The sequence below is a fragment of the Palaemon carinicauda genome, chromosome 43, assembly GCF_036898095.1.
Source record: "Palaemon carinicauda isolate YSFRI2023 chromosome 43, ASM3689809v2, whole genome shotgun sequence".
NCBI classification, from domain to species: Eukaryota; Metazoa; Arthropoda; class Malacostraca; order Decapoda; family Palaemonidae; genus Palaemon; species Palaemon carinicauda.
In genome coordinates, this window is record NC_090767.1 from 50,384 (window position 1) to 122,472 (window position 72,089).

General features: G+C 44.4%; 1 long non-coding RNA gene across 1 annotated transcript; it reads right to left on the bottom strand.

Annotated features, from left to right (window-relative positions):
* Window positions 1-22,882: 22,882 nt before the first annotated feature.
* On the bottom strand, window positions 22,883-54,292 carry LOC137633594 (uncharacterized). Its single transcript, XR_011042294.1, has 3 exons — window positions 54,212-54,292; window positions 49,027-49,207; window positions 22,883-25,321 (listed from the first exon to the last, which is right to left on the bottom strand). It is a non-coding gene; the product is annotated as an uncharacterized lncRNA (long non-coding RNA).
* Between the last annotated feature and the right edge of the window lie 17,797 nt (window positions 54,293-72,089).

Genomic DNA, 72,089 nt, shown 5'->3' on the forward strand with positions numbered 1-72,089 from the left:
TGAAAGATTGTGGATTCTTAACTGTGAACCTTTTTTCCCAACAGAATTTGGAAAGATTTAAAACTTACTTTGCCTTGTGGCACCTCTTGGGTTGCATGGGGCAGGGAGTGCAGTGTGGCCGCCCACCTGAAAAGGAGGAGAAGGAAAGAAGAGGAAGAAGAGTTGGTGGGGGGGAGGTATGGGATCCCACACACTTCTTTTTTGTTTCCCCCCCTCTCTCTCTCATTCTGCCTACCCCCTTTCCTTGGTGACTTTGTGAGTTTCTCAGATTCATTCCCTCAGTGTCTCTCTATCTCTTTCTCTCTCTCACCTAAGTCTCTGTTTCAACCATTTTCCTCCAGATGTTCAGTTCTGTAACTTTGGTCTGAAATGTGACGATTGCCTCATTAGTTAAATTGGCTTGAAGGAATATTTTGTTTAAGAGTAAACCTTAGATAGTTCTTGCCAGTAAGTTTGTTTATTTGTAAAAAGGCTTTTAATGTTCTTGATAAGACAAAGTGAATAACTGTAGTATTGCATTTGTCAAAACCATTTCCCTGTTACTTTCATTATTTTGATCCAGTTGTTTCAGTACATAACTTTTCTAATGAATATTTTTCAGTTTTTATGTGTGGTATTTTTTCTGTTCATGAAGCAAATGTAGAAATGATTATGCACATTATTTGATGTATATTGTATGAGAAAATACGACTTGAAATGTAGTGCTTAACACTTTCAAGGTTTTGTTTGAAATACTTCTGGTTTCTATGAAGGAATATGTGTTCTGTCTCCTATAACTGGGAAGCAAGATTGTAATTACTACTTATAATCTGACAAAGGAAACCTGGTTGACAATATTTACAAGTCCTAATTGGATATATCTTAAAAACTTAATGGTAATATTGTTTTAAATTGTACTGTAAAATTCTTAATTTCTTTGGCTGTTATAGATGTCACTTATTTTCAGTTGAACTGAGATGCAGAATAAAATGTAAAGTATCATTTAAGTAAGAGTCACATGAAATGTAAAAGCCACTTTTGTTTAATGGTCTTAAAAGACTGTGTACAGCATTCTTATGCTGCAGTAATTGAATGGAAGTTCTGTTCAATTATCATTAGGATTACACGTCAACTGTATTCACCATTTGTGCAGACAGACGCATTGATATTGCGGCTGCGTTCAGATCTCTTGGTTCCAAGGGGACCGTACAGGGCGGGCCACAGTAGGTAGTGCCGTTTAGACCTTTGCGACCCTGTAGGAAATTCTGGATAGGGGTGTCATGTTGTCTTCTTGTTCTTGTCTTTGCTATGGTACTGGAAGGTGGGTTTCCAGCTGTCTGGAAATCTTGGAAGCATTGTTGGATGAATATTATGGACCTTGGGAGGAATTATAGGGATTACTGTTTCTGGTCTGTGTATCCATAAAAAGGTTTTTGTCCTTCGTTTCCTGTTTTTGTTCCAGGGACGTTTCAAAGTTCTGGATGTTTGAACTTCTGTCTCATCTAGTTTTTGTGTTGACAGCCTTGTTTTACGCATCTGAAGAATGATTGGTATTGTATTGTGTTGCCATTTTTGGGGGAGATAATTGTTGATGTTATTCACCAAGAATTGGACCCAAAGTCCTCTAACTTTCCTGAAGGAAATGATGAATAAACAAACTTATATTGGAAACAGAACACACTGTTTGGTTCTGAGACAAATTTGGTGCATTGTGAAAGTTTCTTCAATTTACTCTTTCATGTTTTGAATAATGACTCCCAACAAAAGTGTGAGTGAGAGAGAGATTGGACAAAATAAAAAGCAGATTTCATTACTGTAAAATCTTAGCTCTTAATAAGTCTGGTTTGCTTTTTTGATAAGGACGGCACAAGTGTTGAAAGACTCGAAGGTCATGGGGATTTTGTTCAATCCCTCAGAATGAGATACCAGGCAACTCGCCTACTTTTTTTGCTGAGACTAGAGCCAGGAAGAACATCTTGAGTGTCTGACACTTGAGATATCAGAAAGGTGACTTTCATAAATACAGAGTTGATTTTAGAGATATGTAACGGGATAATAAGAACTGATTGACATAAAAATCTATCCCAGAAAATAAAAACCAGTTTCTACTATGTTATAGAGAGCTGGCTTTCTGTTTGAGTTCAGCCATAGAAACTGATTTTTATAGCCAGATAAAAGATATTTCCACAAGAATTGTTCTTTTACTAAATGATGTCTTTGAATAATCTCGTAGCTCTATTGCTTAGCATTTGGCATAGATTGTATCATTCCAATCCAATTCCTTTCATTTTAAGTGATAAATCATGACCTTATGTCAAGGTCTTTCCCTCTTTCTCATAGTTGGTATTGTTTTGACATTGTCCTTAGAAATGAGAAAGGAACAAAAGCCGAGTGGGAGAGATTAAACAGCCAAAGGCAAACCTCAAGTTCATATTGATGTTTCAAAGAGCCTAAAGTACAGATGACTGAGAGAGAGAGAGAGAGGAAGTAAGCATCGTGTACCCCCACTTGAGTGTCGTCTCTTGTTGTCCTAAAAGAGAATATTCTGACTTCTCATTTTCAATCGTGAGATCACCTCTTACATACGGATTCAATGGAATATACAAAATTGAAAGTTGTTAAACCTTTTAAAGGGATAAACAACTACTGGTGAAGATAATAACTGCAATATCTATAATTTTGGAAAGTTAGAAACAATATGGAAAGAAAAACATTTCCAGGAAACATTTGGGAAAGTGATTCCATGTTGATGACAAAGAATTTTGATACATTGGATTTTGAAGATCGAAATGAGCAAGAATGAAATATGAGAAAGGGTAGAAGAGTTATTTGTTCATATAAAACAACCAATAGTTTTACATTCCAGATTCAAAAGCTCACTTGTGCTGTTTAGAGTTCAAGAGTTTCAGTCATTCTATTGCAATGCTCATGTCCAGACTGGATTGGGGTTTGATGTCCCAAGAAATAAACTCTGTAAGTTTATTTTTGGACTCAAGAGTTCTGAGGTATACTCTATACTTATTCTATAATAGGATGGAGTATTCAAAATATGAACATCATTCCATTGAATAATCCTAAAGAGCTTTCCTTTTTGAGGGGAACTTTACTCATAATAGAATGTCCTATTTTGAATAAAAAAGAGAAACAACTACTGTACATCCCAGTTGATCTATCTCTCTATTTACCAAGGCACTTCCCACATATGCTGAATCCCCTACTGCTGCTACCTCAGCGGTCACAAAGGCGACCGAAGGAAGCAGCAGGACCTGCCAGAACTACTTCACAATTGCTCGCCAATCATTCCTGTTTCTAGTTTGCTCTCTTCTTTGATGTCTTTTAGGAACAAAATTACAGGAGAGGGGGTTCCCAGTCCCCTCGTCCCGTCCCTTTCAGTCGCCTCTCGTGACACGCAGGGATACGTAGTGCCATTCTAATTGTTGTTATGCCTCCGTGGCCACAGGAAAAAATAATGTCAATTGGTACACCACTAAGCTATACCATCACTGTTCCTTCAAACCCTGTGAGCTTCAACTTCTGAAATTGTCACAAACTAGGAAATTTGGTGTTTGGGATGTCAATGGAAAGTAGTTTTGTGTTATTCAATGAAAGCTTTGAAAATTACCTGAAGTATTTTTAAAACATGGAAACGTTCAAATAATCTCGTATCTCTGTAAATTTTATTGAACAATTTTTTCTCTTATTTCCTGAAACTGACCATCTTTGGAGATACAAGTCCACCATGTGGAAATCTGTTCTGCCTTTCCTGACGTATAACCTCCCTTCCTTCAAGAGGCAGAGAGGTCTGTCTCGACCTTTGTGGAAGAGTTCTCTTAACCCTTCTTTCTTTCTTCTTTTCCTCTTTCTTGTTTTCTCTGCTGCTAAGCTAGAGAAGATTAAGACTTGTGTTTGGAGAAGTGAGGTGTTTGTGGTGGAGCCACTGATTATTTTCATTCTATTTTTGTTTCTGATAATTCTGATTAGATGAAGTCTCTAATTTCCTCTTCCGACAATTTGAGGTTTTAGTTTTAAATATTTAACTTAGCCGGTGAATATATAGCTGCAACTCTGTTGCTCGACAGACAAAAAACTGTACAAAAAAACTCGCTAGCGATCGCCACACAGGTTGCGGGTGCGCTCACCAGCGCCAACTGTCGGCCAGATACCAAACTCTATGTAAACAAAGACTCAAATTTTCTCTCTGTCGACGTGTCGACAAGACGTACTTTACTCGCTGTTGAAACCTGGAGTTTTTCCCATCATCTTTGGTGAAGTACTATATTCTGGTTTGAGCTTTCGCAGTGCAGGTGTTTTTTTTCTTCATCTTAAATCTTGAACTCGTTGGATAGATTTAATTTTTGGTGACAAAGAGAGTATGGACTTTCTTTGACTCTTAAATGGCCGACCCTTCCCTTAGACGGAAGTGTGTTTAGGCTTTTAGTAATTATCTTATCACGTTATAAATTAATTATAGATTTTCCTCTATATATTTTATATCTCTCCACCTTTATTAGGCCTCTTCGATTAACTTTCCATTTATAAACATAAAAATAATTTTAATGTTTTGTTTATATGCGACCTTTCCTGAGCGTAGGCGGTCCTAACTTGGAAACCGAAGTTAAACAACGTTGAGCCCTTTGCAATCGTAAATAGCTTTTAAAGAGCTAATGATTTAAAACCTTTTAAATGAATATTTTTAATAAATATTTTATGAAAGAATTTCTTTGAATAGTCTTCGTACTGTTTTCAAAGATGAACTAACGTTTAGTTTATTTATACTACGCAGTTTGCGCTCTATCGTTACGATAGAGAGAGAGAGTATCACGGTTTCACTTTGCAGAAAGAGTAAATCGATTCTGACGTTTTGTTCATTCTTCTTTCAAAGCTTAAATGTTTTAAATTCTATTTTAAAGGAACTTTTTAATTGAAAAACCTTTCAGTTTTTTCCTTTGGTCAAATAACATGTTTTTTTGACGAAATGTAATTGGGCTCTTCTCTTAGGTGCGAAATCAAGAGAGAAAGAGAGAGAGAGATAGAGTCGGAGGGAGAGAGAGGAGAGAAAACGTTCCGTTCAAGCGGGTAACGTTCTCGTGTTACTCTCGTCCCTAGTCTCTGTACGGGGAGAAAGGATAAAACGTTTTTAGTTTTTTATTCTCGTCCCCAGGCTATGTGCGGTGAGAGATTGAAAACGTAGTTTTGAATGAACTAGTGTTTAGTCTCTTCCCCAGCCACTGAATTTTTTATCTTAAAATATGTTTTCTGTTTTTTGCTGGTATTAATGAGCTTGCATTATACGACTGATTTCGCAATTTCTACCTTTTGATGAGGGTAGAATTGCGTGCTTCAGGTAGAAATCAGTAAAAGTTTCGATTTCAGTTAAATAAGTGCAAAACAGAAAATCGAAGTGATAAAGTGATATTGCGCAAAGTGTTACAGTGTTGCGTCCGAGGGTTCGTCTGTTCGTGCCTGTCGTTCACCTAGTCCGGGACCTCTTGCAAGCTCCCAATCCCAGGGGAGAAGTAATGTCGAACGACTTATGGGTTCGAGAGGCCTTGATCAACGAACAGACGTTTCCCTCTATGGTATCGGGTGTATCTTACCAAGATCTCCCCTACCATAAGGCGAGAGAGACGTTTTTTCTCCTCGTCATCCGAAGGCTTTTCGCATAAGAAACCTGTAACAAGGTTTCGAAGCCCTTAAGCGAAAGTCAGTCCTTTCAGGACAGGTCCAGCGTCCTGGTTGCAACCATTAGGACAGCTCTGACCCTATGCAGTCATCGGAAAACTGCTCGCCGCCTAACAAAAGCGTAACACAGACTCCGAGAGTCCTTTTTGTTGGCAAAGTGTTGCGGTCACAGACGTTACCCTCGTCTCTTACCACAACCATTTCCGTTGATCCTTAATGGGTTGTACGGCAAGACATGCAGAATATGCTTGCCTCCCTTATGGAAGACTATTCTGCCGATTAGTCCGTTGAGTCTAGCCGTTTATCTCATCGATATCCTGGCTTTCAGCCAACCTAACGTTCCTTTGTGCTTCCTGTTGACGTTGGCGTAGCTAAGTCACGTCAGTCAGGTTGTTTAGAACCACACTCGATGCGGTCTCGTGTGGATTTTCAGCCACATTTGGACGTTAGGCCACTTGCTGATGCTCCTGTTGACGTTCAGGACGTTCGCTAACAATCGGAGTTGACTTGTTTTGACGCTGTGCGTCAACCTCCGCATTCTAGAGTTGTTTTGACTGCTCAGTCTAGGCAGTCAAAGCAGTCTCGAGTGGACGCTGTGCGTCCTCACGCACCTGTTGTTGTTGACAGTTCAGTTGTTGACAGTTCACAGACTGTCAAGCAGTTACATGACGTTGCGTCCTGGTCCGCTACTAATGCACCAGTGCGTGTGGACTCTGCTTGTAAAGCATTGCCACCACGGTAGGTCTCTCCCTTGCTTGAGACTCAGCTTTTATCGGACAAGGTTCCTGTAGATGAGGAAGTTGCTGTTCCCCCTCCTACTGATATTCCCTTGAGGACTCTGTCAGACGGAGAGGAGCCTAAAGCTGCTTAGCCCTCTATGGACTTTAATTAAATCATGATGATTTTTTTTTTTTTTTTTTTTTTTTTAAGGATCTTTGTCCGGATCTTCTTGTAACTGCTGCTCCTCGTTCGCCTAAATGTCAGAGCTTACACTAGGCCTAGCTACTTCGAAGCCGTTGTTTATAAGCTAGTGCTCTCTCGCTCTCCTAGAGAGCTTTACGTTTGCTAGGCGACTGGTTTATCACCAGGAGGAGTTTGGGGGATACAGCCTTTGCTTTCCCTTCTTTTAAACTGGCTTATAGAGCGAGAGTCTGTTATGACACGAGAGAAGTTCTCGGCTTGGGAGTTCATGCCTCTGCCCAGATAGACTTCTCAAATCTCGTAGACTCTCCCTGGCGCCTGGCCAGGAGACGCTCCAAGTTTTTTACAGGTCAACTTCACAGCTGTTTTCGAGCCTTTGAAGTTTTGCTGTACAATTATGTCATGCATAAACAAGGCTTTCAGGGATGGAAAGCGGTACCGCCTCAGTCGCTAACCCCGTCTGTTGCCGCACCTGCTCCCGTAGACCCTAAATGGGCTTTGCTGCAAGACATGCAGTCCAAGCTTGCGTCCTTGATAGAGGACTTTAATGCGGAGAAGGTTGCTGCTAAACCTGCTGGCCAACAACCTTCCAACCGGTCGGTTGTGAGTCCTGTTGACGCTGAGGTAACCTTCTCGCGTCTACCAGTTGAGGTGGTTCCTCCACCGATGCGACCCAGTGTGGGTTGCCAGCCGCACGTTGACGTTAAGCGACGCTCGGAGGTGGTTGTTGACGTTCAGGACGTTCAACAACCAGCAGAGGTGACTTGTTTTGACGCGGTGCGTCAACCTCAGCAACCCGGTATGGTGTTGACTGCACAACCCAGACGGTCTAGACAGTCTCGGGTGGACGCTGTGCTTCCTCGCGCACCCATGGTTGTTGACAGTTCACAGACTGTGCAGCAATTCCATGACGTTACGTCCGGCTCCGTCACGCATGCACCAGTGCGACCGGACTCAGCGAGCCAGACGTTACCCACTCCGTTGCCGTTTCCTCATCAGTTTTCGGATGAGGAACTATCTGATGAGGACGTTGCTGAACAACAAGACGATCAGCCCCCAGAATAGATCAAGCCCTGCTATCCATCCAGAAGATGCTAAAGAAGGAACGCTGTTCAGTCAGGCTGTGGATGAGTCTGGTGGGGACGCTGTCATCCCTGGAACAGTTTGTATCACTAGGAAGACTACACCTCCGTCCTCTTCAATACCATCTGGCTTTTCACTGGAAAAAGGACAAGACGCTAGAAGCGGTCTTGATCCCGATTTCCGGAAAGATAAAGTCTTGTCTGACTTGGTGGAAGGACAATATCAACCTAGAGAGGGTCTTCCCCTGGCTGTTCAGACTCCCCACCACGTTCTCTTCTTGGACGCATCGGACTTGGGCTGGGGCGCGACACTGGACGGTCGGGAATGCTCAGGTCTGTGGAACTCGAGTCAGAGGAGCATACATATCAACTGCAAGGAGCTGTTGGCAGTTCATCTGGCCTTGAAAAGCTTCGAGTATCTCCTTCGAGGCAAAGTGGTGGAAGTAAACTCGGACAACACCACGGCCTTGGCGTACATCTCCAAACAAGGAGGTACCCACTCACTGACGTTGTACGAGATCGCAAGGGACCTGCTCATCTGGTCAAAAGGTCAAGACATCTCCCTAGTAACGAGGTTCATCCAAGGCGATTTGAACGTCATAGCCGATTGTCTTAGTCGGAAAGGGCAAGTAATTCCAACCGAATGGACCCTCCACAAGGATGTGTGCAAGAGACTTTGGGCCACTTGGGATACACCATCCATAGATCTCTTTGCAACCTCGCTGACCAAGAGGCTTCCAATCTATTGCTTTCCAGTCCCGGACCCAGCAGCAATACATATAGATGCTTTCCTCCTAGATTGGTCACATCTGGATCTCTACGCATACCCACCGTTCAATATTGTCAACAAGGTACTGCAGAAGTTCGCCTCTCACGAAGGGACAAGGTTGACGTTAGTTGCTTCCCTCTGGCCCGCGAGAGAATGGTTCACCGAGATACTTCGATGGTTAGTAGACGTTCCCAGAAGTCTTCCTCTAAGGGTAGACCTTCTACGTCAGCCACACGTAAAGAAGGTACTCCAAAGCCTCCATGCTCTTCGTCTGACTGCCTTCAGACTATCGAAAGACTCTCGAGAGCTAGAGGCTTTTCGAAGGAGGCAGCCAGTGCGATTGCTAGAGCAAGGAGAGCGTCTTCCATTAGAGTCTACCAATCGAAGTGGGAAGTCTTCCGAGACTGGTGCAAGTCAGTTTCTGTATCCTCGACCAGTACCTCTGTAGCTCAAATAGCTTATTTTCTCTTATACCTGAGAAAAGGACGATCCCTTTCAGCTCCCACTATCAAGGGCTACAGAAGCATGTTGGCATCGGTCTTCCGGCATAGAGGCTTAGATCTTTCCAACATAAAGATCTGCAAGACCTCCTTAAGTCTTTTGAGACCACCAAGGAGCGTCGTTTGGCTACCCCTGGATGGAATTTAGACGTGGTACTAAGATTCCTCATGTCAGACAGGTTGGAGCCGTTACATTCAGCCTCCCTGAAAGATCTCACTCTTAAGACTCTTCTCCTGGTATGCTTAGCCTCGGCTAAAAGAGTCAGTGAGATTCATGCCTTCAGCAAGAACATCGGATTTTCGTCGGGAAAAAGCCACTTGTTCTAGCCAAAAATGAGCGGCCTTCTCGGCCTTGGCCTAAATCTTTCGATATTCCCAGCTTATCGGAGATCGTAGGCAATGAACTAGAAAGAGTCTTATGCCCTGTTAGAGCTCTTAAGTTCTATTTAAAGCGTACTAAACCTTTACGAGGCCAATCTGAAGCTTTATGGTGTTCAGTTAAGAAACCATCCTTGCCTATGTCAAAGAATGCTTGGTCAGACTTTATCAGACTGTTATTACGAGAAGCTCATTCACATCTGAGTGAGGAAGACCGAACTTTGCTTAAGTTGAAGACGCACGAAGTTAGAGCTGTAACAACTTCCATGGCCTTTAAGCAAAATATATCTCTGCAAAGTATAATGGACGCAACCTATTGGAGAAACAAGTCAGTGTTCGCGTCATTTTACTTGAAAGATGTCCAGTCTCTTTACGAGAACTGCTACACACTGGGACCATTCGTAGCAGCGAGTGCAGTAGTGGGTGAGGGCTCAACCACTACAATTCCCTAATTCCATATCCTTTTAATCTGTCTCTTGAAATGTTGTTTTTTATGGGTTGTCCGGGAGGCTAAGAAGCCTTTCGCATCCTGGTTGATTTGGCGGGTGGTCAAAGTCATTTCTTGAGAGCGCCCAGATTAGGGGTTTGATGAGGTCCTGTTGTATGGGTTGCAGCCCTTGATACTTCAACTCCTAGGGGTCTGTCACCATCCTAAGAGGATCGCGAGGCTCCGTAAGGAAGACGTACTTATAAGGCAGAGTAATCGTCTAAGTCGACTTCCTTACCAGGTACCTATTTATTTTGTTTTTTGTTATTTTGATAACTTCTAAAATGAAATAAAAAATCTTAGCTCATAAGATGTAAACATATTTAACTGGTCTCTACCCACCACCCTGGGTATGAATCAGCTATATATTCACCGGCTAAGTTAAATATTTAAAAATGATATTTTAATTATAAAATAAATTTTTGAATATACTTACCCGGTGAATATAAATTAAACGACCCTCCCTTCCTCCCCAATAGAGACGCAGTCTTTGTTTACATAGAGTTTGATATCTGGCCGACAGTTGGCACTGGTGAGCGCACCCGCAACCTGTGTGGCGATCGCTAGCGAGTTTTTTTGTACAGTTTTTTGTCTGTCGAGCAACAGAGTTGCAGCTATATATTCACCGGGTAAGTATATTCAAAAATTTATTTTATAATTAAAATATCATATTTCCGTATTTATATATCTTGTTAAAATCTGTTGTTGAAAACAGTCAGTACAAGAATCTCATTTAGATTTTCAAACTATGAAGAAGCTTTATTCTTCTTCAGAGAGAAGGAAACTGTTTGATCTGTTGGGATTCATCTCATGATTGTTTGAGAAAATTTGATGGAAAAATTCTTCTATTGGGATTATAAAATGACTTCAACCAGGCTCCTCATCTCTCTCTCTCTCTCTCTCTCTCTCTCTCTCTCTCTCTCTCTCTCTCTCTCTCTCTCTCCAAAGGAAAAAGCACAAAGACTGTAGAGTAATCCAGTTTCCAGCACAACACTGGTATGTTGCAAGTGTTGACGTAGGCTTCGGTGTTTGAACAAGTCCGTATGTGAATGAAGTTAGTGAACACTTGAACTGTTACCTGAACATTGTCTTCAAGAATCTTAGAATCAAATGAAATGACGACCTTCCTATTTCCATCTACATTTTAGATTTAAAGATCTGTACAATGTACCTCTGAAGTTGAAGAAAACTGCTGAATGTTGTTATGAGATATTTGGTTATTGGAACAAACCAAAATGTCTCTTAGTTAACTAACTTCTTATTGATTAGATACTTTTCTTTTATGAAGAAATTGCAAGAATTGGAAAAGGGTCCTGAAAATACTTATAGGAACCAAACAGCCAACCAATATTCACAGAAACATACTGCCAATTGAAAAGTGTCTACTGTAAACAGGATGGCAAAGGATTATTGCGTTTTATAAAAAGGCCATACGTTTTGATGGATGCCACACATGATTTAGCTATCTGTATATGATGACATCTTTTCCTATTACACTGCTTTCATGCAGTTTGTAATTCTAAATGAGTTTGGAAATTGCCTTTGCAATTGTAATCTGTAATCAAGTTCATGTTCTTCCCTTTACCTTTCTTTAGCAATTGTTTCTTAGGCTGCCTTTCCAAGCCTCCTCAGGTCTCTTGAAAGCTTTTGAACATTGTATTTTGAGAGGAGGTTGCTCTGCCTATGTCTTACGTATTAAAAAAAAAACTCTCGTTAGATTCGTTATCTCATCTTTTTCTCTTCTTTAATACAGGTTTTAAGTTTAAGAAATCTGGTATAGTCTTTTGAGTCTGGCTTTTGTCAGCCAATCTCATGAGAGCTTTCTTGTTGAAAGTCAAGTCTTTGATGATGGAAATATTTCTTCCGTTTGGGAGAAATCATTCGTGTCCAACCTGGGTAGATACAAAAGAATAATATTTGTAGCCACTAAATGGAGGTTAAAAAAACTGCATTGGTGGTCTTCTGCCTTCCTTGATGCTGGTTTGAAATGGAATCAGGCAAAGGTTATTAGTCTTCTTTATTGTCTGTTTTAATCTGAAGATTGTTTGGGATCTTCTGTCTTCTGTCTATTAACTGAAGATGATTAGAAAGGTTTCCTGTTTGAATATTGTTATTAATATTGTAAAGTATTTACACCTCCTGACAGCCTTTTCTGATAAAAAGTTTATTGTCCTCTTCCTTTACTCCTTGTTTCTTAGTAAATGAATTTTTTGTTTGGTTTTGTGCTGTTTTGAATTGGTGCCAAAGAAGGATCCTTTGAAAGGAAGCCTTGAAGGTGGAAGAAGTGTCTTTGTACATCTTGTTGATCATGAAGTTAAAATCTTCAGAATTGTCTCATACTTCCATTCCTTGAATGTTGGTTAACATCTGTCTCCTTAGTTATGCATACGGTTTTCAAATATTGATGAGGACGTCTTCACCATTTAAATATTTCTGAGGGTCATCTGTTCCTTTATTATGCATCTGGTACTTTCAAGAATACCAGATGAACCACAGTCTCTGGTTGCAAGAAAAAAAGAGAAAGAGGAGGTGATATTTGTGCTTTAGTTTAAAAGTCATTTTAGTCAGTTGAAAGCTGTGTTTTAAGTCTAAGGTACCAGGAGACCTTTAGTTCCCTTGAGGTAAACTCGAGTCGTGTTGATTCAACATTTCAGAATTTGAGGTAACTTCAATCATAGAGATTTGAGGTATTTATCAATGTAGATCATGTTTGCCAGGCAAAGGGTTGAGAATTCTGGAGTCTCAACTGACTCAGTTCACTGTTGGCATCATACAGTGGTTTTTGCTTAGCAGTGGTGTTTAAGAGTTACTGCAATGAGCAGTTCCTCTTATCTCTTTCTCCTGATGGACATTTTGAAAGTTAATTTTATTCACTTATGGGTCTGAGAAAGTATTGTCCTCATGCAATCTCAGCCTCATATTCTTTTGGGATTAACCCAGAAAACCTCATTGGTATTGTCTCTACACTTTCCTCACTTAAACTTGAATATCCTTTTCTCTCTTCTCTATGTTCCTCCTCCTCCAGCTTCTTCCCAATTGAGAAATCAAAGTTTTTCAATGCAGACGCTCTTTGTCCCAACTGGGATTCCTTTAAGTATCCTTCAATGCAATAATGTGAAGATGATTTCCAATCAAGTTCACATCTTGGACACGTTTCATATTTAGCCCTTTCTTTGCTGGACAGATACTCTTATGAAAAATGCTTGAATTGATTCTCTTTTGTTCTTAGAGACATTCTTTGTATGTTGTTCATAAGGGCTTCTTGACTAGTCAGTCTTTTCTGCTTTTGTTACACAAATCAGGCCTAATTGGATATTGGCAACTCAATGATCATGTTTTGTAGTCATGTCCTTCGTTCAATTCCCTTATGGATTTTGGACTTATCCATCATAAAGGAATAGATTTTATTCGGCAAAATTCCAGTAGAGAAGCAACTGAAGAGCACTGACAGGTGGTAATGTCAAGAGCAACTACTTATAAGGAATTGGTTGGAATCCATCCTTGGTTTTGTGATGAAACATTTGAGATGCTACTTTTGGTGTCTGTACTCATGAAATTACTGTACATTCTGGTATCTTGTAGGGGAATTAAATTGCGGTACTGTACATTTCTTCTTTGAAACATATTGTCTGTACAGAGGTGACCAAATTCTCTGTACGTACAACATTCCACTGTACAAGACTAAAAGGCATTTAAGATGCTAATCTAACAGTTCCAAGCCTACAGTGCTCCATATTCAAACGACAGTGTTATCCTTGCATAGCTCTGACAAGCGCTTGGGGATACCATGGTTCTTCTATTCAGGATTTGTTACAAGTCTAGTGTAAGAGGTTGGCATAGGATTCGGTCGACTGCAGACTGTGGTTCCCTTTGGAAAGTTGTCTTGGCTCAAGAGATGGAAGCGTGTGACCCATGAAGTCTTGTGTGTCTTTGTCTGCACAATTTGGTGTTTATGGTTTCCGTGCAATTTTTAATGGAAATTAGACGGAAATGTTTTTGCAATTATTGCAAATGCAAGAAATGCCTTAAGGTCTTTTGATGCCATTTTATTGAAGTGACTTTGACTTGCATTTGACTTTGAATGATATTTTAAGAAATAACTTTGTGTATCTTATCTCTTCTGAATATATTGTGACATTTTGGCAACCAAAGAAATTAGGAGACTAAAAAGTTAACTTTTAAAATGTAATTTATTTCATTAAAGAGTTTATCATAAGATTGTTCAACCAGAGAGATTTAAGGTTAGAATGTAAGTAGTAAAATTATCAGTTTAAACTTATGCATTCATGTGAATCTGTTTATGAAAATAAATTGATAAAAAAAGAAAGATGAAAAGAGAAAATGAAAACATTCAAGGACCTAGTGACACCTTTGGTTAAAGAACAGAAACTGCTTCAATCATTCGTTACTAGGTGGGACTTGGGGAGGGACTTGGTTGGGTTTTCATTTTCTCTTTTTATCCTAAAGAAAATCTTGCAAAGTTTTGGAGACGATGCTTTTGTGTTCCTTTGGGAAACGAGAAGGATTTCAAACATTTCCTTATCCATTCAAAGTCTGTTTTATTTTCTCATACAAATATACATCAAATCTTGTGCTTTTGTTTCTGTCACCATCATTTCTAGATCTTTGATCAAACTACAGAAAGAAAATCACAGGTTAAAACTGATGAATATTTATTAGGAAACTTCTGTACCAAAATAAGTGGTTCTTAATTATATAAGTAACTGGTTTATGGTTCTTGCAAAAGCAAAACTTATTTCACCCACTTTCACTTAAGAGGAACATGACTAAGCCCTTTTAGATGGACACTTTAAACTTACTGAAAAGAATCCTTCAAGGGTCACTCTCTCAAACACCATATTCAAACTGGCCAATTCAATCGCCTAATGCGGCAACAATACTAAGGGTCGTTACATTTAAGACTAAAGTTACAGAAATGAATATCTGGAGGAAGCTGGTTAGAACAGAGGCTTGGGTAAGAGAGAAAGAGTGGGAGACACTGAGGGAATGAATCTGAGAAACTCACAAAGTCACCAAGGAAAGGAGGTAGGGGGATGGGGAGAGAGAGAGAGAGAGAGGGGGGGGAATGAAAAAGAAGTGTGGGGGATCCTATACCTCCTCCCCACCAACTCTTCTTTCCTTCTCCTCCTTTTCAGGTGGGCGGCCACACTGCACTCCGTGCCCCATGCAATCCAAGAGGTGCTATTTGGCTTTTTGTAATGTATTTAGGTTTTAAATAAAATTATATGTACTTCCATGAATATTTATTGTATCCTCCTCTATTAAGTATAATGCATTAAATTTATTACATTGAGTTTCCCTTCCAAATACAATGCCTTTCATGTTTAAAAGTAAATGGTCAATTCACTGTAATTCTGTCTACACTATAACAGGAAAAATGTTATTTTCATTAGTAAAATAAATTTTTGAATATACTTACCCGATGATCATGTAGCTGTCAACTCTGTTGCCCGACAGAAATCTACGGTCGGGATACGCCAGCGATCGCTATACAGGTGGGGGTGTACACAACAGCGCCATCTGTGAGCAGGTACTCAAGTACTTCTTGTCAACAAGAACTCAATTTTCTCCTCGGTCCACTGGTTCTCTATGGGGAGGAAGGGCGGGTCCTTAAATTCATTATCATCGGGTAAGTATATTCAAAAATTTATTTTACTAATGAAAATAACATTTTTCAATATTAATCTTACCCGATGATCATGTAGCTGATTCACACCCAGGGTGGTGGGTGGAGACCAGCATACATGTTAACAAAGAAGCTAAGTATCCCGTATTTCATTTTATTAGTTATTCAAAAATAACATAAAATAAATAAGTACCTGGTAAGGAAGACGACTTGAACCATTACTCTGCCTTTATTAAGTACGTCTTCCTTACTGAGCGTAGCGGTCCTCTTAGGATGCTGAACGACTCTTAGGTGCTGAAGTATAAAGGGCTGCAACCCATACTAAAGGACCTCATCACAACCTCTAACCTCGGCGCTTCTCAAGAAAGAATTGACCACCCGCCAAATCAACAAGGATGCGGAAGGCTTCTTAGCCGACCGTACAACCCATAAAAAGTATTCAAGAGAAAGGTTAAAAAGGTTATGGGATTATGGGAATGTAGTGGCTGAGCCCTCACCTACTACTGCACTCGCTGCTACGAATGGTCCCAGGGTGTAGCAGTTCTCATAAAGAGACTGGACATCTTTGAGATAGAATGATGCGAACACTGACTTACTTCTCCAATAGGTTGCATCCATAACACTCTGCAGAGAACGGTTCTGTTTGAAGGCCACTGAAGTAGCCACAGCTCTCACTTCATGTGTCCTTACCTTCAGCAAAGCAAGGTCTTCTTCCTTCAGATGAGAATGTGCTTCCCTAATCAGAAGCCTGATGTAGTAAGAAACTGAGTTCTTAGACATTGGAAGAGAAGGCTTCTTGATAGCACACCATAAGGCTTCTGATTGTCCTCGTAAAGGTTTTGACCTTTTTAGATAGTACCTAAGAGCTCTAACTGGGCAAAGTACTCTCTCCAGTTCGTTCCCCACCAAGTTGGACAGGCTTGGGATCTCGAACGACTTAGGCCAAGGACGTGAAGGAAGCTCGTTTTTAGCAAAAAACCGAGCTGCAAGGAACATGTAGCCGTTTCAGATGTGAAAACTATGTTCCTGCTGAAGGCGTGGATCTCACTTACTCTTTTAGCTGTTGCCAAGCACACGAGGAAAAGAGTTTTTAATGTGAGGTCCTTAAAAGAGGCTGATTGGAGAGGTTCAAATCTTGATGACATAAGGAACCTTAGGACCACGTCTAGATTCCAGCCTGGAGTGGACAACCGACGTTCCTTTGAGGTCTCAAAAGACCTAAGGAGGTCCTGTAGATCTTTGTTGGTGGAAAGATCCAAGCCTCTGTGGCGGAAAACCGCTGCCAACATACTTCTGTAACCCTTGATCGTAGGAGCTGAAAGGGATCTTACGTTCCTTAGATGTAACAGGAAGTCAGCAATCTGGGTTACAGTGGTACTGGTTGAGGAAACTGCATTGGCCTTGCACCAGCTTCGGAAGACTTCCCATTTAGACTGATAGACTCTGAGAGTGGATGTCCTCCTTGCTCTGGCAATCGCTCTGGCTGCCTCCTTCGAAAAGCCTCTAGCTCTTGAGAGTCTTTCGATAGTCTGAAGGCAGTCAGACGAAGAGCGTGGAGGTTTGGGTGTACCTTCTTTACGTGAGGTTGACGTAGAAGGTCCACTCTTAGAGGAAGAGTCCTGGGAATGTCGACCAGCCATTGCAGTACCTCTGTGAACCATTCTCTCGCGGGCCAGAGGGGAGCAACCAACGTCAGCCGTGTCCCTTTGTGAGAGGCGAACTTCTGAAGTACCCTGTTGACAATCTTGAATGGCGGGAATGCATACAGGTCGAGATGGGACCAATCCAGCAGAAAAGCATCCACGTGAACTGCTGCTGGGTCTGGAATCGGAGAACAATACAACGGGAGCCTCTAGGTCATCGAGGTAGCGAACAGATCTATGGTTGGCTGACCCCACAGGGCCCAAAGTCTGCTGCAAACATTCTTGTGAAGGGTCCACTCTGTGGGGATGACCTGACCCTTCCGGCTGAGGCGATCTGCCATGACATTCATATCGCCCTGAATGAACCTCGTTACCAGCGTGAGCTTCCGATCTTTTGACCAGATGAGGAGGTCCCTTGCGATCTAGAACAACTTCCTCGAATGAGTCCCTCCCTGCTTGGAGATGTAAGCCAAGGCTGTGGTGTTGTCGGAGTCCACCTCCACCACCTTGTTTAGCTGGAGGGACTTGAAGTTTATCAAGGCCAGATGAACCGCCAACAACTCCTTGCAATTGATGTGAAGTGTCCTTTGCTCCTGATTCCATGTTCCCGAGCATTCCTGTCCGTCCAATGTCGCACCCCAGCCCGTTTCTGATGCGTCCGAGAAGAGACGGCGGTCGGGGTTCTGAACAGCCAAAGGTAGACCTTCCTTGAGAAGAAAGCTGTTCTTCCACCACGTTAGAGTAGACCTCATCTCTTCGGAAACAGGAACTGAGACCGTCTCTAGCGTCATGTCCTTTATCCAGTGAGCAGCTAGATGATACTGAAGGGGGCGGAGGTGGAGTCTCCCTAACTCGATGAACAGGGCCAGCGATGAAAGTGTCCCTGTTAGACTCATCCACTGCCTGACTGAGCATCGGTTCCTTCTCAGCATGCTCTGGATGCATTCTAGGGCTTGGTTGATCCTTGGGGCCGACGGAAAAGCCCGAAAAGCTCGACTCTGAATCTCCATACCCAGGTAGACAATGGTCTGGGATGGGACGAGCTGGGACTTCTCTAAATTGACCAGGAGGCCCAGTTCCTTGGTCAGATCCATAGTCCATCTGAGATTCTCCAGACAGCGACGACTTGTGGGAGCTCTTAAAAGCCAGTCGTCTGACGGAGCCGGACACAAGATCATGGTACTGCTGCACAGTCTGTGAACTGTCAACCATGGGGAAGCGAGGAAGTACAGCGACAACCCGAAACTGTCTAGACTGTCTGGGTAGTACAGACAACTCCTTATCGGGTTGCTGAGGTTGCCGCACTGCGTCACAACAAGTCACCTCTGCTGGTTGTTGAACGTCTTCCCAGTGACACACTGACTCCGTAAAAAAAAATCCTCTATCAAGGACTAAGCTTGGACTGCATGTCTTGCAACAAAGCTCAAGGTCTATGGGAGCAGGTGTGGCAACAGACGGGGTTAGCGACTGAAGCGGAACCATTTACCCTCCCTGGAAGCATGTTATGCTTAAATAAAAGTCCATAGGAGGCTAAGCAGCTTAAGGCTCCTCTCCAAATGACAGAGTCCTCAAGGGAATATCAGAAGGAGGGAGAACAGCACTTTCTCATCTACAGGAACCATATCCGAGAAAAGCTAAGTTCTCTCAGTGAGGGTTTCACTGGTGCAAAAGCAGCAGACCAGAAGGCAACGTTATGAAACTGCTTGACAGTCTGTGAACTGTCAAAAACTGAACTGTCAACCACAACAGGAGCGTGAGGACATACAGCACTGGTGTATAAGTAGCAGACCAGAAGGCAACGTCATGTAACTGCATGACAGTTTGTGAGTTGGCAACAACCAAAGATGTGTGGGGAAGCCTCAACTCCTGCTTGACTAGTTTGCTGCTGGCGAGTGGCGGTAACCACAGTGTGTTGCGGAGGCTAACACACCGTGTCAAAACACGGCAGCTTGTGGTAGCTCCCGCACGGCAACGGAGTGCTCTGTGTGTGGGAGTCATCATACATCTGGCAGGGTTGACTGTGCATGGGTGGAAGAGCTCTCACAACAAGAGTGTGAGAGCAGGAAGCCATGCCGGGCGCACAACCGTGGGAGGTGTAGGCCCACGGGTGCATCGTCAACCTTCTCCGCAGTCGGAGTGTGGGAGCTGGCAACAACAAAAGCAGAGTGCTGGTGCGTGGGAGGGGCTGCGGTGGGTTGAGGAGCATGCTGTAAGGTATGCAGAGCATGCTGTAAGGTATGCAGAGCATGCTGTAAGGTATGCAGAGCATGCTGTAAGGAATGCAGAGCATGCTGTAAGGTATGCAGAGCATGCTGTAAGGTATGCAGAGCATGCTGTAAGGTATGCAGAGCATGCTGTAAGGTATGCAGAGCATGCTGCATGGGCTGCGGAGAAAGCCGCATAGTGCTGGAACCCGGCAGCTCTACAGAACCTTCCCACTGCTGATGCGGTAGCTCACGCATGTTAGCAGATGGTGCAGCAAGAACATGCGTCTGGCAGGGTGGACTGCGCATCGGTGGTAGAGCTCTCACAGGTGGAGGGTGGGAGCAGGCAGCCGCAGTATCTGCTGAGCGCACAACCTCGGCGGGTTGTAGGTAAACAGGCTGCATTGACAACCTTCCAGCATGATACTCCTGCATGAAGGAGCAAGCTAAGACTGTATAGTCTGCAGCATGGACCACTAGGGTCTATGAAAGACAACAACAAACGGAGCTACTGTCCGTTGTGACTGAGGGTCTAAAACAGCTGGTGCGGCAACAGACGGAGTTACTGCCTGTTGAGGTACCACCTAGCCTCTCTTAGGAGGTGTGCAGTTGTCGTACTGCAGCGAGTCCGAACTGACCCAGTGGCTACACCTAGGCCGTTGGACTTGCGCGGAAGGGACCGACTTGCACTTAAAAGCTGCAAGATTTGGTCCATGGTTTCTGCGAGAAACCTCTTCCGCAGACGAGGAATAAATGGGCTCTCTCGTCTTAAGTTTATAATAAAAGGAAAGTTAATCGAAGAGGCCTATAAATGGCGGAGAGATATAAAATAAAAAGTGAAAGAGAGTCTATACTCTCTTCGACACCAACACTTCCGTCTAAGGGAAGGGTCGGCCATTTAAAAGTGAAAGAGAGTACATACTCTCTTCGTCACCATAATTAATTCAAATTAATTCCAAAAGCTTGCTAAGCTAAAGATAAAGCTTCCTGAATAGCGAAGGCTAAACTCTAGAGCAAATACATCACCAAATCGTGAACAATAACTCCAGAATCAACAGCGTATCCAAGTAGGTCTAGCCGGAGGCACGACAGAGGAAAAATTGAGTTCTTGTTGACAAGAAGTGCTTGAGTACCTGCTCACAGATGGCGCTGTTGTGTACACCCCCACCTGTATAGCGATCGCTGGCGTATCCCGACCGTAGATTTCTGTCGGGCAACAGAGTTGACAGCTACATGATCATCGGGTAAGATTAATATTGAAAATTTATTTATTCACGGCTACCATGATGTTGTTCATCTTCCTTATTTTGTTCACATTGATTTAGCATCACACTAAATTGCACTAAAGGTAGTCCCAATATACGACCTGGTGTTTCTAACCTTTCTGGAATATTACCTTTCCTCATTATATTACACCATTATCAACTTGTGTTTTGAAAATGGCCAATATTTTGGCTTTCGTAATTTCAACTCTATTCTTAAGATATAAAGTATTACAAATGTGACCCATTAGCAATGAAATAACTTATGAAACACTGGAATCCATATAATGGGCAACAAAGTAACTGGTGCTGCATAAATTGACAGATGCATGACAAGATAAAGACAAAAGTCTCTCCATCAATGAATTTAGTCAGTAAGGTAGTGTTAAGGCCTAGAGTACACTTAACATAAGAGTTGCAACCAAGGGAAAAACAGTGAGGCTCTACTACAAAGCGGAGATTTGCATTGCCCTGAAAGAAAGGTGTAAAACAGGACAATGACTTTTTAATTTCCTGGGTAATTACAGATCACTTCATTAGGTTGCAGAGAAGGTGAGTCACAGCAGATTAATCTGGCCATTATTAGAGCTACTTGGGAAAGCAGATGGCTACAAGCCCAAGAGACCAGACCCAGAATGAAAGCAGCACAACCCACAAAAAGTAAAGAATAAAGATAAATTTATAGATATTAAAAAATACCTTGAGATTTGTAAGAAACTGACAACTGCTGTTCTATGGCCAATTTGTTCCAAGGAGCAATAATTTGGCCAGAGAAAACCAACAAAAGAAAAAAAGTTACACAAATCAGATCCCAAAGGACAACAGAAGACCAAAGTGCAACAGAAAATGATGCAAAAGGGTCATGTTGTGCAAATCAGGTAAAAAGGTTCATGAGAAGCTTATTTCTTCCTTATTAAAAGTAATGCAGGAAGGAAGGCAACGTCACATTAGATAAAGAATGGATTCTTGGTAGAGCAACTGAATCTATTCCAGCTCAAGTAATGAAAATATTCTCATTGCAGGGATCCTACGTCCCACGTGGAACTCTTGTGACATATCCTATCCATAAAGGACCTGACAGGACTCGCACAGATTCCAATGAATGCAACAAACTACCAGGTCATTCCTTTAGGCTAAAAGACAAGAGTCATCTCAAGAAGTGACATCCTCATATTGTGAGAAAACGGCAGAGAAAAACCATCGTTCAAGGTGTAAAGAGACAAAGTTTAAAGGACGCAAAAGACAATGTAGAAAAGCATCACTCGCCCATCCTTAGGAATCAAATGAAATATTGAAGAAAAAATACTAACTATAATCGATCCCGACATAGTGTACACCAAAACTTTGTCCATTTGCATTGGAGACCAATATAAGGAAAATGCAGGAGACCAATGTAAGGCAAATGCAGTTACACTTCAGTGCAACAAATCCACCAGTTAAGATTGCAATATGCAAACAGAAAACAAGAACCAATTGTGTAGTTTTTTCCTCACCTTGCAAACTCCTAAAGGACAACCAAATAATTAGCTAATGTTTTTCAATATACAGTATAATCTCATGACTAACTGCCTCTAGATACAATTATTCATAAACTCTTTACCAAAAATAAGATTAAATGTTAAAACCATGGTTTATCTAGACCTTCATTTTGCCATTTCACAATTTTTCATGAAACACTTAGATGAAATAATTGAAAAAGATACTTGGACCCAGAGAAAAATGAATCCTCTACAATATTAACAAAAGAACGAAACTACAAGTGACCTCAACTTTTCAACCGCCTATAAAAGTATACGGTAATAAACTGATCTGCCTTGGAAGAGTTCTCCAACTAAAAATACAAGTAAAAGAAATGCTTTTTGCTGACAATCTATCAATAATCTACCCGTTTTTAATATTAAAGAACCTATAACTATACACATATAGATACGACCCATCTAATTAAAGTACTCTTCTATTCTGACTAAAGTTCTGTCAAACTAAGAAATCCACGTTGGTGATATTACAAAATTTTATAGCATCCAGTTTGGTACAAGATGAAATCAAGACTTTATACTCTAGAAATGTCTGGGAGTTTCTTATGAAGTCTGTAGATATGGGAATGGCACGACGTAGGCCTGTAAATCATGGAAAAAGAGGACTGATATAAATACAGACCTACAAGGAACACAGAGAATCATTTCAAGTCGAACTCCATTAGAAATATCTAGTTATCAAAACTACTCCCAGGAACTCTAAACTCCCTAACAAGGTCTACGGAACTTCTGTTAAACCTAAAACTAACTTAATCAAGGAGTTTTAAAACAGTCTCTCACAATATTTGCATACATTGAACTACAAGTTTTAAAATTGAATTGTAACTGGAATATTCAAGAGGAAATCCTTGAAAACTAAATTCACTTCTCTTACAGAGGAAATTCTATTTTACAATTTTTCCTGATATGTTATTCATGAATCTAGTTGGAAGAGTTCTTGCACCAAATCACCAAGACAACAAAGATTCTTCCCAATGACCCAAAAGAGAAGGTTATACAGTCTTTAAACTTACAGAGTCTATATTTCTATCCCTAACCTAACAATCAAAGAAAATATAACATCACAGAACAACATCTCATTTCACAAGTTAAAACCAAAGATATAAACCCCAAATTCTCTACCTGCAAAGGAAACCAGTTTCATGATATTGTCATGGCACAGTAAAAATAACAATTTTCTTCACTACAAAGGTAAATAAATATAAAAACAATCTTTTATTTACACCATAACCTTAAAATCAATCCTCTTATTAATGTTTGTTCACTAACACTTTTTGCAAAACAGGATTCAATCTGGAATAACTTAAAGAAATAAAGTACAAATTGACAATAATTCTCAGAATGTTCAAATGTTACAAACGAATCTTGGATGTTGGTATTGAAAAGATTTGACTTTTAAGCTAACCTGAAGTCTTCAATATATGACTGACACATCAATTTCTAAGTTCAGCTTACGTGAAAGTTTGATAATATGGCAAATGAAGTTCATAATGGCTTGTGAATCGCATATGATTATTGACAACCAAAAATGAAAGACCTTTAATAAGGATTGATATTTCTAAAAGGGTCTTATGAATACAAATTAGTAATAAGGGTGATAGACAAAGTGTGCGATGTGTTTGAAAGGTTTTATGGCCTCAAACAAGCCGCAGGATGAGAGCCTGTCTTATGGTATGGGGTGCAAGTACTGTATTTAGGTAAAGGGTAATCTAAGATGGAGCTTTCGGTGCATGCTAGTGTTGGATGCATTAGGTGTGATATCTCACACAATCCTTCAGTTGGACAATGTGTACATTAAACATAATGTAAAATATGTAAACCTATAAAAGAATCATAAATGAAATTGTTAACATGTGAATCCTTTACACAAAGCGGAGTCTTGTAACTTCCGTTTCAAAATGTGGCAAGTTGAATACTTTGCAATCAAACCTTACACAGAAATTTCATTAGACAATTCAGTGCATCAGTCTGAAGTTCTAGGTCCCCTGGATAAGTAGTTTGCAGACACCAATAGTGAAAAAGATACATTAATTTGTGGACCTAAAAAGTAAGCAAAGAGGAAGACTCAAAAAACAGCCTCTAGTGATTGTACAGATAATTAAATGAGCTCAAATATTTGAATTAAATTAGGGAAGAAGATGTTTGTAGTACTACAAAGAAGCAGGAAAGTTCTGTACCAATATAACTAAACTATTCAGTAGTGTATTATTTTTTGTGGATATCTGATTGACATTCTTTGCAGATATTAACAAATGCTGTACCAAATTCACTGAGAATTGAAATAGCAACAACTCAAGTTGAAGAATAATATGTCCAAGTGAATGGTATCCAGTGGAACAACATGAGAGTAGGGAGATCTGCCAGGAAATAATTATTGTGAACAGGATATTTCACACAAATATTAACACATTTGGACGGGTAATGCAGTAGTGCCCTTGCACTTGGGGAAAATGGTCTAGTCCTTCAAGAGTCCTATATAGGAAATGTTCTTTACTAAAAGAAAGATATTAATTTCCTAATATGGAGTTGTCTTCTCCTGACTTTTGAAAGAGCGATAATCAGTACCTGTGTGTGCTATTCTTATGTCCTATCAATAACAGAATATCTCTAAAGATTCCTTTGTAAGTGATGGAAAATTTAATGCTTAAAGAAAAAATTTAAGATGAAAGATGTGACCAGACAGAACGTAACTCAAATCCAATAGAAAAGGCTTTCCTTTTCCTAACTTCTTGCACATACTATTAGTCAATGTTTGTTCAACTAACCGTCTGACTTCTTTGACAAAGACAAGCTTGATAGAAGCTGAACAGTATTTTGAGGCAAAAGTAAATAAATATGCTTATTGAACTCTTGTATATACTGTAATATTGTCTTACTATCCTTTTTTCCTAGGGGAAACTACAGTCTTTATCAACAATGTCTGTATTAGCACAGGGAAACTAATGTATACAGTAGACTTGCCCAACTGAACCCTTTTCAGAGTGAATCTCCTCCAACCTTCTCTCCAGTCTAATAGCACATATATCTTCAGGGTTTAATCCTGTTTACTAAAGGTAGATTTTGCTATTTCATCTATAATCCTCATCTTTCCTTGACCCTGATATATTCTCTCCCAACTAACAAGTACTGTAGGTGAAGTAGCTCTATGGTGAGTTTCTTCCTGTTGAGGTGCTCATGAACCTTCCACTTGAGGACGGGGAATAATGTGGCTCTTTGAATTCAAGTTTTGCACCTGAAAGATACAAGATCATTATACAAACATATTACAAAGTTATTGTACCTCACAACAATGTAAAATTGCTTGTGATATTGAAGAGTTTACATAAAAATACTACAAGATTTTATTATTATTATTATCATTATTATTACTAGCTAAGCTATAAACCTAGTTGGAAAAGCAGGATGCTATAAGACCAAGGGTTCCAACAGGGAAAAATAGCTCGGTGAGGAAAGGAAACAAGGAAAGAAATAAAATAAAAGAAAAGTAATTAACAATTAAAATAAAAGTTTAAGAATAGTATTAACGTTAAAATGACAAATTCGTAGATAATTTGTATTTTTCCTAACGATACAAACCTAAGCTATTCACATGGGGTAATTACTTTGGCGACAGCCGATGACGAGCCATAAAGTTTTAACGAGAGTTTCCTACCCCACCTCTAGTTAGCGGTGGGTAGGGAGGGGTAGCTAGCTACCCTCTCCCCCCTCACACACACCGGTGAAGATCCACTTTACTTAGAGGTAGGATTTATCTTGGGGGACAGGGCTGGCGGGCACATAACTTTAAATAGCTAAGGTTTGTATCGTTAGGAAAAATACAATTTATCTACTAATTTGTCATTTGTTCCATAACTGAATACAAACTAACGCTATTTACATGGGGTGACTCAACCCTTAGGAAGGGAGGTAAGTCCCCTGACATACTGGCTTTGGCTTGCCCGGGGGCTCCTAACCCGAGTCCATAAAGGAACTCAAGGGTTGGGCCCCTGCGCCTCGCAGACAGCTGAGGGGCTGCTGCGGCCTACGTTAAGTCGTGTGTGAAGGTGAGCAGTGACATGTCCTAGGAAGTTGGCCTGGAGTTCTTTAGAGGGAAATCTAGGCTAGGACTACCCAATACCACCTCGTCAGGGTATGGGGACATGACAGTATTACATCTTAAAACTAGGAACACAAGGGAGCATGGCTTACCTGCAGAGGTTCGAGGTCAGCTGTGCAAAGGACCCAGGATGCTGTTTTTCTCCAAGGAGGAGAGGATGAAGAAAAGAAAAGGGCCAGACAGATCTTTTCATTCACGCAGACTAAAACTGGGTAACAATGCCCTCAACCTTCTGCTACCTGTCCAGTTAGGAGCCAGAGGTTAGACCAGCTGTTGTGCAGCCACCACAGGGCCGATAGAAAACGTATCGAGCCTCCTGTGTGTCACGTCTTGCATGTAGTGGGCCGTGAAGGTGGTGCGACGCTTCTACACACCAGCTTGCAGGACCTGCGTCACCGAAAAGTTCTTCCTGAAGGCCAGGGACGTAGCAACGCCCCTGACATCATGTGCCCTAGGGCGCCGTGACGGAGGAGGGTCAGAACTCAAGGCCAGGAGGATCACCTTGCGAATCCAGGCCGAGATGGTATTCCTGGTGACCCTCCTTTTCGTTTCCCCGGTGCTGACGAACAAGTTCCGCACCTGGGGGCGGACTGCAGCTGTTCTTTTGAGATACAACCTCAGACTCCTCACTGGGCACAGTAGGAGATGGTCTGGGTCATCTGTTACAGAACGAAGACTCGAAACCTGGAAAGAGTCAAACCTAGGGTCCTGCACTCCTGGGTTCTGAGTCTTAGTAACAAACTCAGGGACGAAGCCGAGCGTTACCTCCCCCCATCCCCTTCAATGGGCGACATCGTAGGAGAGACCATGCAGTTCACTGACTCGCTTAGCCGAGGCCAAAGCTAGCAGGAACACCGTCTTCCAGGTAAGGTGGCGATCAGAAGCCTGGCGCAATGGTTCGTAGGGAGGCCTCTGAAGAGACCTGAGAACCCGAACCACGTTCCAAGGAGGAGGTCTCACTTCCGACTGAGGGCAGGTAAGTTCGTAACTCCGTATGAGAAGAGACAGTTCCAGCGAGGAGGAAATGTCCATTCCTTTGAGCCTGAAGGCAAGACTTAAGGCTGAGCGATAGACTTTCACTGCCAAGACTGAAAAGCGCATTTCTTCCCGCAGATACACAAGGAACTCCGCTATTGCTGGTAAAGTGGCATCGAGGGGAGAAAAACCCCTTCCCCGGCACCAACCACAGAAAACTCTCCACTTCGCCTGGTAGACTCCTGCGGATGACCTGCGCAGGTGGCCAGACATCCTTTCCGCAACTTGTTGAGCAAATCCTCTCTCTTTGAGGAGATACTGGATAATCTCCAGGCGTGAAGCCGAAGCGAATCTACGGCTTTGTGAAAGATGTTGGAGTGTGGTTGTTTGAGTAGCTCGTGACGTGGAGGGAGTTCCCTCGGGATCTCCGTGAACCATTCTGCGTGATGCCATAGCGGAGCTATCAAGGTCATCAAGAGGTTGACTGATGCTCTGGTCTTGTTGAGGACCCTCCTTATCAGACAGAACGGGGGAAAGGCGTACACGTCGACATTGTCCCACCGTTGTTGGAAGGCATCTTGCCAGAGGGTCTTGGGGTCCAGGACTGGGGAGCAGTACAGCGGAAGCTTGGTGTTCAACGCTGTATCTAACAGGTCCACAGTCGGGGAACCCCACAAAGTCAGGACTTTGTCGGCTATCCGAGGATCCAAAGACCACTCGGTACTCACTATCTGCGTCGCTCTGCTCAGACTGTCGGCGAGCACATTCCTCTTGCCTGAAATGAAGCGAGCCACAAGTGATATCGAGTGGGCTTCGCACCATCTCAGGATCTCTACTGCAAGATGGGACAGCTGTTCCGAAAAGGTACCTCCCTGCTTGCTGATGTAAGCCACCACCGTAGTGTTGTCGCTCATTACCACTACGGAGTGGCCCGCCAGGACTTGGTGGAACTTTTGAAGGGCCAGAAAAACGGCCTTCATCTCCAGCAGGTTTATGTGAAGGTACTTTTCTGATTCTGACCACAGGCCTGAGGCCCTGTGGTTCAGAACATGGGCACCCCACCCCTTGTTTGATGCGTCTGAAAACAGCATCAATTCCGGGGTAGAGACGAGAAGATCCACTCCCTTTCGCAGGTTCTCGTCTGCCACCCACCATCTGAGGTCCGCTCGTTCCGCAGATCCCATGGGGATCAGGATGTCTGGGGAGTCGAGCCCTTGACTCCACCGGGACTTGAGTCACCACTGAAGGGATCTCATCCTGAGACGACTGTTGGGAACGAGGCGGGTCAGGGAGGAGAGATGGCCGAGGAGACGAAGCCACGACTGGGCTGGGAGTTCTTTTCGATTGAGGAAAGGTTTCGCAACCTTCCTCAGCCTTGCTAACCTTTCGTCTGACGGGAAGGCTTTGTGGAGATTGGTGTCTATGATCATGCCTAGATACACCAGCTTCTGAGAGGGCTGCAGAGAGGACTTCTCGAGGTTTACCACGATCCCCAGATCTCAGCAAACTTCGAGGAGCTTGTCTCGGTAGCGAAGAAGGGATGCCTCCGAGTCTGCTAGGATCAGCCAGTCGTCCAGGTAACGGAGGAGACGGATGCCGATCCTGTGAGCCCAAGAAGAGATGATGGTGAAGACTCTGGTGAACACCTGAGGGGCTGTGGAGAGACCGAAACACAGCACCTTGAACTGGAAGATCTTGTTGTCTAGGCAAAATCTCAGGTACTTCCTTTTAGACGGATGGATTGGGATCTGGAAGTACACGTCCTTCAGATCCAGTGTGCACATGAAGTCTCGCGGTCTCACTGCAAGCCTGACCGTGTCTGCCGTCTCCATACTGAACGGGGTCTGCTTGACAAACCCGTTCAGGGTCGAGAGGTCGATGACTGGTCTCCAGCCTCCAGACGCCTTTCTCACAAGAAAGAGTCGACTGTAAAAGCCTGGGGACCCGTCCACGACCTCCTGGAGAGTGTCCTTCTCCAACATGGTCTGGACTTCGGCCCGAAGGGCCTGCCCTTTCGCCGTTCCCATGGCAAAAGAGTTCAACGACACTGGATTCGCTGTCAGGGGAGGGAGAGATGCTGTGAATGGGACGCGATACCCTAGAGATATCACGGAGACCGTCCATGCATCCGCCCCCAGTTGCTGCCACCTTGCTGCGCACCTCTGCAGGCATCCCCCCACTGGTGGACACGCGGGGGAAATGCCAACCCTAGCGCTTCCGGCCTCGGCCGGAGCCTCTAGGGTTCTTGCCTCCCCTGGAGGACTTTTTACCCCTCCTGCCCTTGGCAGGAAAGGGCTTAGACACCTTGGGCTTCGCTGCTACGGTAGTATTCTTCGTATCATTCATGGGACGGGGCTGCTGAACCGCTGGGGGCTTAACCCCTTGATGTAAGGGCCCTATGGATGAGGGAATCCTGAATGGATTTCCTCCACCTCTCGGCAGAGAGCTCCACATCCTTAGGCTCAAACAAGCTCTTACCGAGGACGGAAGAGTGTCTGAGCCTGCTCGACTCGGCACTGGGAACCTTATGGTGGAACCTCTCGACAACAGCGTCCCTGCGTTTGAGGATCGTGTTGGCCCACAAGCTCAAGACTTGGTGGGACAGGAACTCGATGGTCTGAGTACCCAATAGGAGAAAAGTTTCCAGTGCCCTCCTAGTGCTTTCCTTGGAGAGATCCTTGGAACGCACCAGGATGCCCAGAGACCCCAGCCAGGTGTCAAGCCATGAAGTGGCTTGCATAGCGCACTTGATGACCTTCTCCTGGCTCTGGATCTCAGTGGCTGAGAAGGATGCGTGCCGGTTGGAGAGCCTCTCGAGAGGAACTCCCCCTGTGAGCCCCTCCATGGAATGATGTAGGGGAAGGCTCAATGTAGACTCCTCAAGGACTTCAAAGTACCTCCTCTGATGGACACAAGGAGGAGGGAGGAGCTTACTTCCGGCACTGGATCTACTGGAGGAGGCAAGCTCCGCGAGCTGGCCCTCGATCTTGTCTCTGGCGCTCTTCATCCCCTGGGACCAGGGCAATGCTGCGCTGGCTCTAGAAGGCTTCTGAGTGCCAAAGATGCGATCCAGGACCGTATCCTTACCCTCACGAGGTGGGACCTCAGGGTCTGGAATCCCATTAAGGTTCCTCATGAGAGTCAGGACCTGCCAGAATGCGTGTTCTGACTCCTGGGGCTCGCCTCTAGACGGACTTGCAGCGAGGTCTCTGGACCCCAGAGGCTCTTCCTGGGGGGAAACGTGGGGCATCCTTTACGTCCCTGGGCTGTTCCTGTCTGATCCTAGAAGACGATTTTGGAATCGTCTTAAGAGTCCTTAGGTTACCTCCTAGGAGGGATGCAGAACTCCAAAAGCGAAGGGGGCAAGTCCTTCTCCACCTCGGGACGAGGAGACCTCTCGGGAAGAGGAGGAACATTCACCATTGGTGCGATGGGAGAGTATTCCTGCTCAACCGACTCCCCTGAGGAGGGGTAATCCTCCTCCACAGGGGAGGGCGAGAAGGTCTGAGGGGGAGAAGGATCTTTGCGCAAGGATCTACGCGGGGACAGCAAAGGCCTCGGAGGAGAGGCTACGGGAGAAACTCCTCTCTTCCTCTTCAGGGGGGAGGAAGCTGCCGCTGGATCGTGACCCGAATCAGAGTGTGTTGGCTTAATAGCCCGCACGAGAGCTCTGAGTAGGGTGTCGAACCAGGGCTGCTGACTGACAGCAGCGCTGTCAGACACTCCCTCTGAAGGGAAAGGGATCGACGGATCCCTAGGAGGAGTCGATACACGAGGGTTCGCCTGTCGGGCTGTAGAAGAATCCCTATACCTGTCAGAGGAGTGTTCTCCCTCTGTCGAACTCGCTGGTCTGCGCTTGCGGGGAGGGGAATGTGACACAGAAGAAACCGCCTGCCGGCGATCGCGCTGGGACTCATAAACTGGGCCCAGATAAGGATCGCGCGCGAAGCTGGAAAATCGCGCGCGCGCGCCTCCGCGTGGGCGGGGGCGGACGCGGGGGCGCGATGGCACGCAGGAGGATGGTCGGGAACATGCCCGCGAGCGTGTGTGGGCGATGGCGATCATAGCGTTAACAGAGTCGCGCGGTTCCAGAGGCAGCCGTGAGCGCCCATGCGCTGACTTGGCAACCTCTGGGACGACGAGCGATTGGAGCGCGATCATAGCTTTAACAGATTCGCGCGGATCCAGAGGCGGCCGTGAGCGCCCGTGCGCTGACTTGGCAACCTCTGGGGCGACGAGCGATCGGGGCGCGTCGAGTGCGATCGTAGTATTAACAGATTCACGCGGTTCCAGAGGCAGCCGTGAGCGCCCATGCGCTGACTTGGCAACCTCTGGGGCGACGAGCTGAGTCGTCACGACGGAGCTGTAGCAGGAACTGCGTGCGGACGCGCATCGCGAACCTCTCTCGTATCACGAGACTCCCTAGTATCGCGAACCTCCTTAGGTGGGCGTGATGGGGTGCGCGTGAGCGCTGGTGCTGCAATCGCGCGGGGACGCGTATCATGTCTCTCCCCCGCAGGGCGCGACGAGTCCGAAGGAACCTGTGGCCGCCTGTGCGCCAACTCATGAACCTCCTGTATCGCGCGCGAAGAAACAGGAACCGGGGGCCAGCGAGGAGCCGGAGGGCGCGTGAACGCTGAAGGCCGCTGGGGCACCGGTGGGCGCATAAGCGCCTTATCAGGAACTGGTTGCAAGTGCGCAGGAGAGCGCCGCGGGCGGTGCTATAACAGGAGCAGGGCGTGTTGGCGCAGTTGGGCGCTTACACGCTACATCAGGAACTGCAGAAGGGTGACGGCGCTCAACAGAAACAGCGGCGCAAACGCTAAAGGGTAAGCGCCGAGGCGCTTTGTCAGGAACAGCGGGAACAACAGCAACAGGTAGTGTAGGCGGAGCCTTATGCTTAGGGGCAAGTGGCGCAATTGCGCGCTCTAGTCCCTGAGACCCCGAAGGGTCAGGAGGTTGCGCAGTGGCAATCTCTGGCGCATAAAGCACGTCAGCAGCAGTAGATGTAGACGGCTGAGGTGACAGCTCACATTGTCCCGAAGGACGACCATCCTCCGACGGGGATCGCGAACGATCCCTGGAGAGGTCAAGGGTGGTAGCAGGTAGATCAGGAGAACGGCGAGTCGTCTCCTCCGCAGAGGACTGTGGTGACGACGAGCCGAAGAGACGCCTTCTAACCCCTTTGAAGGGGGAAGAAAGGCCTCTACAGCGAAGGGGAGGACGAGCCTTCCGCCTTATACGCCCACGAGGGGCCGTGGGATCAGCAGGCTGACCATCAACAGGCCTCCGAAGAGGCGTCTCTACCAGAGAACTCCCCCGAGAGGAAGTCACAGCGGAAGGAGAGACCGTGGGACTAAGCTCCTCCCTCGAAGTATGTTCGGAGGGAGAGACAGAGCCTTTTGCTACCGCAGCCACAGAAACAGGAGTTTGGTCAGACCCACGGGACGTTTCCGACACAACAACGTCAACCACAGACAAAGGATCTACGTCCGCTGAGGTTGACGATTGTTCGGCAGCCGCACCTCGTTTGATCATACTAAACAAGACTTCCTTGGAGGGCGAACCCTGTAGCCCTAAGGAAGCCCAAAGCTGAAAAAGGTCATTGTTAGAAACAAATACCTCCTTCGAGGGGGGAGGGGCAGCAGCCTCGCTATGGTACGCAACGACCTCTTCCTCGCCACGGGGTCGGTTAATGACATCAATATTACGGTCTACGCTACCTCTCGCCGGCCTCTCGGAAGAGGTCGCCCGAGCGGGAGCTTCGGAAGAGGAATGGGCGGCGGAAGAGGAAGACTTAGGATTTCCTCCCTTCCGAGAAACCTCGGAAGGAGAACGATCCTTCTTAGCCTTCTTCTTATGTCGCCGGGCAAACCTCTCCCACTGGGAGGTAGACCACTCCCTACACTCAATACACAAATTCACTGGGGGCATAAGGAGTGTGGGTCCGTTTCCACGGCCGACATAAAGGTCCGGCAAGGGCGGCCGGAAAGTCCAGGGCAGGTACGCATTGTCAGTAGAGGCCAACTTCACACACATTACAAAAGAGAGAAAGCAAAAACAGATTAATATGGCGGTCAAAGCGAGGTGGAGCACAGACAGGTCTGTTCTCTTCCCGAGCCAGAAGTAAAGTGGATCTTCACCGGTGTGTGTGAGGGGGGAGGGGTAGCTAGCTACCCCTCCCTACCCCCCGCTAACTAGCGGTGGGGTAGGAAACCCTCGTTAAAACTTTATGACTCGTCATCGGCTGTCGCCAAAGTAATTACCCCATGTAAATAGCTTTGGTTTGTATTCAGTTACGGAACAAATAGATTTTAAAAAGACATATCTGTCTGTTCAACATAAAAACATTTGCAGCAAGTTTGAACTTTTACTTTAGACATGAGTCTTCTCAAAACCACAAAATTATATATTAACTGATAAGATTTTCCTAGACTGAAAATTGGTTAACAAAGCAACATGAAGTGTGAGAAGGTGAACATCTTGGAGAGAAGAAAACAAATGATGAGGTTCAAAGGCACAAGATAAGATTCTAATGCCAATTGCATTCACTGGCTTTCTACAAATCACTGGACTAAGATCATTTCTTGTGGTTCCCCCTTAGAGGATGAAACACTGCTAGACTCTTCTTAATACTGATCTGACAGTAATCAAAATACTTCATAAATATAACAGACAAAGTAAGCAGACAGACATTTCCTATAAGAAAGGCTTTGATGCAGATGAAAGGTTATAAAGATACTCAGTCTAGATTTAAGAATATCTTTTAGATCTAGATTTGATGGACATTTTTTCAGCCAAATGAAAATGACAAATTCGGAGATAATTTGTATTTTTCCTAACCATACAAACCTTAGCTATTTACATGGGGTATTACTTTCGGCGTAGCTGAAATGACGAGCCATTAGATTTTTAACGAGGGTTAACTACCCTCTCGCTAGCTAGCGAGGGGGTAGGGGAGAGGTAGCTAGCTACCCCTCCCCCTCACACACCGGTGAACTGATTCACTTCGCTTAGAGGTAGGACTTGCCTTGGGGGACAGGGCTGGCAGGGAAATATGTGTAAATAGCTAAGGTTTGTATGGTTAGGAAAAATACAAATTATCTCCGAATTTGTCATTTGTTCAGTAACCGAAATACAAACCACGCTATTTAAATGGGGTGATTTACCCCTTAGGAAGGGTGAAAAGTCCCAGCCTTACTGGCTTTGGCTTTGCCCGGGGGCTCAGAATCCGAGTGAGCAGCACTCGAGAAAAAGAGTCCCTGCACCGCGGAGCAAGGAACGTGCGGCCTACATAAGCTCGTGTGTGGAGGGACGAAGTGTGACTTGTCCTAGGAAGTTGACCTGAAGTCCCTTAGATAGAATTTTAGGCTAGGACGTTCCCAATACCACCTTGTCAGAGTATGGGGGACGCGACAGTATTATCTTAATACTAGGAACACAAGGAAGCATGGTTACCTGCAGAGGTTTGAGGTCAGCTATGCAGAGAACCCAGGATGCTGCTTTCCCCAAGAGAGGGAAGGATGAAGGAAGAAGTAAGGGCCAGACATACTTCTTTCATTCATGCAGTCTAAAACTGGGTAACAATGCCCTCAACCTTCTGCTACCTGTCCATTAAGGAGCCTGAGGTTTAGACCAGCTGTTGTGTAGCCCCCACAGGGCCGATAGAAAACGTATCGAAGCTCCTGTGGGTCACGTCCTGCAGGTAGTGGGCTGTGAAGGTCGTTGACGCTTCCAGACTCCAGCTTGTAGCACCTGCGTCACAGAGTAGTTACTCTTGAAGGCCAGGGACGTAGCGATGCCTCTTGGCGTCGTGTGCCCTAAGGCGACGTGACGGAGGAGGGTATGGATTCAGAGCGTGAGGGATGACCCTTCAAATCCAGGCCGAAAAGGTATTCTTGGTGACCCTCCTCTCCGTCCTTCCTGTGATCCCAAACAGGGCTTGCACGTGAGAACAAACTCCAGCTGTTCTTAAGATAACACCTCCGACTCCTTACTGGGCATAGTAGGAGATAGTCTGGGTCATCTGTTACAGAACGGAGACTCAAAATCCTGAAGGAGTTGAACCGAGGGTCCGGGCTCCAAGATTTTGAGACTAGTGACCAACTCAGGGACGAACCAGAACATTACCTCCCCCTCTCCTCTTGAATGGGCGACGACGTACGAGAGACCAGGAAGTTAGCTGACACGCTTGGCCGAGGCTAGAGCGAGCAGGAGCACTGTCTTCCAAGTCAGGTGACGATCAGAAGACTGGCGTAATGGTTCGCAAGGAGGTCTCTTGAGAGCCCTAAGAACCCGAACCATGTTCCATGGAGGAGGTCTCACTTCCGACTGGGGGCAGGTAAGTTCGTAGCTTCGTATGAGCGAAAAAAGAACTAGCGAGGAGGAAAAGTCTATTCCTTTCAGCCTGCAGGCCAGGCTTAAGGCTGAGCGATAGGCTTTCACCGCTGAGAGCGAAAGGAGCATTCCCTCCCACAGGTATACAATAATTCCGCTATTGCTGGAATAGTGGCATAAAGGGGAGAGATACCTTTCCCACGACACCAACCACACAAGACTCTCCACTTCGCCTGGTAGACCCCTGCGGATGATTTTCGCAGGTGTCGAGACATCCGCTCCGCAACTTGTTGCGGAATGCCTCTTTCTGTGAGGGAATGCTGGATAGTCTCCAGGCGTGAAGCCGAAGCGATGCTACGGCTCTGTGGCAGATGTTACAAGGTGGTTGCTTGAGTAGCTCGTGTCGTGGAGGATGCTCTCTCGGGAGTCCCGTCAGGGGATGCAGAAGGTCCGGGAACCACTCTGCATGATGCCGTAGCGGAGCTATCAGTCATCGACAGGTTGACTGATAGTAGCACCCTTCTCACCAGACAGAACGGTGGGAAGGCGTAGACGTCGATGTTGTCCCACCGCTGTAGGAAGGCGTCTTGCCAGAGTGCCTTGGGGTCCGGGACTGGGGAGTAGTACAGCGGCAGCTTGAAGTTCAAGGCTGTCGCGAACGGGACCACAAAGTCAGGACTTTGTTGGCTACTAGGGATCCCCAAGACCACTCGGCACTCACTATCTGCGAGGCTCTCCTCAGACTGTCGGAGAGCACATTCCTTTGCCCGGAATGAAGCGAGCCGATAGTGGTATTAAGTGGAAACGGTTTATCTCAGTATCTCTACTGCAAGATGGGAAAGCTGTTATGAAAAGGTACCTCTCTGCTTGTTGAAATAAGCCACTACTGTGGTGTTGTCGCTCACGGAGTGACCCGCCGGGGTTGTTGGAACTGTTGAAGGGCTAGAAATATGGCCTTCATTTCTAGCAGATTGATGAGGAGGTACCTTTCTGATTCTGACCATAGGCCTGAGATCCTTTGGTTCAGAACGTGGCCCCCCCCCCCTTCTTTGCCGTGTCCGAGAACAGCATCAAATGCGGGGGAAGGACGCAAAGATCCACTCCCTTTCAAAGGTTCCCGTAGGACAACCACCGCTGCGGGTCCATTCGTTCCGCAGGTCCCAAGGGACCAGAGTGTCCGGGGAATCGTTGCCTTGGTTCCACCGGGACTTGAGCCGCCGTTGCAGGGATCTCATCCTGAGGCGGCCGTTTGGAACTAGACGGGTCAGGGAGGAAAAGGTGACCTAGGAGACGTAACCAAAATTGGGTTGGAAGCTCTCCTCGTCTGAGGAAAGGTTCTGCGACTCTCCTCAGCCTTGCTATCCTGTCGACTGATGGGAAGGCTTTGTGGAGATTGGTGGCTAATATCATGCCTAAATATCCCAGTTGTTGGGAAGGAAGCAGAAAAGACTTCTCGAGATTTACCATGATCCCTAGATCTTGGCCAAGTCCCAGAGGCTTGCCTCGGTGTCGAAGAAGGGTCGATTCCGATACTGCCGGGGTTAGCCAGTCATCCAGATAGCGAAGGGGACGGATGCCGCTCCTGTGTGGCCACGAAGATATCAGGGTGAACATTCTGGTGAACACCTGCGGTGCTGTGGAGAGATTGAAACACAGCACCTTGAACTGGTAGCCCTTGTTGTCTAGGCTGAATTTCAAGTACTTCCCGGAAGAAGGATGGATTGGGGTCTGGAAGTACTCGTCCTTCAGATCCAGTGTGCACCTGAAGACTTGTGGTCTCACTGCAAGTCTGAATGACTCTGCTGTTCCCCGCTGAACGAAGTTTGTTCGACAAACTTGTTCAGAGCTGATGACGGGTCTCCAGCCTTCAGATGCCTTCTTTACAAGAAAAAGTCGACTGAAGAAGCCGGGGGAAGCCGTCGACGCCCTTATGGAGAGCATCTTTCTAGAGCATGGTCTCGAATTCTGCCCGAAGGGCTAGCCCCTTTGTCGATACCATGGCATAGGGGCTCAGCGACACTGGATTCGCTGTCAGGGGAGGAAGAGATGTTATGAACGGGACGCGATATCCTTGGCTGATCATGGAAATTGATTGATTGATTTCAAGTTTTCAGGCATCCTGACATCTAAGGTCATTGACACCAGTAACATTCAATTTATGTATACAAAAATAAGAAATAAAATCAAATAAAAAATAAGAGTATTCAATTAAAATCATAAAAGTTGAATGTCATAAAAGTTAAATATTTTTCAGAAGACCTGCTTCTGAAATAAATCTAAAAATGCCACTTGCATGGTAAGACACATCATTTCCAAGAATCTTGGCAAGGATGAACCTGCCACCCTCACCTCGAGCCTCAAACAAATATCTATTCCTCAAGTTGTTATAATTGGGGCATTCGGTCAACAAATGCCTTACTGTTAGAGGTACTAAACAGTCGTCACAATACGGTTGGTGTTGGCCCTTCAGCAGAAACTCGTGTGTCAACCGAGTGTGACCAATACGGAGACGACAAAGAGACGTCTCCCATTTTCGGGGCATCATATTATACCTCCAAGGAGATATGTCATTTGTTACCTCTCGCATTTTATCGCCATCTAGGCTATCCCATTGCTGTTGCCATTTTTTGCAAACCAATTTCTTGATGTCAGGTGATCATGGAGATCGTGCAGGAATCGGCCCAGAGTTGCTGCCACCTGAACACGCAACTTTAGGCATCCCCCCACTGTGCACGGGGAGGGGGGGGGGCAATCCTAGCGTTTGCGGCCTCGGCCGCTCCCTCTAGGATTATTGCCTCCCTAGGAGGACTTCCCGTCCTTCTTGTCCCTGACAGGAGGGAGGCTGCTGTTTAGACACCTTTATCTTTGCCGCCGGAGCCGGCTCTAAAGTCCTAGGCCGACGAGGCTATTGTTGTTGAGGCGCTGGAGGCTTGTAGGGTCCAGATGTAAGCGCCTTTGGAGGGGCGAATCGAGATTTGATTCCCACTACCTCTCAGCTGTCCGTCCCACGTCCTTGGGCTCAAACAAGCTCTTTCCAAGGATGGAAGAGTGTCTGAGCTTGCCGATATCCACGGTTGGGACTTTCGAGAAGAACCTCTCGGTCACTGCATCTCAATGCTTCAATATCGAGTTTGCCCACAAGTTCGAAACTTGGTGGGCCAGAAATCGATGGTGCTCGTACCCGGGAGAAGGAAAGTTTCCATGATCTTCCTGGTGCTGTCCTTGGACAAGTCCTCAGAACAACAGGATGCCCAGAGATCCAAGCCAGACGACCAGCCACGAAGTGGCCTGCATGGCACACTTTGCAGCCTTCACCTAGCTCAAGATCTCCGAAGCCGAGAAAGTCCCCTGCCGGGGAGAGAGTTTCTCGAGAGAAATTCCCCTGGAAGCCTTTCCACGGAATGGTGGAAAGGCAGAGCTAAACCAGGCTTCCCCATCATCTTGAAGTAACTCCTCTGCTGACGGCTGACAGATGCAGTGTCAGCGACCCCGCTGGAGGGAAGGGGATCAGGTGATCCTGAGGAGTAGAGATGATGGGGCTTGCCTGAAAAGAAGGAGAAGAATATTGCCCAGACCTCTCTGAAGCTTCTTCCTGCTCCTGCACGTGCGCTGCTCTGCATCTACGGGTGGAGATCGTGACGACAATGATCTGGAAGTATGCGCTCAAGACGACTCGCCAGGTGGCCCGTGTTGCGAAACCCGACGGGAATCGCGGACGAAAACGCGCTGGCGCACGCGCAATGGAAAATCGTTGGTTCGCGCGCGGGCGAACATGGGTGCGCATGTGCGCGGGCGAGTGGGTGCGCAGTTGTAAGGGCAAGCGCAGGCGGCCGGGAGACCAATGGCGCGTAAGCGAGCGATGGTGCGTTGGCGAGCGATGGCGCGTAGGCGGGCGACGGCGCGATGGTGCGTTGGCGAGCGATGGCGCGTAGGCGGGCGACGGCGCGTTGGCGAGCGACGGCGCGTTGGCGAGCGACGGCGCGTTGGCGAGCGACGGCGCGTTGGCGAGCGACGGCGCGTTGGCGAGCGATGGCGCGTAGGGACCGATCGCGTACAGGAGAGTTAATGCGTGGGCGCGTAGGAGTCCTACGACGATTGAAGCGTGGGAGCGTTGGCGCGTTGAAAAACGCTTGTGCACTGGCGAAGAATCGCGCGGGCGCTTAGGAGATCGCTGGCGCGCAAGAAGAGCCCTGAGGTGCCTGTGAGCGCCCGTGCGCTAGCTTAGGCGCCTCCTGGGCGGCGCACTGTGATGTGGAATCGTGCTGGCGAGCGAGTGAGCGCTAGAACTGGAACCACACATGGGCGTGCTTCGCGCGAAACTCCAGAAGGGGGCTGCGAGTCCAGAGGAACCTGTGAGTCCCTATGTGCTAGCGTAGGAACCTCTTAAACTGCGCGCGACGAGGCAGGAACCGGGGAGATCGTAGGCGCGTAGTTGCGCGGCCAGAAGATATCAGCGAGGGTGCAGAACCAGAGAGATCGTCGGCGAGGAGGCGAAGGAATAATCTCCTTGCCTGCGCCCATATCCGAAGGTCGTGGGCGCGTGGGCAAACGTTGGCGCGCATTGTGCACATCAGGAAAGGGCGCGCAGATGTGCGCTGGCGAGCAGGCGAACGTGGTAGTTCAGCGAAGAAATAATCTCCCTGCCTGCACCCAGATCCGGAGGTCGTGGGCGCGAGGGGGAACGTTGGCGTGCATTGTGCACATCAGAAAAGGGCGAGCAGATGTGCGCTGGCGAGCAGGCGATCGTAGGCGTTCAGGAGACCGTTGGTGCACATGGCGATCAGGAGATCTACGGCGAGACTCAGCTACAGGAGGTCACTGGAGTGTTGATTCAGCAGAAGTCTGGTCCACAGCAGGAGAGCATTTGCGAACTACTGCGCGCGAGCGCGCAGGAGAACGAGCCTACACAGGTAAAAACCTGGCACTAAAGGGACTTACTCACATTGTGAGATAAGCCCTTTGCCCCGAAGGGATCGGTGCCCGTTGGAAAACGGGGTGGAGTGGCGCCCACTGCGCTTCTGCGTCCAGGAACGGAGAAGGAAGACAAGAAGATCTGGCAGGTTTCGGAGATCGCGAACGATCTGCCAACAGGTCTAGCGAAGCAGCTGCAACGGTCTGTTCTCGTCGAGGAGGATCCTCTGCGGCTGAAGATGGAGACGACCACGGACAGGAGCACCATCCTCAGTCCTCTGAAGAGGAGTCTCTGTTAGTGAACTCCCCCGAGGGGGAGAGAGACTCGCAGGAGAGACCGTTGGACTCAGCTGCCCCCTCGGAGGATGTTCGGAGGGGGGAACTGAGCCTTCAGCAACATCAGCAACAACAGCAGGGGAGTCCTCCGAAGAGGAGCCTCTATGAGTGTCCTCTCTCGCGAACGAGAGAGGTGAACACTTCATAGAAGAGACAAGAAGAACTAATGAAGGCGCCCCTTAGGGCCGTTGGATCAGCGAGCTGACCATAAAGAGCAACCCTCCGAGGAGGAGCTCCTGCAGCTGCTCAGCCCCTTGAGCGCAGCTGCAAGTGCGACCACTCAGCACCAAGAGCATAATCGCACGAATTCCATGGTCCGGCCTTGCAACCGCTCAGCCCCTTGAGCATGGTTACAAAAGCGGTCGCTCAGCACCAAGAGCAAAACTGCTCGAGGACCAGGAAAAACGAACCAGGAATTATTAAAGTAAGAGAAGTTGCCCCCCTGAAGGGGAAAAAACTCATACCTGGGAAGGGAACCTCCCTCGGAAGGGAAGTTACCCACCCATGGAGGCGAACCTCCTGATCGTTCTAAATGAACTAAGGAGCTGACAGTTGTCACGGGAGAACTTCTAGGAGAAGGGAACACGCCCATGACGAAGTCCTAGAGAGGAGGTGGCAACAGCAGACTCCCCAGGCCCAAACAGGACAGCTCTGTTTCGTTGGCACATTAAGCAAACGAAAAACTTGATAGTTAACTGTGAAAATAAAATAAATAATTAGTTAACATTCATTCCCCCGGTGGAACTCCGAAGAGGAACCCAGAGAGAAAAGAACATAAGAATAACACACCAGGAATGCGCCCTCCTCCCCCACTGACACTCACGGGAAGGGGGGAAAGGCGGAAAACTGTAACAAAACCAGAATTAAAACAATTATAATTATGTAATTCATCTAAGAATGTTCACTAATAGTAAGAACGAATGAACCCCGAAGGAAAGAGTTCTACACAGAAGCTGAAAAGTTAACAAATACAATTAGATTTGATTAAAAATAATTGAAACAAAATAAACGGAGTAGCAACTCAACCCGCATTGGGAAGGAAGCTACCGTAATACGTAGTAGTAATAAAAGGGCGAACGACCTTGAGAGAGAGAGAGAGAGAGACCGTAGTCAAACTAAACTCCCATGTTCCCTACGCTGATAGTCCAAGTTCCCCGTAGGGAAGGAGGAACAGCGGAGAAAACAGATTAATAAATAAAGTCCAGCGATGACGATTCCCCACGGCGCCTGAGAATCGGAAGCCGAAGGGAGGACCGACAGACCAAGGGAGAGATCGAGACCCATGAAATGTCACCGTTGGGGTCTGGAACCCCACGGAGAAGTTGTCATACACTACACACACACAGCACAAACACTGAAAAGGAAACTTACTGTATTTCTATACTCAAATATATACATAAACATAAGAATGTTTACATATATATATTAAGTACCTGTATAAGAAAAAGTAAGAAATTAAGTAAAGACAAAACATTAATGGCTGCCATGCGAGGACGGGACAGAGACGTCTGCCCACCATCCAAGCCAAAAGCGAAGTGAATCAGTTCACCGGTGTGTGAGGGGGGAAGGGTAGCTAGCTACCTCTCCCCTACCCCCTACATAAGCTTGTGTGTGAAGGGATGAAGTGTGACTCGTCCTAGGAAGTTGACCTGAAGTCCTTTAGATGGAAATCTAGGCTAGGACGTTCCCAATACCACCTCGTCAGGGTATGGGGGGCGCAAGAGTATTATATTAATACTAGGAACACAAGGAAGCATGGTTTACCTGCAGTGGTTTGAGGTCAGCTATGCAGAGAACCCAGGAAGCTACTTTTCCTAAGAGAGGGGAGGATGAAGAAAAGAGAAAGGGCCAGACATATTTTTTCTTTCATGCAGTCTAAAACCAGGTAACAATGCCCTCAACCTTCTGCTACATGTCCATTCAGGAGCCTGAGGTTAGACCAGCTGTTGCGCAGCCACCAGAGGGCCGATAGAGAAAGTATCGAGGCTCCTGTGGGTCACGTCCTGCAGGTAGTGGGGTGGGAAGGTCGTTTGACGCTTCCAGACTCCAGCTTGTAGCACCTGCATCACAGAGTAGTTCCTCTTGAAAGAAAGGGGCGTTGCGATGCCTCTGACATCGTGTGCTCTAGGGCAACGTGACGGAGGAGGATCTGGATTCAGGGCATGATGGATGACCCTTCAAATCCAGGCTGAGATGGTATTCTTGGTGACCCTCCTCTTCGTCCTTCCTGTGCTCACAAACAGGGCTTGCACGTGAGGACGAACTGCATCTGTTCTTTTAAGATAACGCCTCAGACTCCTTACTGGGCATAGTAGGAGATGGTCTGGGTCATCTGTTACAGAACGGAGACTCGAAATCCTGAAGGAGTCGAACATAGGGTCAGGGACTCCAGGATTTTGAGTCTTAGCAACAAACTCAGGGACGAACCTGAACGTTACCTCCCCCCATCCCCTTGAATGGGCGACATCGTAGGAGAGACCATGAAGTTCTCTGACATGCTTGGCCGAAGCCAGAACGAGCATGAACACCGTCTTCCAAGTCAGGTGACAATCAGAAGCCTGGCGTAATGGTTCGAACGGAGGTCTCTTAAGAGCCCTAAGAACTCGAACCACGTTCCATGGAGGAGGTCTCACTTCCGACTGAGGGCAGGTAAGTTTGTAGCTTCGTATGAGCAAAGAAAGTTCCAGCGAGGAAGAAACGTTATTCCTTTCAGCCTGAAGGCCAGGCTTAAGGCTGAGCGATAGCCTTTCACCGCCGAGACTGAAAGGTGCATTTCCTCCCGCAAATAAACAAGAAACTCTGCTATTGCTGGAATAGTGGCATCGAGGGGAGAGATACCCCTCCCACGACACCAACCACAGAAGACTCTCCACTTCACCTGGTATACCCCTGCAAATGACTTTCACAGGTGTCGAGACATCCACTCCGCAACTTGTTGTGAAAAGCCTCCCTCTGTGAGGAGAAGCTGGATAGTCTCCAGGCGTGAAGCCGAAGCGATGCTAGGGCTTTGTGGAAGATATTGCAGTGAGGTTGCTCTAGTAGCTCGTGTTGTGGGGGGAGCTCTCTCGGGAGTTCGGTCAGGAGCTGTAGAAGGTCCGGGAACCACTCTGCATGATGCCATAGCGGAGCTATCAGGGTCATTGACAGATTGACCAATAGTCTGGTCTTGTTGAGCACCCTTCTCATCAGAAAGAATGGTGGGAAGGCGTAGAAGTCGATGTTGTCCGACCGTTGTTGGAAGGCATCTTGCCAAAGTGCCTTGGGATCCGGGACTGGGGAGCAGTATAGCGGTAGCTTGAAATTCAAGGCTGTCGCGAACAGGTCCACTGTCGGGGAACCCCACAAAGTCAGGACTTTGTTGGCTACTAGAGGATCCAGACCACTCGGTACTCACTATCTGCGAAGCTCTGCTCAGACTGTCGGCGAGCACATTCCTCTTGCCTGGAATGAAGCGAGCTGATAGTGGTATCGAGTGGACTTCGGTCCATCTCAGTATCTCTACTGCAAGATGGGTTAGCTGTTGTGAAAAGGTACCTCCCTGCTTGTTGATATAAGCCACTACCGTGGTGTTGTCGCTCATCACCACCACGGGGTGACCCGCCAGGATCTGTTGGAACTGTTGAAGGGCCAGATATACGGCCTTAATTTCTAGCAGGTTTATGTGGAGACACTTTTCTGATTCTGACCATAGGCCTGAGATCCTTTGGTTCGGAGCATGGGCCCCAAAACCTTCTTTTGATGCGTCCGAGAACAGCATCAAATCCGGCGGGAGGACGAGAAGATCCACTCCCTTTCGAAGGTTTCCGTCGGTCAGCCACCACTGCAGGGCCGCCCGTTCCGCAGGTCCCATGGGGACCAGAGTGTCTGGGGAATCGTTGCCTTGATTCCACCGGGACTTGAGCCGCCATTGCAGGGATCTCATCCTGAGGCGGCCGTTTGGAACCAGACGGGCCAAGGAGGATAGGTGACCAAGGAGGCGTAACCAAGATTGGGCTGGACATTCTCCTCGCCTGAGGAAAGGTTCTGCGACCCTCTTCAGCCTTGCTATCCTGTCGTCTGATGGAAAGGCTTAGTGGAGATTGGTGTCTAATATCATGTCTAGATATACCAGTCGTTGAGTTGGAAGCAGAGAAGACTTCTCGAGATTTACCATGATCCCTAGATCTTGGCAAAGTCCCAGAGGCTTGTCTCGGTGTCGAAGAAGGGTCGACCCAGAGTCTGCCAGGATCAGCCAGTCATCCAGATAGCGAAGGAGACGGATGCCGATCCTGTGTGCCCACGAAGATATCGGGGTGAACACTCTGGTGAAGACCTGCGTTGCTGTAGAGAGACCGAAGCACAGCACCTTGAACTGGTAGATCTTGTTGTCTTGGCTGAATCTCAAGTACTTCCTGGAAGACAGATGGATTAGGATCTGGAAGTACGCATCCTTCAGATCCAGTGTGAACATGAAGTCTTGTGGTCTCACTGCAAGTCTGACCGTCTCTGCTGTCTCCATGCTGAACGAAAACTTGTTCAGGGCTGAGAGGTCGATGACGGGTCTCCAGCCTCCAGACGTCTTCTTTACAAGAAAGAGTCGACGGAAGAAGCCTGGGGAGCCGTCCACGACCTCTTGGAGAGCATTCTTCTTGAGCATGGTCTCGACTTCTGCCCGAAGGGCTAGCCCCTTTGCCGATCCCATGGCATAGGAGCTCAACGACACTGGATTCGCTGTCAAGGGAGGTAGAGATGTTATGAACGGGACGTGATATCCTTGGCTGATCATGGAGATCGTCCAGGAATCGGCCCCGAGTTGCTGCCACCTGAACGTGCAAATTTTTAGGCATCCCCCCACTGGTGGACATGCAGGGGGATTGCCAATCCTAACGTTTGCGGCCTCGGCCGCTCCCTCTAAGATTTCTGCCTCCCCTGGAAGACTTTCCGCCCTTCTTGTCCTTGACAGGAAAGGGCTGCTGTTTAGACACCTTTGCCTTTGCTGCCGGAGCTGGTTTTGATGTCCTAGACTGACGAGGCTGTTGTTGTTGAGGTGCTGGAGGCTTGTAGGGTCTGGATGTAAGAGGCCTCTGGAGAAGCGAATCGTGATTCGACTTCCTCCACCTCTCAGCTGTCCGTTCCACATCCTTGGGCTCAAACAGGCTCTTTCCAAAGATGGAAGAGTGTCTGAGCTTGTAGACATCCACGGTTGGGACTTTCGAGTGGAACCTCTCGCTCACCGCATCTCGACGCTTCAAAATCGAGTTTGCCCACATATTCGAGACTTGGTGAGCTAGAAACTCGATGGTGCGGGTGCGCGTGCCCGAGAGGAGGAAAGTCTCCATGGCCTTCCTGGTGCTCTCCTTGGAAAAGTCCTCGGATCGCAACAGGATGACCAAAGATCCTAGCCAGATGTCCAGCCACGAAGTGGCCTGCACGGCACACTTTGCGACTTTCTCCTGGCTCAAGATCTCCGTGGCCGAGAATGTCACCTGCCGGGCGGAGAGTTTCTCGAGAGAAATTCCCCTGGTAAGCTCTTCCACGGAGTGGTGGAGAGGAAGAGCTAAACAAGGATCCCCTATGATCTCGAAGTACCTCCTCTGTTGGATACGAGGAGGTGTGAGGAGTTTGTTCCCGGCAGAGGAACGGCTGGAGGAGGCGAGTTCGGAGAACTGGCCCTCAACCTTGTCTCTGGCACTCTTCAACCCCTGGGACCAGGGCAGAGCTGCACTGGCCTTTGGAGGTTTCTGAGTTCCATAGACTTGGTCCAGGACCGTATCCTTGCCTTCGCGAGGGCCGATCTCCGGGTCCTTGAACCTGTTAAAGCACTCGCAGGAGAGACCGTTGGACTCAGCTGCCCCCTCAAAGATTGTTCGGAGGGGGGAACTGAGCCTTCAGCAACAGCAGCAGGGGTTAGACCCGACCTGTCGGAAGCCTCTGCCACAACAACGTCGACAATATACAGGGGATCTACCTCTGCTATTACCGGCGACTGTTTGACAGCTGCACCCAACCGGATCAGGTCAAACAGGGCTTCCCTGGAGGGCGAGCCCTTAAGCCCCAAGGAAGCCGAAAGCTGTAAAAGGTCATTGTTAGAAAGTGTCATCAACAATATAAATATCCTCCCCTGGAGGACCAGGGGGAGCGGCCTCGCTTTGGGAGGCAACGCCCTCTCCCGAACCCCGAGATTGGTCAACAAAAGAATGGCCTACGCTACCACTCGACGGCCTCTCATGAGAGACTGATCGAGTGGGAGCTTTGGGCCATGGAAGAGGAGTCTTTGAAGCCTTCCTTCCTCAAGGAAGCCCTTGAAGGAGAAAGGCCTCGCTTAGACTTCTTCTTACGCCGCCGGGCAAACCTCTCCCACTGGGAGGTAGACCACTCCCTACACTCACTACATGTTTTCTCCCTATCACACCGTTGACCTCTGCAATACGGACATAAGGTGTGTGGGTCCGTCTCGACCACAGACATGAACGTTCCACAAGGGCGGTCGGGGAGTCCAGGGCACTTCCGTATGATAGAGGAGTAGAGGCCAACTTCAAACACAAACTGTAAGAAAAAGCAAACAAATTAAGGGTGTCAATAATGCGAGGGTGAGAGACACGTCTGATCATCATCCGAGCCAAAAGTGAAGTGAATAAGTGTGGAGGGGGGGAGGGATAGCTGGCTACCCCTCCCCTACCCCCTCACTAACTAGCGAGAGGGTAGTTAACCCTCGTTAAAAATCTAATGGCTCGTCATTTCAGCTACGCCGAAAGTAATACCCTATGCAAATAGCGTGGTTTGTATTTCGGTTACGGAACAAACAGTATTTAAGCTTATAGATGAACTCAAATTGATGTTTGACAAAGATGTGTGAATCTTTTGCCTTACTTAATGATTAGGAATGGATTATGCGTCTTGCCTATTTAGTAGATATTTTTGAGCAGCTGAATCTTCAGATGCAAGGAAGGAATGCAAACATAATAAAATTCATAGATGCCTTGAAAGCTTTAATGAGCAAGATGGAAAAATGGGAAGAGAAAAGTCAATGTAAGAAATGTATCAGCTTTTGATCAAATGTCATCCGTACATGTTGTTGGTGGTGAAGACAAGGTGCAAAGAATGAAACTTCTCAGCATTTGATGACATTAGAAAGTGATTCCAGCTGATATATTACTGAAATCATTGACAATGAACTGGATTTAGTTAGTTATTCCATTTGAATTATCAGTTGAAAAATATTCCTGATGATTGAAAAGATGAATTTCTGGAGTTTTAGTACTGATCAGGAGTAACAGAGAAATCCATTACATAATTCCTACCTAAAAGTGGCAGGAAGAGCTATCCGTGCACTGCTTCCCTTTGTGTAGACATGTCTTTGTGGGACAGGCTTTTCAAGTCCTTTGCAAATCCTGTTTTATTAAACTGATGCCATCCTTTGTTATTGGCATCCCTGGAAAATCCAATAACGAAGGGTCAGACAGGGAAAAATATTGGCTCGTAAGAGAAGACTTCTGCTTCTTGTTTTCTATAGAGGAAGAAGCAGAAGGGAACGATCTATTTTAGCTTTCTTCTTATGACAGCTACTGAATTTCTCCTGTTAAGATTACTTCGACATGCAGGACACAGACAATAGGGATCTACCATAAACCGACTCATGAAGGTACCATAAGAACGACCCTCAGGGGCAGAGCAGGTTCCCATACATACTTGAGAAGCACTCATGATCACAAGAATTGAAAAGGAAAAGCACATTGTGGACACCGGTCAAGCAGAGGTCCGTTTGATGCAGCAACCAAGACTGAAGTGGAGATTGAGCCACCGGCTCCTACACGCCTACCCAGCGCAAGTTGGAGCAGAGGACAACCATACAACGTTGCTAGACCCACAGGATTCCCTTTATTTTGGTTATAGCAAACCAGGAATAGAGTGTAACCCATATAAATGATGAGGGTTTGTATTTGCCTAGGAACAAATGGAGCTTTTAGCAAAATAATTTCAAAGAGCTTCTATTACTGTACATGGTAAAAAAAATTCTGTACAAGCAGGTTTTAATCAACTTAACTGATGGCCATATCGTCAACAATTATGCTGCAAAAACACTTGCACTTTTGAGTAAAGAAAAGAGATTCTAAACCAGAGAAGATTTTGGTTCCATCTGCATGAAACACATTATGTGGCATTTTAATTCTGGATTTTCAGGAACATACCTATAATCTTTAGAGAATGCAAGTATGTGCAGATAAAATGTTATACCTAACTTGAGAAGGAAATCAGAGCTTGAGAAGTGTACAGTTACAGAAATAAGACCCAGTGATACTCACATGCTGATACTGGCAAGAGTCCAGACAGGAGATGGTGTGACGTTCGGTTCACAATTGAGAAGTAGTTCTAGGAGGTTAGACTAGACCAAGCTTCTATGTGACCCGAGGCCATCGGCAGCAGCTTCCATGTCGTGTCATGGCTTGTTTCCTCTCTGCTCTTGATAAACATCGAATTGGTTCCCTGGAGAATAAAAATAAGAATCAAAACATAATGTAATAAGGATAATCTGGTTAGATTGGATTAGAGAATTGGGGCTTGGGAAGCCTTCAAGCAGACGTGTAACATGTGGGAAAACCCCATAGTTGCAGTATGAAGGACAAGCAGAGAGGTTGGAGAGCCAGATACAAGAAAGGAAGAGGGAATGAAGGTACTGTATAGCAGAAGGTTAAAAAGGATGCCTACAGTGAACCACTTGTAGTGTGGTGGTGGCACTATTCTTCTCAGGATGATATACTGTATACAACATTGAAAAAAAAAGGACAAAAACATATTTTATGATGTGGAAAACTGAAAAGACACAGGGAAGACAGGAATAGGAAAGGAAACCAGTTGATCGGAATCCACCAACAGTTGTCCAAAAAACAACGTAATGTTTGAAGGCAAATGTTTGAAGGCAAATGTTTGAAAGTGAGGTTTGAACAAAGTTTGAAAGCGAAATTTGAACATACAGTTTGAAAGCGAAGTTTGAACGTAATGTTTAAAAGCAAGGTTTGAATGTAAAGTTTGAAAACGACCTGAGAACATAAAGTTTGAAATGGAGGTTTGAATGTAGTGTTTGAAAGCAAGATTAGAACAAAGTTTGAAAGCGAGGTTTGAATGTAAAGTTTGAAAGTGAGGTTTGAATGTAGTGCTTGAAGGCAAGGTTAGAAAGTTATGTTTGAAAGCAAGATTTGAACATACAATTTGAAAGTGAAGTTTGAACCTAAGTTTGAAAGCGAGGTTTGAACCTAATGTTTGAGAGCAAGGTTTGAACATGTTAGCAAGCAGGGTTTGAACATAATGTTAGTAAGCGAGGTTTGAACATAAAGTTTGCAAGCGAGGTTTGAACGTAAAACTTGAGCGAGATTTGAACCTAATGTTTGAAAGTGAGATTTGAATGTAAAGTTTGGAAAAGACGTCTGAACGTAAAGTTCGAAAGCGAGGTTTGAACATAAAGTTTGAAAGCAAGGTATAAACGTAATGATTGAAAGCGAAATTTGAACATAATGTTTGAAAGCAAAATTTAAACATACAGTTTGAATATAATTTGAACGCGAGGTTTGAACATGTTTGAAAGCAAGGTTAGAACGTAAAGTTTGAAAGTGATGTTTGAACGCGGTGCTCAAAAGTAAGGTTAGACCAATCTTTCAAAGTGAGGATTGAATGTAAAGTCTGAAAGCGAGGTTTGAACGTAATGTTTGAGAACGAGGTTTGAACGCGAAATTTGAGCATTCAGTTTGAAAACGAGGATTGACCGTAATTTTTGAGAGCAAGGTTTGAACCTAATGTTTGAGAGTGAGATTTGAACGTAGTGTTTGAGAGCAAGGTTTGAAAGTAGTATTTGATAGAGAGGTTTGAACGTAGTGTTTGAGAGCGAGGTTTGAACTTAGTATTTGAAAAGGAGGTTTGAACGTATTGTTTGATAGCAAGGATTGAACGTAGTGTTTGAGCGCGAGGTTTGAACCTGTTTGATAGCGATGTTTGAACGTAGAGTTTGAACGTAGTGTTTGAGAGTGTGGTTTAAACTTAGTGTTTGAAAGCAAGGTTTGAACGTAGTGTTGAGAGCGAGGTTTGAACGTAGTGTTTGATAGCGAGGTTTGAACATAATGTTTGAGAGCGAGGTTTGAACGTAGTGTTTAAAAGCGAGGTTTGAACGTAGTTTGAGGGGGAGGTTTGAACCTAATGTTTGAGAGTGAGGTTTGAACGTAGTGTTTGAGAGCAAGGTTTGAACGTAGTGTTTGAGCGAGGTTTGAACGTAGTTTGAGGGGGAGGTTTGAACCTAATGTTTGAAAGCAAGGTTTGAACGTAGTGTTTGAGAGAGGTTTGAACGTAGTGCTTGAGAGCAAGGTTTGAACGTAGTGTTTGAGAGCGAGGTTTGAACGTAGTGTTTATAAGCGAGGTTTGAACGTAGTTTGAGGGGGAGGTTTGAACCTAATGTTTGAGAGCGAGGTTTGAACGTAGTGTTTGAGAGCAAGGTTTGAACATAGTGTTTAAAAGCGAGGTTTGAACATAGTTTGAGGGGGAGGTTTGAACCTAATGTTTGAAAGCGAGGTTTGAACGTAGTGTTTGAGAGCGGTTTGAACGTAGTGTTTGAGAGCAAGGTTTGAACATAGTGTTTGAGAGTGAGGTTTGAACATAGTGTTTGAGAGCGAGGTTTGAACGTAGTGTTTAAAAGCGAGGTTTGAACATAGCGTTTGAGAGCGAGGTTTGAACCTAATGTTTGAGAGAGATAGATTTGAACCTATGTTTGATAGCGAGGTTTGAACGTAGTGTTTGAGTGAGGTTTGAACCTAGTGTTTGAAAGCGAGGTTTGAACGTAGTGTTTGAGAGCGAGGTTTGAACGTAGTGTTTGAGAGCGAGGTTTGTACTTAGTGTTTGAAAAAGAGGTCTAAACGTAATGTCTGAGCTAAGTTTGAACGTAACATTTGAGCAAGGTTTGAACGTTATGTTTGAGAGCAAGGTTTGAATGTAATATTTGAAGGTACGGTCTGAAAGTAAAGTTTGAAGATAAGGTTTGAACAAAATTTGAAAGTGAAGTTTGAACGTTGAAATTGAAAGCGAGGTCTGAACGTAAAGTTTGAAAGCAAAGCTTGAACGTAATGTTTTAAACCAAAGTTTGAGCATACAGTTTGAAAGCAAAATTTGAACATAGTTTGAAAGCAAGGTTTGAATGTAGTTTGAAAGTGAGGTTTGACCGTAAAGTTTGAAAGTGAGGTTTGAATGTGAAGTTTGAAAATCAAGTTTGGATATGAAATTTGGAAGTGAAGCTTAAAAGTGAGGTTTGAACATGGTGTGAAAATGAAGTTTGAAATGCATCACATTTAAGAAAGGGTAAGGGAAAGGGAATGGTTAAGGGAAAGGATAAGGGAAAGGGTAAGGGAATGGTTAAGGGAAAGGGAATGGTTAAAGGAAAGGGTAAGGGTAAGGGTAAGGGAAAGGGAAAGGGAAAGGTTAGGGAAAGGGTAAGGGAAAGGAAAAGGGTAAGGGAAAGGAAAAGGAAAAGGGTAAGGGAAAGGAAAAGGAAAAGGAAAAGGGAAAGGGTAAGGAAAAGGAAAAGGAAAAGGGAAAGGGTAAGGGAAAGGAAAAGGAAAAGGGAAAGGGTAAGGGAAAGGGTAAGGGAAAGGGAAAGGGAAAGGGTAAGGGAATGGTTAAAGAAAAGGGTAAGGGTAAGGGTAAGGGTAAGGGTAAGGGTAAGGGAAAGGTACATTCTGGAAATTTTGGAAATTTTTGTAAAGTTACAACTTCATGAAACAAAGTACTCGCCTATTTGAGAGTACAGTTCAGTATAACAAGGGTACTCGAGTATTATATTTATTTCCGGATAATTCCTCCCATTTCATCGTATTTTCCCCCTATTGAATAACTGTATAGAATATTAATTGCATTGTTCGCTGAACTTTTCATCTCATTTAACAAAGATCAGTAAAGGCCCTTATGCTTGCGTCCGAACAATGACAGTTGGACAGTGAGAGCCTCCTGGTGGTGGTGACTAGTGATGGCAGCACGAGTGATTGGTGTACGAGTAACGAGAAAATAGTCGTACGTGCAAAAAGATTTCTTTTTTTTTGTGTACTAGAAAAAATAAAAAAGGAAGAAAATTGGGTGCAGAGATAAGAAAATTTGGGAAGTCTTGTAACAGTAATACTGGTGGGAGTTGGGAAGCGAATAGGAACTAGATTTCACATATTATACGAGAATGGGTCCAAAGACATTTAATAATCTCATCTCGAAACTGGATATTTCTGCTGAAGCCCCATTACAGGAAACCTTCCTTTTCCTGTTAACAAGATGCAACTATGCACCACTTCAATACAATAAAAGGATTTCCGGTGTTGGCCATTATCGGCGGATACATTAAGGTATATCTCACTAATTATTCATTAGCACCAAAAATAAATGTCTTTTCGTTTAAATGTGGGAGTTTTCCTATTAAAAAGGTATTTCTTTTATTAGGAAATGTTGTTCTGACCGGAACTATAATCTTGTCTATACAGAATTGGAGATAAAACGTAACTTCATAATTGAGGCAACGATTTTATCAAACTCATCATCTCCCCAATCTTTATCCTCCAGGTACAAGACTCGTTGCTTTGGTAAAAATTCCCAAAATTTGATAAAAACTTTACAGATCTTTGTTCGCTGCTTCTACGCTTCTGACGTCATCTTAAAGTTCATTGTGTGGACGGAGCCTCAGAGTTCTGTATTTATCTCTTAACTACAAAATTTTCTAGTCAACAGAAGACACAGCCTACGATGTATTCTGTTTTGAAATGCTGTACCTGACACAGGTGGGGGAGGGGAGGTTATGACCTAAGTCAGGTTAGGAGGAGGTACCTTAGGCCAGGACACATCCTATTGATGTCATTGCAAATAAAACAACGGCAAAGGCAGTTGGATAAAGCATACAATAAGATTGCGTATAGAATGCAAAGATCCTTGAATAATGCATACAGGGCAGAATTCATGGAGTACTGTCAATGGTGCAAAACCTCAAAATTTATATTTTCCTTCAGGGCGAATTTCCTTGAGAAACAAATTGTTTTTCCTTTTGTTTGCAATTAATTTCAAGTTTATTTAAATCATCAATAATGAGGATTTTCCTGTTTTCCTTCCAACTAAACCACCGGTTCCCACCACGTGTCAGTTGGGAAGGGACAATAGCAGAACGGTTCATTTGCAGACATTTAATGAAGGAAAAGTTTTTGTCCTATTAGAAATTTTGTCCTGTATTAAACTAAACCTATAATTCTACCAGAATAGACCACATTTTGACCTTTATACAACATGAGGACTAAAAGAAGCCTGGATTATGAACGACTTTACTGAAGTAGGCACAGAATGAAGCACACCAGAGCTCTCCTAAGTGGGTTCACATTCAACATTCTTATTCTACATTTTACAGATAATTTCTGAATATGCCACCTCTAATTGTAGATTAACTTAACAATAAAGTTACATAACTTAGTTTAAAACACTAATACTTACAGAAAAATTGCTGAAAACGCACAAAAATATATAAAACTTGTGGACTGAGGAAAACATTCTGTACAGTAAGTATTACCATCAGCCATGTTGTTAATGAATGGAAATCCCTAAACAAATGAAATAGATATCAAAATTCCCTAAAATAAGAGCCAATTTCCCCCTAGCATTCTTCATCACGGTCTAAACTAGGTGTTACATATATTTTATATTTATAATGTGCTATTTAATTTCCCTCAGGAGTTTTTGCAACCATAAACAATGCAATTTTGCTTAAATCTTCGTAATAATTTCCAAAACTTGTCCTCGAAATCCCCAGATTTTCCTTATTTGGAGACAATTTCCCCAGAAGCAGGCACAAGACCTTGCACTTTGCACAAGACCTTGACCTATATGCCAAAAAGCCTAAATACAAAATATTATATTGAAAATCATATCTAAATATTAATTTGAAAATATTCGACGGTACTAGTAATAAATTTTATTAATTTTATGGTAGATTTATATCATTTCTCGTGCTATTGCCTTGCCTAATATATAACAATCAATTTTTACTTTAAACTTTACTACATAAAATAAATTTAAATCATCAATAACTATAAAAATTAAAAAATTATAATAAAATATATTGAAATGATTATAAATACTTTACTTATTTGTAAAAGTAATTCAATTTCAAGTGTATTTTACTAAACTTGTCTGGTAAAATCTGACACAGAAGAATCATCTTTTGCCTAATCTTAGAAGGAAAACACCTTTATCAGTTCTCTTTTACTTTGGAATAAGAAATAATTATTAATGTCGGGAATTTCGACCTGATCAATCGAAATTCCGGCCATTTGACTCCGCCTACAACTACGTCAAATTGGAGGGAGAAGAGAGGACTCGCGGGCGAATGAATGTCGTTCAAGACGAGAATGTTTAGAACCAAAAAGAGAAACCGCCTGGTAGGGGAGGCGTTGAGACTAAATAAATCAATTACTAGTAATTTAAGATTAAGAAAAATAACGTCATTCTATTGTAACATGATAAAAAAATCCAAACTAGAAATTTAGGTTCAGGACAAATCGCGCCAAAAAAGTGATGTCGGAGGTTGCATGGCTTGCTCGCCCTCTTTGATCCGACGTCCCCAATCACAGTAAGTCCTATCTAATTGTTCTCTCTCCCCACGCCTAGTGTACCCAGGTCGGTTTCCGTGTAGGCTAGGTCTTGATAGAGTTGTTGTAAAGTTTGTATCTATAAATATTTTGTCGATCCTTGTGCCAGGGGATCAGTGTTATTGTGTAAAGTAACTCTAAAGGTCTCGGTAAGAGGTTTATCGAGATAACCTTATAAATTTTCAATTAATTTTGCTAAAATCTTGAGTCCGATGCGGACATAGTTTTTTTTGGTCGCACATGTTCTTGTATATCAAGTAAAGGTTCATTTTTCATGTTTTTCGTATTAGATTATTATTTTTGTAATAAAATTTGTTAAAATATAACCATATTCTATTTACTTCCCCGAGGGTTTTGTGAAGTTTGTCCATAAGACCTTGTGATTCAGCCCAGTCTATCGGGCTATTTTGTATAAACCGGTGAAATTTCGCCACATTTGGTCCTTCGAACTGGATCACAAGTGCTTCCCAGAGCCGGACGGGACTAATTGGAGTATGAGTTTTAGAGTAGCGTTGATAGGGCACAGCCAACTCCCACCAAATCTACCTCAATGTTCGGGTAACGAAATAGAAATCTACCGCAGGCCGGGGGGCCTAGTCCACCATTTCTTGAACGAACAGTTGGAATTCTGGGACAAGAGGTACGATTTGGTTATTCTATACCTAGGAGGGAACGACATGGCTAATGAACATCCCAAAACTGTGTGGGATAATTTGAAGGTCCTCATCGAGTGGTTGAGGAGCATAGTGGGGATCATTGCAATTTGTGACGCAGAGGTTAGGGAATATCTACCCGATAACCGTTTCGCCGTTAATTCGACAGAGTACATAAGTAAAGTAAAGAATTTCAATGCCAGAGTTAAGAAATATTGTTCAAAGAGGCTTCAGTACGGTGTGAGACACCTGCCGATGAACTCCAGGGCCTACCGCGAGGGCAGATTAAGAGATAGGGTCCACTTTGACCAGTCAATCCGCAACGCTTTCCTCAACCGGCTGATGAGGTTGATTAGGAGGGAGAGGGAGAGAAGTAACAATTAAAGGTTCGTCTACGTCCCGATGTGCGATCGCCCACGTGGGTCAGTTTCTTTGAGTCCCTTCTTAACGTAAAATTACCTTTCTTTCCTTGCTTTGCCAAACCCCCCAAAAAACGTAAAGTAAAGTTAATTAAGATGGCGGTGTCCACGATCGTTCATATCGAGGCGTCGATGGGCCTACTGGAAGACTTACTAAGCGAAACGCAAAGGGCGCTGATAGAGACCTACTCTGAGTCCGTTTACCAGAATTTGGTAACAGAGTTGCAGGCAGAGGTCCGACAGCTTAAAGAGCTATACAAAAGCCAACGCGTTAAATTAGAATCTAATATCGAAGCCCGAATTAGGCATATGTTAGGTGAAGCGACACGTGCTTCCACCCTATTGTATAATAGAATAGATGAAGTGAAAGGCCCTTCAATGGGGAATGTTGCCCTCCCCAGGTTGAAGCCGCTGCCTCTCCCCACGTTTGAAGGGGAAGTGCAAGAGTACGCATCGTACCGTGAACTATTCACGATCCACGTGGATCGAAGAGCTGATTTAGACGAAGTGTCTAAATTCACATATTTATTTGGGACGTTGGGCAAAGAGCCGCTTAGGATCATCAAATCTCTAAGTGTAACCGCCGCGAACTATAGTGTAGCATTAGACCTATTAGATAAGCAGTATGGCAACGTGCACCAGACACTCGTGATTCTGCACCGTAAATTAGCCGACATCTTTGTGCCGTCACTAAACCCAGTAGAACTCAAAAGGTTCCGTTTTGAGTTGACCATCATTATTGAACAAATCAAAAGACTTAGTACCAATGACTTAGGCCAGGGCATGGTCATGAGCCTCATTAATCAAAAACTTTCAGAGGGAAAACTATACCGCAAAGTGGTAGAGCATTTGAGGAAATGCGACTATACGTTGGACGAGTTTTTTGAGGCAATAGATTTTATTGTGAGAATGTTAGAAGACGATGCGTTGCAGAGAGGCGACAGTCTTGAGAGTGACAAAAGACCAGACAGTAGTGTAAGACCGAAAACCCATCCTATCCACCATAATTCCTGCCCATTTTGTAGCGAACGGCATCCGCCTCACGGATGTCGCCAAGTGACTGACGTAGCTGCTAGACGTCGCATTTTGCTAAAAAGGGGTCTTTGTTTTAATTGCATGAAATCAGGCCATCGTAGCGATAAATGTCCCGTTTCGAATTCCTGTAGAAACTGTAATGCTAAGCACCACACTGCAATTTGCGATGCGGGTAGAATGCAATCAATCCCTAGTCATAGTAATAGTCAATCAACAACGTCCCGCCCCGTAGTAAATGCGACGCCTGCGCAGAACCAAACTGCCCCCCGTCCATCCAAAGTTAAAGAAGAATCTAAACCATGCACGAGCGCAAAGATCGCGCAGAGGTCTGATGTGGACCTCCCATGCACTATCTTGCCAACAGCCATGGCAGGTATTCAACAAAAGCAAGGTAGTAAGCGAGTCCGCCTATTTCTCGACTCAGGAAGCCAGAGGAGCTTCATCTCTGCAAAAATTGCCCGTCAATTAGGCCTACCGGTGGTAGGAAGAGTATCCTTGAATATAGCTCCGTTTGGTTCCGAGAAAATAAGCGGACAATACGATGTAGTAAGTTGCAGGGTTGAAATGGGGAAAAGAATCGTGCGTATGAAGTTGGTGGCACACGAACACGTGGACGTCCAGATACATAACGTGGGTTATGTAAAGGTCAGACAGCATCTGTTGACCAAGGGAGTCACGTTAGCCGATCCAGCAAACCAATCAGATACCATGAAGAACGTTCACATTTTAGTTGGGGCTGATTATTTTAGCTATTTTATTATAGGTGTTGAAAAAGTAGATGGGATAAATCTTTTCTTAACGCATAATGGTATGTCCCCATACGGGAAGGTGCCACAGTAGCTGTTCCAAGGGGAAAAGGTCGAACAAGTAAGAACGTTGAGAGTGTGCAGAATCACGGACGAGCCATATCTGTATGATGTAGATGAGTGGTGGCGATTACACCGTGTTGGCATCGCCCCATCTGAGCAATACACTGTTCGTGAGGCCGAGGCCGTGCGAAAGGTATCGCAAAGCGTTGTAAGAAAACCTGAGGGATATTAGGTTAGCCTACCATTCGGGTCGGATGCTAGGCCAGAAACAAATTATCGTAACGCTGTGGCGCAGTTAGAGTCGTTGCAGACCAAATTCAGAAAGGATAGGAAATATTTTGAACAATATCAGGGAGTGATAGATAAATACATCGAAGCAGGTTTTATATCAGAGGTGAAGAATCCCATAGTGGAAGGTTATTACATGCCACACTTTGGTGTTAAGAAAGACAGCCGTACCACCCCCCTTAGAATCGTGTTCAATGCCTCGGCAAAGTCAAAGGGTTGCAAGTCATTGAATGAATGTCTCTTACCTGGGCCCAATTTGGTAGAGGTAGCATATAGTTTAATTATAAGGTTTAGGTTGAACCGATATGCCATGTTAGCCGACATAAGTAAAGCATTCCATCGTGTTTTGTTAGATCCTCGTGATGCCAAATACACACGATTTCTGTGGCGCGAGGCAGCTGGTCGAGCGCTTACCTTCGCCTTTAGAGTCGTGGTGTTCGGCATCACAGCTAGTCCATTTTTGCTACAACAGATATTAAATTGTAATTTCAAAGAGGAAGGGCGCCCAGATTTAGTAAAATCCTTTTATGTCGATAACTATCTAGCCACGTTTGAAGATTTAGAACATAGGAGGCGAGAGCATGAGTCTGTTCATAACATCTTAAAAGGGGCGGGTATGCCCTTAGAAGGGTGGGCCAGCAATCACTTGGCCTTCGATAGCGAGAAACAGTGGAGTGAGCCTGTGAGTGTAAACGTGCTCGGGCTGCGATGGGCCCGGGACGTGGACAGATTGTGTGTGAAAGAAAGTAAAAGGATCTGTGAGTTGGGGGAGGGATGGGTGCCTACGAAGCGTAGGGTACTTTCCCTATTAGTCTCCATTTATGTTCCGATAGGTTTGATAAGCCCATTATTTGTAAGGGGAAAGCTTTTCCTTCAACAACTATGGGAGGATAATGTAGGTTGGGATGATGTGTTAGGAGAAGAAAGGGCTAAAGAGGCAAGTGAATTGTTGAATGATTTGAAAGCGGTGAGCGACATCACCTTTCAAAGATCGATAGGAAGAAGGGGCTTACAACTTCATGTGTTCACCGATGCCAGCAGTAAGGCATATGGAGCAGTGGCATATACTAGGGACGAATGCAATCGGGTAAGTCTGGTTACGAGTAAAACCAGGATCACTCCGAAAGGGATGAGCAAGCTGACGATCCCTAAGCTAGAGCTACTGGCCTTGTTGTTAGGCAGCAGACTAGCAAGAACGCTCAAGGAACTGATCGAGCCACGGGAAATAGTAATGTTGGACCGACAGTAAGGTAACGTTGGCATGGGTAGCATCTCCCGATGCCAGGTCTAATAAAAATGTGTTTGTTTCTAACAGAGTGGCGGAAATTATTTTTATTCAGCAGGTTTGTAGTTTCAGTCTGAACCATGTCCCTAGTCATCAGAACCCTGCCAACATCCTATCCCGAGGTGCAACGGCTCGACAATTGCAAGCTAACTCCCTGTGGAGGAATGGTCCAGAATTCCTCAGGACCACGGGAAAGCCTGTTCCTTACAAGGAGGAAGATCCACTACATCAAACTCACATAGTAGCGGCGGTGCAGGAGTTGAGGGAGGAGATGTGTCCTACCCCCCCAGGCGAGATTTGGGACATCCTGAAAAGGGAAGTAGGGTTCCAATTCTTGTTAAGAGTAGCCAGACTAGTTTTAAAGTTTGCTAAGATAGAACGGCATCCGTTCAGTATTGTTGTACAATTAGAGCAAAAACATTATTTGCCTACTGTTTATGCCTACTTAGAGGGCGGAGTCAGACCCCCTCGTGAAGTAGCTAATTTTGTCAGACAATTGAATTTAGTTTTAGTAGATAATCTCATCTGGACCAGGGGACGAGTGTCCCATGTAGGAGAAACTGATCATTTAATTCTCTTGCCAGCCAAAGGGCATTTAGTTAGGATGTATTTAAATTATTTGCATCAGTTACATTTGCATTGTGGGGTGAATACTCTAATAGGTATCTTTCGACAGAAATGTTGGGTGGCGGGTCTACGTTCCATTGCGAAGCGAACCGTGCGGCAATGCCCTGAATGCAAGCTAGCCTTCCAGCCTCTAACGAGACAGCCACCACCACCCCCCCCCCCCCTGCCAAAGGAAAGGATCACCCTCACAAAACCCTTCACAGCGGTCGGAGTGGACCACACAGCAGTAATTCACACTGAGACACGGCCAGGATAAATACTTATCATAACCTGCATGGCTAGCAGAGCCGTGTACCTTGACTTCTGTCCCTCTTCGGAAGCAGAAGAATTCATGTTGGCACTTAGACGGTTTATTGCCACCCATGGTGCCCCACAGCTCATCATGTCCGATAACCATCAAACCTTCAAGGCTGCCAGCCACCTCCTGCAGGGACTCTATGAAGAAGATGAAGTCCAGCAGTTTCTGAGGAAAACTGGCATAATGTGGCGGTTTCAGACGCCCCGTGCACCTTGGAAAGGTGGGTTCTTCGAGCGTTTGATAGGAGTAACGAAACGGACCCTCCAGATAGCCCTCGGAAAGAAGTACCTGCCGGACGCCCACGTGCTAACCCTCGTGAAAGAAGCAGAAGCAGTGGTGAATAATCGACCGCTTATGTACAGCGGTGACGAGCGCGAGGATGAAGTCCTCACCCCCTCCCATTTGATAAGAGGACACCAAGTCCACCTCATGGCACCAATCTTACCAGACGACCATCTCAACGAAACCTTCACCTCTCGGAAGCTACGTGATCGTTACATAAGATTGACAGATTCACTAAGAACATTTAGGGATCGCTGGAGAAGGGAATACTTGAGTGCCTAGAGAGCCCGGCACGACTGTCGGCCCGGGGAACCCTCCAAGCTGCACCCCGGAGACATCGTGCTAGTTAAGCAGGAGAATAAGAAAAGAGCGACATGGCCTCTGGGACGTGTCGTGGAGACGTATCCTGACGACGACGGAGTCGTACGTTCGGCTAAAGTGTTGTTTGAGGGTGTCGAATCGCTGCGAGCTGACAGCCACCTGGTTCCCCTAGAAATAACCCCCTCTGAGGATGACGATGGAGGAGAAGACGGCGATGACGGAGAAGAGGGCGCGTACAGTTCGACAGCCGGAATGCCAGGGATAGCGGAGACGTCTGGGGACGACCAGGGTATGGCAACAGCTACGACAACTCAACAACCAGCCACAGGAACGGACGACAACGACGAGAAAGGTGAGAACTATGCAGTTAGGGAAAGAAGTGAAAATGAAAATGAAACTGAATCAGAACAGACGAACGCACGAAGACGTTCTGCACGCCCATTGAGAAGGGCTGCCGCGAAACAGCGAGAACTAATGGACTGTCTGCTGAAAGGTGACGACATTTAAGATGTAGCTGTAAACAATGAGTGAAAAGGGGGCGTGTCCTATCTGGAAGGTAGGGAGGGTGGAGTTTGTGAGGTGTGCATGAATCTGCGGAAGTTGGAAGTGCGTAGGGGTGGAGAACGGGGACGGGATGGTCTCTCGTGCGTACAGACCGAGCGTTGCACAGAACCAACCCCTCCCTCTTGTACTCCATTAAGTAACAGCCTGCATGTAGCAGCGCTATAGAAGTCTCGATTATTGTGAGTTGAGACAGACTGAATTTGAATTGTCATGTATGCATTTCTGCCATTTTCTGATTGTCTTAGGCCCATTGCCTAATTGCCTTTGCACTCGAATTGTTATGTATGCATTTCTGCCATTTTCTGATTGTCTTAGGCCCATTGCCTAATTGCCTTTGCACTTGAATTGTTATGTATGCAATTCTGCCATTTTTCTGTTTGTTCTAGGCCATTGCCTAATTGCCTTTGCATTTGAATTGTAATGTATGCATTTCCATTGCCATTTTCTGTTTGTTTTAGGCCCATTGCCTAATTGCCTTTGCACTTGAATTGTTATGTATGCATTTCCATTGCCATTTTCTGTTTGTTTTAGGCCCATTGCCTACTTGCTTTGCCATTTGAATTTTGTATAATGTGTGTACATTATCACTGATTTCTGCTGTTCCTTATGTGTATTATACACGAGTGCATTAGAATTGCTAGGCCCATTGCCTAATTCTAACTGTTGTATGACTATATGTTTATTATTGATTATGTTTATTGCCCCGGGGTAACATTGCTGTGTTGTATATTGTGCGTACTCTGTTAGAGTCGTTGCGGAGCGCTACGCAGCGAGCCTAACAGAGTCTCGGAGTAAGTCACTCCCCCCACTCCGAGTCTAGCTCCATCCTATTGACCAACGTTTCATCGCTCCTTATTTTGGGGCGTGGAGGATGTCGAGAATTTCGACCTGATCAATCGAAATTCCCGACATTTGACTCTGCCTACGACTACGTCGAATTGGAGGGAGAAGAGAGGACTCGCGGGCGAATGAATGTCGTTCAAGACGAGAATGTTTAGAACCAAAAAGAGAAACCGCCTGGTAGGGGAGGCGCTGAGACTAAAGAAATCAATTACTAGTAATTTAAGATTAAGAAAAATAACGTCATTCTATTGTAACATGATAAAAAAATCCAATCTAGAAATTTAGGTTCAGGACAAATCGCGCCAAAAATGTGACGTCGGAGGTTACATGGCTTGCTCGCCCTCTTTGATCCGACGTCCCCAATCACAGTAAGTCCTATCTAATTGTTCTCTCTCCCCACGGTTTCCGTGTAGGTCTTGATAGAGTTGTTGTAAAGTTTGTATCTATAAATATTTTGTCGATCCTTGTGCCAGGGGATCAGTGTTATTGTGTAAAGTAACTCTAAAGGTCTCGGTAAGAGGTTTATCGAGATAACCTTATAAATTTTCAATTAATTTTGCTAAAATCTTGAGTCCGATGCGGACATAGTTTTTTTTGGTCGCACATGTTCTTGTATATCAAGTAAAGGTTCATTTTTCATGTTTTTCGTATTAGATTATTATTTTTGTAATAAAATTTGTTAAAATATAACCATATTCTATTTACTTCCCCGAGGGTTTTGTGAAGTTTGTCCATAAGACCTTGTGATTCAGCCCAGTCTATCGGGCTATTTTGTATAAACCGGTGAAATTTCGCCACAATCAATATAGATTAAAATAATCAAAATCTATCATTTTATCAAAAAAATTGTATCTGCAATTTTCATCTTGATATTCTCTGAAGGATATAAATTGAAATCTATTGTTGCATACTTTAATTTCACGATCAAAATCTGTCAACAATTCTTATTTCTAATCTAAATTGTCTGGGTCACCAATACTAGGATGGTTTACTGTGAGTGCTTTGGCAAAAGTCTCCCACCATCACTAGTGATGAAAACTGCCCAAACCTCAGACGTGAATAAGGAACTATCTGAGGCTTTTTTCATGCAGTGTATAATACTAGAAACTGCTGCATTTGTTAATATATATATATATATATATATATATATATATATATATATATATATATATATATATATATATGTATATATATATATATATATATATATATATATATATATATATATATATATATATATATATATATATACATATATATATATATATATATATATATATATATATATATATATATACATATATATATATATATATATATATATATATATATATATATATATATATATATATATATATATATATATGTGTGTGTGTGTGTGTGTGTGTGTGTGTGTGTGTAATGCATAAATCTCACAATGCTCAGATGGAAATGATAAAAAAAATGCGAGAAAATTAATTGGATTAAATTAAATGAAAGTAAATTTACTGAGTAATATTTCTAAGTGTTTAACAAAAGAAGGTTTAAATCACATATTTCACTTTGTATAAGTTCATAACTATATTTGTGTAATTTATTAAAATATAATTGACTTTTTCATAATAAGAGTTAAAAAATCATGTTGAAATACAAAATTGAATAAAAGACATTCTATTTAACATTCGAATTATTAACACATCACTTATGTTTCATGTAGACACTTGCAAAGGTCACACTTGTTACATTTCATGCAATAGAAACCCACAAAGGATTTGTCTATGCATCAACTTTTCATGGAATATCAACGAGGGATTTCTACAACAACAACAACAACAAATGGTGTTTCTGATCGAGAGATTTCGCCAACAACAACAGAATGTGCTCAACTTTTAACATTAATGTGACATCAGGTGATGATGATGTGCAGAATCTTTAGTAAATGGAACAAGGCACAATTTATAGAGGATTCAAATCTATGATAATTGTGATTAAGATTATTTGACAACGTCTTTGATATTGACTTGATTAGAAATTTGGGTTAAATTTTGGGTTTTTAATTCTATGGCTGAGTTCCAACTCTTTGCTTGCAGGATATTGGGATCTGATCTATTTGGTTTAGTAATATATATTATCTGTATTTTCACATACAATTGCCATAACTTAGAGCCTTAAAATCAGAAGAAAAATAATATAGTTGGAATTATGAAATCTTCATGATTCTGATATAGATAACTTCAATGAAAGTATGTTCTAGTAATCACACACTTCTCTGAGTTTAAACAGATACTCTCACTCTCTCTCTCTCTCTCTCTCTCTCTCTCTCTCTCTCTCTCTCTCTCTCTCTCTCTCTCTCTCTCTCTCCTTGAAGAGTTACTGTTAATCCCTGGTCCTACCACCCATGGAAACCTTGTATCCCATATCCTACAGCAAGATCTATCTGCCCTGAATATCCTTAAGTATCCAGAGTATATCACAGACAGAACATAATTCTCCCTCAATTGTCACATCAACATTAGTAATTATCGAAACATTTAAAAAACAACTTTGAATTAAATCTTCTTCTTCAGTTTCTTCTTGAGACTTTAATGTTTCTGAGGATTTCCAGATGAATTAATTGATGTCCCCACAATTTTATTTTGCATAATCTATCAAAATCATTAGTTTGAGAATGGCTTTACATATTTTTTCGGGAAGAATTTAATAAAGAAAACGTAATGTAATTATAAAGATATTTTAATACTGATAAGGAAAAGTCTATTTATCCTAATATTTTTGTTATATGTATTTCGCTGCATATTTTCTACTCGTTTCCTTCTGTGGATTTTAGTGAAAACAAAAGAAGTTTATTCCTGATTTGATAAGACATCACACAAGAGGAATGTCCTCTTAAGAGTTCATTGGCCCAGGAAGTAATGAATGCAGTAATCTATTTTGAGTTAGAGTTTATTTTCTAATTAAAATTAGAATCAAAGAAGTATATTTAACTAAGACATAAGGATTCCATTATTATTCCAAAGTGATGTGAAAAATCATGAGTAAGGTTTTAAGTAATGTTTAGGGTACAGGGAAATAGATGTTAATTGTAGCAATAATTTTGGGCTTGGATGTGTTGCATCTATTAAATATAAGACTATGGTTTCCATTACCGAAGTCGTGCATCTTGAAATACTGTAGACTTATTCATAATATGATTCTGAGAAAAGACCTAAGTTGGTCTCTCCTTCCAAAAGTAAATGACTTTCACATGGGTTTACACAGTAAAATGAATTTGGTGGAACCTAACCTCACTCTTAATACTGGAATTATTTGATAGTATTTTTATTGAAGCTATTTCAAATTATGATTTATTCTCGCAAAAACTTATAACTTAATAAAATTTATATCATAATACAATATTATTTGAAAAGATTATTTAATAAGATTAACTATATCTTTACAAATACTCACTTTTGAAGCAACTGGTTGCTATGTTATGAGGCAGGATTCGAGATTTTGCCTCTTGATTTTATGCATAATATTTCAAACTGATAAAATGTTTCATGACAAAACAATCTCCAGAAATAGATTAATTACTCCTGATATAATAAACAGTCAAGAATATTAATATATAGTAAAATAAAAATGAGTAATATTAACCTTTTGTACGAAAAAGTTTAAAACCAAACAACATAGTATCCGAAATATTGAAATTACTCCATTTCATATCCATTTTTTGTCAGTGTCTTAAGAATCTAGGGACTGTCAAAGAGTATCCAAAGGATACATTTGTATCCCGTAAGAATCTAGGGACTTTGTCAAAGAGTATCCAAAGGATACATTTGTATCCCATAAGAATCTAGGGACTTTGTCAAAGAGCATCCACAGGATACATTTGTATCCCATAAGAATCTAGGGACTTTGTCAAAGAGCATCCACAGGATACATTTGTATCCCGACCGGGAACACTGGAGACATTCCACCACAAGAGAAGAAGAGCTTGTATTGAAAATAATGTTTAACATTAGAAGAACTTGTAGTGATTCTTGGAATTGGGTCATTGAGATGTCTGATAATTTGCTTAATTCAGCTACATTAATTTGGGAAGAGACTTTACATTACCCTATCATCCCTTCCAAAGATAATATCGTTGTTCGCCCAAGTATATTACAACATATCAGTTGTGTGTGTAGATTGCCTTACCTTAAGTAAGACACGGGCTCATGCGCAGCCGCTGGGCAAAATTATCAGTTTGCTTGCTTGCTTATAAGATTGCCCAGCCCTTCTTGAATAATCAGTTGAATTGGAGAACTCCAGCCTCTCACAACTGGTGACATGACACTTTCAAATATAAATTCTATGGTATTTTTTCTTAACATTTTACACAACAATGTATTTATTATGAAAAAACCTCGATGTGTTCAATTTTATAAAGTTATTAAGAAAAGATCAGTCAATATCAGTCATTACATCTTTATAATTGCTGTATTCATTTTCGAAGTAATATTTCTCCAAGTAGACCAGGTTGACGTCTTCTATGTTCCATAAGTCATAATATAAGAGTCAGGTTCATTAAGTAATTAAACGAAATTTTCTTTTATAGAGAATCACAACTAAACTTTTTTGTTATTATTTATGCAATCAGAAAAGCGGCTATTTAGGCTAAATCCAGCCCACCTCCTACGTCATAGTTTACATTTTTTCTTTGTTAAAACAGAAGAAAAAGAAACATTTATTTTTCTCAATACACAGTGTTCATAAATGCTTAATAACAGAGAAAAAAGTAATCCAATTACTTAAAGCTTTTTTTTATTATAAGTTGTTTGTTGATGTAAAAGGGCTCAGAGCAGCTCTTGTTACGTTCGTTCGTATGTTTGTATCCATCCTACTTGACTACCCACTGAACATGGCGCCCCAACGACAACACAGTTCTTCCAGGAAATAGTTATAATTAGATAGAGATTTTTGACAGTTATTATCATCGTTATTACTACCTATAAGTTACATCCTTATTTGGAAAAAGCATGATACTATAAGCCCAAGGGCTCCAACAGGGAAAAATAGCTCAGCGAGGAAAGGAAACAAGGAAATAAATACACTACAAAAAGCATTGAAGAAGAAAAATAAGATATTTTAGGAATGGTAACAGTATTGAAATATTTTTTTATACATAGAGTAAAAACTTCAAAAAAGGAAGAAAAATAAGATATGACAGCATCCCGAGTGTACTCTCAAATAAGAAAACTCTACCCCAAGAGAAAGTGGAAGACCATGGAACAGAGGCTATGGCACTACTCAAGACTAATGAACAATCATTTGATTATGCAGTGTCCTTCTCGTAGAAGATCTGTGTGCCATTGCTAAAGAGTCTCTTCTACTCTTACCAAGAGGAAAGTAGCCACTGAACAATTACAATACAGTAGTTAACACTTTGAGTAAAGAAAATTTATTTGGTAATCTCAGTGTTGTCATGTGTATGAGGAGAAAGAAGAATGTGGAGAGAATAGGTCAGACTATTCAGTGTATGCTTAGTCAAAGGAAAATGAGCTGTAACCAGAGAAAGGAATCCAATGTAGTACTGTCTGGCCATTCAAAGGACCCAATAACTCTCTAACAGTAGTATCTCAATGGGTGGCTAGTTTTTAGCAGATTGCCCAGAACAGCTCTTAGAATAGCAGTAATAGCCTCCATGAGTAGTTTGGCTGACATTAAAAAGATGCACTCAAAGAGAGCACACTTGATTTTGGCAGTTGCTCGAAGAGTGTAACTGGAGGATAACAATTTCCCTTTTTCTTATACTGGGCCTAACAATGCAGGCTTCTGGCACTACAAAAACCAGGCTCTTCATAGATCCAAAAGAAAAAATCATAGTGGCAGAAAAAGTTTTATAGCAGCGAGTCAAAGTGAGTAGAAGAGACTGGGAGAGGAGTTGGAAGAATTATGAGTAGGAGAGAAAGGAACCTTTGGAAGTGAAGAACTTATCTCTGCTCCAGGGCACAGTTGGGGAGGGTTTCCTTCCCTCCCTTGTAGGCATTGATGCATATGTGGGTCGGGGGAAATTTGCTACAGATACTGCAAATGTTGGGGCTTCTGCAAATCTTTTGTGATAGTGCCCATAACACTGGCAAGAATAACACTAAAGCGGCACCGATGTATAATCTTGGATGGGAAAGGTTCCCTAAATTCCAAGGTTGAGAGAAGGTGGGATTTGACTTATGAAAGTAGCAATGACTTTGTTTGATGGAGTCTTGAGTTTATTCTTGCATCCTCTGCATCTGCAATGTAGATGAGGGAGGTGATGGAGGGTAGAGGCATAGTCGCTAGATAGCTGAGGACTGCCTCCTTCTGCTTCTTTGCTGGAGTGATTTGGATGCTGGGCTTTGAGTCTACCAGGGCAGAAACTACAGCAAAGGATGTGGTATTTTTTATTGGTGTTAGCTTGAATCTCAAAAGAGGTTTCTTCTCAGTGTTTTTGGTTTCAGGCTGGGATGATGGAGGAGAGCTGGACAACATAGCAGAGGCTTTTTCAGTAGCTGTGGGAGGCAATCTGGGCAGTTGCAGTCCAGATAGTGGTGTTCTTTGGGGGTAAGGTCGCTAGGGCCTTGGAAGTGGATTTCTCTGTCTCTATGACAGTGGAGAGGGGGCAAGATGCCGTGAGTGGAGCTTGTGCTGTGGGTGATGGTGATTGCTGTGTGGCAGGGGATTCTGAAGAGGTCAGATCCCACTTTGTGGCAGGAGACTTCGGAGAAGGCTGAGCTATGTTGGCAGTGGGTAGCTTGCTGTCATATATTTTTGTGGGCACTTTTAACGTGTCTGGTACCAGTTAACTAGGCGAGTTGTCTTATTGCTGTAGTTGGAGTCACTTTTGCATATTTAGCAGTCACATCTGGATATGTCCTTGCAGTAGAGCTCTGTAGCCTACAATGGCGGGCTCTAAAAGGGCACAATTCCCTTCTAAAATGGCTTAAATTTGGAACAGACATGGCGAGAGTATAACTCTGTTGGCCAGGAGGGACAGGAGTTAAATTGAAAATCTTAGCCCCTAAGCAAAGGCTACAAGTTCATCAAGCAAAAGGTAGCAAATGGTGATGATTGTTAATCACATGATATCAAGCAATCGATTTTTGCTTAAGCACATTTGCTACTTGAGGCTGTCTTGAGCTTCTGCTTTTACTTACGAGCTTTTGCTCTATAGAGAACCATTACTTACGAACGTCACCTGTGTGTGACACTGTGAGTGTTGTAGAGCACACCCCTCACTTGTAGCTCATTTGTACATTGTTTATGTGCCAAATACAAATGGAAATCGTTCCTATTTATGTACAAACGATCCGAGGGAGAAGTCATTGTTAAAAGACATTATTGTAAGTGATGCAATGAGCTGAGTGGTAATGTGGTGACTAGTGCCAGCCGAGGATAAACTAAACGTGGCCATAACAAAAGTGAACGGACTTGAATCTAATGCAACCGGGAATTGTCAAGAACAGTGTTGCTGTGTATTAAAGTTAAGTCTGTTACTAGATCTACATGATTGTGTGAACAAACCCGCAAACCTATGGAGAACGTGAATACAGCTAAAAGGACTCAAAAGGTCAGTAGTACCCAAATGGTTTACAGTGATTAAAGTGATTCACCCTGTCAGTAATTCCCTAGTAGGTAATTCACAGTGATAAGCAGCAAAATGGCCGCACAAAGCATTGGTTACCCAGTGCCTGGATGCACCTATCGAACTGAGGCATCCACAGAGCCCATCAATACCGCAGCGCACACAACGACTCATGCCCAGGGCCCAGTAGCTCAATACCACCCGCCAAGTACCAAGGTTAAAAACTCAAGCGCCCAACGATATCAGCGGCTGGCATGAGTGGGGAGTGGGACTATTTCCTAACTCGCTGGGGCAAATACCGCAAGGGAACCGGGCTCGAAGGCGATGATGTTGTGAGGAGAGCCTACGCGAGGACATCACCAGCGCCGCGGGGAGGAGCCTGGTAGGCAAATCGGAGGATGTGGTGTTTAGTGCAATAAAAGCCCTCACAGTGCGCGGGGAGAACTCAGTGGTGGCGCAGGCGGCTCTCTCAAACATGCGACAGGGCCGCGAGGAACCGATACGGGCATTTCACGCCCGGGTGAAGGCCCAAGCAAACATGTGCAAATACGTCAGGAGGTGCATATGCGGACTAAGCGTAAACTTTGCGGACGACGTGATCAAAGACGTGCTTGCACGAGGTATTGCGACCAGGACATCCAGCTGGATCTACTTAGCGACCAGCGGCAGATGTCACTGGAGGAAACGATCAGGTTCATCAAAGCGAAAGAGTCTGGTAAGCAGCCTACGTCCCGATTGCTGGACACCCACAATCATGGCGGGGAGGCTGTCACCAGCTCCTATGGCCGCATCAAGCGCCAAAACGCAGTAAACAGGGGTGATGCACGTCAGACGGATGCAAGTGACAGTGGAAGAAGAGCTGCTTGCGGGTACTGTGGAGAGAATGGCCTTGGCAAGAATGCGCCCTGGAGAATCAGGAAGACTGAGTGCCCGGCTTACAGTAGAAAGTGCCGCAAATGTAATCGCGATAACCACATAGAGCGAATGTGCCGGAGTAAATCAGCGGCTGAATTCGCCAACACAGACACGTGCGACGAACAGACGGCGTCATTCGTAGAGTTGTGTGCCATGTCAGATATCCGAACGATCGACGGTGAACAGTTGCTAGCACTAGATCATCACCTGTATGACAACATGTGCGACAGATGCCTCAGGCGGAACTCCCAACTGCAGCCGTTCATAAATCTCCGACTCAGCATCCAAGCAGGGGATTACCTCGCCCTGGGATTCAGACCAGTCAAGCGCGCAAGACCTGCAACACTCCCTGCTGCCATGGCCGACACCGGTTGCCAGAGTTGTCTGGTCGGGGTTAACATTATCGAGCAAATGGGCCTGACAACCGCGGACCTGCTCCCGGTCTCGATGAGAATGAAGGCGGCAAATAAACAAGATATCCGTATATTAGGGGCAGCCATCGTCCGATTCCGCGGAACACACTCCGGAGATCCGCAAACCGAATCTCGGCAAATAGTGTACGTCACGGATTCGACCGACAGAGTGTTCTTGTCACGCAGCGCCTGCATCGATCTTGGCATAATCTCCAAGGACTTCCCCACACTGGGTGAGATGTCGTGTAGTGCAGCAACCACAGACAATTGTACACAGCAAAATGATACATGTGACAATGGCGTGACATCTCAATGCCCTCACCTAAATCTATGTCTATCCCCCTGCTGGCCACAGAAGGTAACAGGGAGGCCATTCAACAATACCTGAAAGAACTTTATGCCTCCAGCACC